This window comes from Bufo gargarizans, chromosome 3 (genome assembly GCF_014858855.1).
Source record: "Bufo gargarizans isolate SCDJY-AF-19 chromosome 3, ASM1485885v1, whole genome shotgun sequence".
NCBI classification, from domain to species: Eukaryota; Metazoa; Chordata; class Amphibia; order Anura; family Bufonidae; genus Bufo; species Bufo gargarizans.
This window is the reverse complement of record NC_058082.1, coordinates 223,708,749-223,780,837: the sequence shown is the minus strand read 5'-3', so window position 1 is coordinate 223,780,837 and position 72,089 is coordinate 223,708,749.

The window sequence follows — 72,089 nt, the reverse complement described above, 5'->3', positions numbered from 1 at the left end:
CGGGAAGGAGAAGATTGCAGAACCAGAAGGAAAGGGTAGAGCTAGAGAGAAGTATGAAGACTGCAGGGAAGTAAATTGGAGACAGGCTGGAGCTGGATTGAAGAAAGAAAAGGATGGAGAAAAAGAAACAGTAAGGGAAGGGGGGGGGGGAGACCTGGTGGAATTAAATAGAAGAGCATAATACAATAATAGTGTCTGTCACTTAGCGGCCACACAAACATACACACGCATAATAATTACCCATCATGTAGGTGAAATCTACATTATCTGTACTATTGCTGTGTCCCTCAACTTATCATCTTGCTGCTTCCATAAGATACCAGTTTCCACTGGAATTTATTAATTGATTAGTGGAAGTCCAGTTCTTCTGCCAATTATCATACTGAAGGGGCCATGGCGCTTCTGTGAGTTCTGCATCCACTTTATCCATAAACATATTGCTGTATCTGTGCTTTTTCACTTAAACGGGACAAGATGCATAAAACATGGAGTGCATGACTGTCAGGAATGTGGGGCTCCTTTCACTGTGATGATTGGTGGGGGACATGGAGTTCACACCTCCATGAACAGTATTGACAGCCTGTCATTATATTAGAGAGCTTAAAAGAAAATGGGGAAAGAAAGACCAAAAGTTTTTAATAAAAAATATAGACGAGTGAATGACAAGACAGACTTGAGAGTGGCATATACAAATCTTCAGACACAAAATGAATTTAAAAAAAGTGCTCATTTCTATTGGTTGTCTTAGATGAGTATATGGTGATAATACCTTCATACATCACATTGACAAGGTCTAAAATGTGAACCCTGTGTAACTTCAGATGAATAGGGAACAGTTGGTGCATCCTTACTGGAGTTGGTTGGTCATCTGTCATGAATTCTAATGATTTCCGTGATTCTAATGACTGCATCCACTAACCAGTGAAAAATTACAGCATAAGAATATGGCATATATCTGCCTTTGGTTGTCATCTGTGAAGGTCTTCAGGGATTATCTTTGCGTATGGTCAACTTGACTAAATTGATCCAACTATATTTAATGATGAGGAGAATTGCTCCAATGGGCAAATTTTATTTTACTGTCTGTTTGTCCTCTTATTTTTTTATTTATTTTTTTATCAAAATTGACTTGCATTCCGATTTGTCAGTGTTTGGAAAGCGAAGAGAGTGTTTAGAAAGTGAAGAGCATGTACACAGGAAAGATAGATTCCAGCACTCGTTGTATGTGTTTCTATTTTATGCCGCGTGTAAATGGAATTTCACATCCCCTGCTGAGGATAGGCTTTCCACTTCCAGATTTCATGTGCGCATACTGGCATGGTACTATAGTCTGCAACTGCTAAAAAAAGAAAGAAAATCTATCTTCCAAGTTACAGAAAGCATCATATTTCAATAGTCTTATCTAAACGTTAAAGTAATTGCACACTCTAATGTTGAGCATATGTATTGAAATGTAATCTCTGGGCATTTCTGCTAATGAAAATCAGTGACTTTATGGTTTAAGCTCTTGACGTAACATACAGTAGCAACGCTGTTCATTCATAATGATTCAGCGCATTACATGCACATTCAAATAATGAAGATTTATTAAGGGAAGATTTCTGGAGAAGATTAGGCTAAGCCTATGTACACCTGGCAGTTAAATCACTGTAAAGAAATGTAGAATATGTGGAAGAAATGTGAAAACTGTCCAAAATAGATCTTGCATCATATTTTACCCGTCAAAACACTTGTTTTTTTTAATGCTCTGAGGAGTAGTATGTAAGTCACATATGAAAGCAGTTATTAAGGATGTGCATGTAAGGGAAGATATTGAACTAGGAAGATTAAAAACATTAAGATAAATATTTCTTCTAAGCTGAATTTTGAGAGATACATGGACGTCTGGATATGAAAACAAAGGTTTGCAATATACGTTTATGGAATAAATTTATGGGTATATTTTACAAAAAGGAGTCCACAATAAAACTGGCCATGAACATAGGGCTCCTGCTAGACCCCTCTGAATGCAGAATATCACCTATGAGAATGAAGGATTGTCCATTCAGCATGGCTGATCCCTCTTTCACTCATCCTGCTTTGCATTACACTGTAACAGCTCTGGTTGGACAATAGACGTGAGAACTGGACTTCACCTATAGCAGTGGCCATTCCCAGGCGCCAACAGTGTCTCCCGGTAGTCAGATACCCCTAGGACTTACCGTAATACCAAACTGTGTAACAGCCAAACCGACAAATGAACAAGCAAATATCAACACTAGCTGGTTGCAACAAGAATGAAAGGAAACCAGGACAGGAACCATATGGTCATGGTAATTGATGATGATCCAAATAAATTATGGTAATAACAGGTAATTGAGTAGATAGATAATGATAACCAGAGATGAAGAAACAAACAACTGACCCAACTGACTCTCCCCGAATCTTTTCCTAGATCTATGCCTGAACACTGGCCTAGCACCAACACCACTGACCCTCATTATCACTAAAGATATCCCTATTGAAAATGCTAATGCAATACTTGCACTATCATGCCAGCAGGAGGACACTAGCACTGAGCTGAACAAGGCCATGACTGGGCTATCATCATCAAAGGAACAAAACTACACTGACAAGTGGAAAACTAGACATAGAACAAGATACTAGAATATACAAGGATTACTGGATTTTAATTCATAGAGCTTCTGCTATAGCCAGCAACTCATTGCAGAAGCCAGAGTCAATGGTGCTGACACTGCCTACCCTTCCCTCGACGCACCTACCCTGTGCTCGACACACCATCCAGGGTATGCCTATTCTTTTCCAATCACCAAGTTTTTTGGCCCTCATATTTGCCTCTATTGCAGCATTGTTTGGGGCTTATTGTCCAGAGGTGTCTTGGTCTTTTTTCACCTTGTATTCTTTTCCCTGCTTTTTGGTGTGCTGACCTCTCGGCCCCCTCTCGGATCCTGTTTTCTCATCCTTGTATTCCACCTTTGTTATGCCTTTTATTATTATGTATGTATATATTATACATTATCAATAAAGTTTTTGGATTTTCACTCTGTGAAGATTGTGGTTCAATTTTTTGGTGATATTAGTGGCTCCATTTGTGAGTCTATTTTTTCGTGATTTATTTCTGTCCTGTAATAATTGGGTGGCCTACCCTTCCCTAGTAGCAGTAGTATCTGAAATAGGAGCAATTCTAATTTTTTATCAGATATATACAATATACTTCATCCAAAAAGAAAAATGTCAATATTTCATCCTTCCTAACAGGCATTGTTTGGAGTCTTAGACCTTTCTCGAGTTGTGTCCAGTGGGGATATGGCAGCTGAACCTCGAGTAACCACCAGACACTACTGACCTAAATGTTGTGTGTTAGTCAATGGATTAAATATGGTTGTCTTCTGTCTTTGGACAGAGTATATGTTATATCTCTCCTCTCTGCTGTATGGCTCTTATTTTGCTTTGCATATTTGAGTGTGTAAAATGTGAAAGAATCACATGGTATTCACAAGGAAATGTATAAGCAGCAAAAATCTAGTGTTCAGACTACATTATGAAATGTATTAATCATTTTTGGGATATTGGGTAAAGGTTATGAGCAGAGAAATAATACTTCAACAATACTTCTCTGTCTGCAGGTTCTGATAGTATTATCATTATATGTAACAATCCATACCTGACATAATCTGAGGTGAGCCTTGGAGGACATCTATTTGAAGCCAAATTCCACCCCTAATCTAAATAAACAGCCACATTTACTGATGTATCCCCTAGTGCTCCTTTATTACAGGAACAATATATCATTAAACACAACATGCATATTATATTTGTCTTGTTGCGGTTCATTAATTTTAATTTGAGACTGTCAACGCTAAACCGAAAGAGATGCAATTAAACCCGTGACTGGGTAAAAGGAATATTTTCAAGCTCTGATACCCACTAATAGCTCAGTTGTTAGATCATGATCCAGGACTTGGTAATAGCATTCTTGACACACGATATTATCAGAGAGCAGATGTGAAGTATCATTTTAATTTCATATCTGAGGTACTAATTAAACAGAGAGCATGTCACAGAACAATTGAAAAGATTTAGCTGATGCAGAAGAGAGATGTCAGGCAAGAAAAAAGACTACAGCTGATTGTAACATGGTGAAAATGGAAAATGAAAAAACAATGATAGATAAGAATATAAGTCCCTTCTATATGTGTTGTATGGCATCTGACTAGGTGAAATAAACATGCTTAGAAATAAAGTCATAAACAGCAAAACCTGTTTGAGATGATTGACCGCCCAAAAAGTGCATTTAAAATTGGTCTTCAGGAGGGTTGATCCTCTCAAAGAAGATTAATTCATAGTGTATAATGGAACTACAAATCTGTGAGATCTGGTTTCTCTAAGGTGGTGGTCTACTCAAAAAGGTGGAGAAAAAAATTATCTTAATGACTCCTCAAAGGGTAGGATATGGCAGTAATCAGGTAAACAGTTAGTTCTTGAAGTTGATATACAGTATATTGAGCTCAGTGACTTTAACATGGGCCAAATTGGAATCACTAGGCTAAGTACATCTCAAAAACAGACAGTTCTGTACATTGTTAGTATTTACTAAAATTGTTCCAAAGTAGGATACCCTGTGAACCAACAACAGAATCATAGGCACCCAAGGCACATCGATACAAGTTTGATCTATAAAGACTTCACCCCACAATTTGAAGGACTTAAATGGTTATTGTAACATAAATCAGTAGTACAGGTGAATATAAAAAACTCTTTCTCCAGTGATTATCCCTCCCTCCCCCAAAATGGCATCTAAAGGTATACTCCAGTTTTACCTTCTTTTGACATGTCATAGATATGTCAAAAGATAGCATCAGTGAAGAAACATTACCTTACTACATATTCTCTGTTCAAGTGGAAGAAGCTTCCCTCATTAATCATAGTTGATCACTGGGGGGTTCCAGTAGATGGATTCCTAGCAATCAGCTCATTACAGAGGTAGCTGCATTAAAGAAGGGGCATATCTTGATGAAACAACATTTTTAAGACCTCATACATACGGCAAAGCCTTGTGCACGTAGACTGTATGGACCCTTAGTACAAAGCCATACAGCTTTAGTGCAGGCTCAGTTGGATTAGATGTGTACAGAGATATTCTTGCCTAGAAGCAAATAATAGCCATGATATGGCTATGTATATGAGCCCCTTTAGCTGTGCTTCTTCTGGCATTGATACACCTGAGTACTGCATATGTTCAACTATTCCTAATCTTGGTAAATGTATTTACTATATCAAACAGCTTTAATTTGGTTTGATTATTAAATCACCTTGCACATGCGTTTGAAGTATACATGTGTTTATGGCCTTTTTGACTTCTTATGCAACCTGTTATTCCAATACCTTTATTGTGACTCATTATATCTTAATAAATGTGAAATCTTTATGATGTCTGGATCATTTATGCATAATTTACTAGTTCAGTAGCAGCTGTGAACAATTAACATTTCCCTCTTAGTCTAATGTTTGCTTTCTTTATGGAGGCTCTAGCAAGGAATGAGAAGAAAGGGAAAATGAAGAAAAGCTGCAGTTGCTCAGGATTTTTTAAATATGTTTACATGGCTTGTAAAAGGTGTGACCTATCACCAGTACACCCAATTTCATGTTGCATTTCAACAATGGTCAAGACACACATGGCCATCATTTATGCTCTTTGGACTTCATGATTGTAACCTCATTGTCTCAGTAGACTGTGCCATGACTCATGGTAAATAGCACAGAATTAATGTATCTCTCTCACCAATATTTGAGGTGTAATCAGTATTTGTGTAAGGTGTTTCTGGTAAATGATTCTGGTAAATTAGACTCCATGCTGGAAACCTGTCGGACCCATTATAGGTCAATGTCATCAGGCACCATTGGTGTTCATCATGTAAAGGATCCAGTACTCAATCAGCTTTGTTGCTTTGCTCCTATGGCAGAGAAGAATAATGAAATTGGCAAACACAGATATGAACAGAGCCTTACGTTTTTACCTTCTTAGGGTTTCTTTTTGTTATATTTAATTCACAACTTTGCATCAATATTTTGCCTTGAAAAAAGTCCTATTTTGGCATGTCGCCTGCCAATCATATGATCTTCCCTTTCTGTTGCCCCTCCTCCTTAGACAGAGCATCCTGGCATGTAGGCAGCTTGAAGAAATAATTGGCACATTACATCTAAGGTGGCAGGGCAACAGAAAGGGGATATTACATGATCAGCATGAGAGATCTTGCCACAGTCTTTAAAGCCTGAATCCTAAATGTCACATGAAAGCCACTCAGAAATAAGAGTCGCAACCCAAATAGAAAGGGGAGAGTATTTAGTGAGTCACTTGTTTTATGAGGGCGCTTTTACAGTCCTATAATTATTTTTTTGGACTATGCAACCCATTTAAGGGCGGATGTCTGTTGACCGTCAACTATCTCTTCTGATCCCCCCATACACATACCAACTTGGCTTGTTGTTAATGGGGAGAAAGTTGTTGTTAGCGTCCAATGGCAGCATCTTATCTATCCTAAAATTCAAAGAATAGGGCAGTTCAAATACATGTACCAGATGCTTATCTCTCCCAACATCTGCCATTAGAGGAGAGTCATGAGGCCCTCATAAACATAAGGTGGTGCCAACATTTATTTAATGTGCATGGCTTGCATTATCCTTGACAAGATCACTGACAATCTCATTTATGTTCTCTTGTTCTCTTCCATCTCGGATAAAAATTGGGTTGGATTTTAAGCAGTTTAAAGGTCCCTTTCAATGGGAGAATACAGCGTGCGATTGCCGGGAAGGAAGTGTTCCTTCCCGGCAATCGCCTGCTTGTCAGGGGAGGAACCTCTGCATTTACATGCAGCTATCTCCCCCAGTACGTGGAGGAGTGATCGCTAATGCCGTCGCTCATCCCCATACAGACTCGTTTGCCAGCAGCAGAGTTCTCTATTCACAACCCGATCTGCTGCCAGCAAACAACAATTTTTGTGTCCACACAAATGATCTATTACCTGATGAACGAGTGTTTGGCTCATTTATCCAGTAATTGGCGGCATCTTTACACTGTCAGATAATTGCTAATGAGCGTTCCTATGGCGGATTCTCAGCCCATGTAAAGGGCACTTTATGCTTAGTTTCACCCGAAGATAATCATCATCAGTGAAACAACAGGCCAAGGTGAGTGGGTATGTTTATAGGGGAGTCAGGGAGGGTAGCGTGATAGCAAGCTAACATTCAGCAAACAGAAAAACAGGAATTCTGAGACCATTTAGCTGCATTATATAGTCAGTGATTATAAAAAGAAATGGAATAAATATTTTGTGTTTTATCGTAAACCAGGAAGTTATATTATGAGGTGATTGAAGGGTAGAACAGGAAGCTACATAACCTGATAAGCAGTACAAACAAGATATGCTTCTTATGTGAAACAGTGGAGTAATTAGGAGGGCTACTTTGTGTACATGAATTTATGACTGTATGTTTTATCCACTCTATTCCTATTACTATTACTAGTAGTTTTAGGCTACATTCACATCTGCACTTTGTATTCCAGTTTTGAGATCCGGCAGAGGATCTCAAAACCGAAACAAAATGCTTCTGTTCGATTTCATACAAATTCAGAATGCATCCGTTCCGTTCAGGTGTGGTTGTAAATTGAAATTGAACAAACTGGATCCGACACTAAAAACAATGTAAGTCAATAGGTGATGAAACAGTTTTTTTTTCCGGATCTGCACCATTGACTTACATTGTTTTTACTGACGGTTCCAATTTGTTCCGTTTCGAAGACCGGACACAAAGCCACAGCTTACAGCGGTTTTATGTCCGGTCACAAACGGAACAAACCAGAACAACAATGCATTAGAACAAAACGGAAGAGTTTTGTTTCCGGTTTTGAGAATCTCTGCTGGTAGCCTAAATTCGGTCATAATATTATCCTTTATTTAAATAACTGACAAGTTATACAGAGAATATATTAATTAATGTCACACTCAATGGAATGTACCATTTGGAATAATTTTGTGTAAATATATGAAAAACTATTAGGATATGTCACCCCTCATTTTTTGCAAGCATTTAGCTTATAAACTAGGAAAGCTCCCAGAATATATGCTGAATGAATCTAAAAGGTCCCATGAATAGTGATGGACGAACATCTGCCGAGATGGTTTGCGAATCAAATGTTCACGAACCACAAGTTCGTGGCAATCATTGTATTGGCAGGCAAACCTGAAAAACCTTCAGCTCATATTTGCAGCCAAGAAATAATTACTATAAGTGCACAAATAGTCCCACAACATGGACAGTGACATACCAGATGTATTATTCGAATTTGCGATTTCCATTCATTATTTTTTTTAATGCGAAATATTGGCAATATAATTCTCGCGTACGCGCATGCGCACACCAGTCATAATAATTTTTTTCAATACCGTTTGTCACTGTGTGTAGCAGAGGGAACAAATCAAAACAGCAAACAAATGCTGCAGTACCCAAATGCACTATATAGAAAGTATATTATTGGTATACACCCCGCTTCTATCAGTTTTTTTGGGGGGGCGACTGGTATATCACACCAGTTATCATTTTTTTTTTCCAATACTGTTTGTCACTGTGTGTAGCAGAGGGAACGCAGCAAAACCACAAACAAATTCTGCTGTACCCAAATGCACTATATAGAAAGTATATTATTGGTATATAACACCCCGCTTCTATCAGTTTTTTAGGGGGGGAACTGCTATATCACACCAGTTATAAAAAAAAATTATAATTGCGTTTGTCACTGTGTGTAGCTGCATTATCGCTGCAGAACCGCTCACCACTGCTGCACAATACAAATGCACTATAATATACAGTAAAGACCAAAAGTTTGGACACACCTTCTTATTCAAAGAGTTTTCTTTATTTTCATGACTATGAAAATTGTAGATTCACACTGAAGGCATCAAAACTATGAATTAACACATGTGGAATTATATACATAACAAAAAAGTGTGAAACAACTGAAAATATGTCATATTCTAGGTTCTTCAAAGTAGCCACCTTTTGCTTTGATTACTGCTTTGCACACTCTTGGCATTCTCTTGATGAGCTTCAAGAGGTAGTCACCTGAAATGGTTTTCACTTCACAGGTGTGCCCTGTCAGGTTTAATAAGTGGGATTTCTTGCCTTATAAATGGGGTTGGGACCATCAGTTGCGTTGTGGAGAAGTCAGGTGGATACACGGCTAATAGTCCTACTGAATAGACTGTTAGAATTTGTATTATGGCAAGAAAAAAGCAGCTAAGTAAAGAAAAACGAGTGGCCATCATTACTTTAAAAAAATGAAGGTCAGTCAGTCCAAAAAATTGGGAAAACTTTGAAAGTGTGCCCAAGTACAGTCACAAAAACCATCAAGCGCTACAAAGAAACTGGCTCACATGCGGACCGCCCCAGGAAAGGAAGACCAAGAGTCACCTCTGCTGCGGAGGATAAGTTCATCCGAGTCACCAGCCTCAGAAATCGCAGGTTAACAGCAGCTCAGATTAGAGACCAGGTCAATGCCACACAGAGTTCTAGCAGCAGACACATCTCTAGAACAACTTTTAAGAGGAGACTGTGTGAATCAGGCCTTCATGGTAGAATATCTGCTAGGAAACCACTGCTAAGGACAGGCAACAAGCAGAAGAGACTTGTTTGGGCTAAAGAACACAAGGAATGGACATTAGACCAATGGAAATCTGTGCTTTGGTCTGATGAGTCCAAATTTGAGATCTTTGGTTCCAACCACTGTGTCTTTGTGCGATGCAGAAAAGGTGAACGGATGGACTCTACATGCCTGGTTCCCACCGTGAAGCATGGAGGAGGAGGTGTGATGGTGTGGGGGTGCTTTACTGGTGACACTGTTGGGGATTTATTCAAAATTGAAGGCATACTGGACCAGCATGGCTACCACAGCATCTTGTAGCGCATGCTATTCCATCCGGTTTGCGTTTAGTTGGACCATCATTTATTTTTCAACAGGACAATGACCCCAAACACACCTCCGGGCTGTGTAAGGGCTATTTGAACATGAAGGAGAGTGATGGGGTGCTGCGCCAGATGACCTGGCCTCCACAGTCACTGGACCTGAACCCAATCGAGATGGTTTGGGGTGAGCTGGACCGCAGAGTGAAGGCAAAAGGGCCAACAAGTGCTAAGCATCACTGGGAACTCCTTCAAGACTGTTGGAAGACCATTTCAGGTGACTACCTCTTGAAGCTCATCAAGAGAATGCCAAGAGTGTGCAAAGCAGTAATCAAAGCAAAAGGTGGCTACTTTGAAGAACCTAGAATATGACATATTTTCAGTTGTTTCACACTTTTTTGTTATGTATATAATTCCACATGTGTTAATTCATAGTTTTGATGCCTTCAGTGTGAATCTACAATTTTCATAGTCATGAAAATAAAGAAAACTCTTTGAATGAGAAGGTGTGTCCAAACTTTCAGTAGTAAACTTATACCAGTCCTTAAAAGGACTTTTGAGGACCTATTTGATAGCGTTTTAGTCCCTAACAGTCTGTCCCTGCTCCACACAGCAAGACTGAATGTAAAATGGCAGCCAGATCGGGTCTATTTATAAGGTAGGGGGTATGTTCATGTGCTGAAACTTTTTAATTGGCTGTCCTGTACCACCTGATGGATGTGTCATGGGTCAAAGTTCTTTACAATGTAAAAGAATGTATGCTGGGCGCGAATATCGGCATATGTTCGCATGTTCAGCGAATCGCGAACGAGCAAAGTTCGGCGGGAACCGACTGCCTGGCGAACGGCAAGGCCATCACTACCCATGAATTAATGATTGATGCATTCCTCTATATATTAAATACACTTTAGAATAGCTGGCAACATATTCCTAATACTTATTGTGCGGCCCTGCCCAATTTACTGTGAAATCTGTAAAAAAAAAACAGGTACCAAGTCCACCACACCCAGCGAATTGGATGATAACAGCATCATCAGGGTTGCCAATCATCTGAACATTCCATAAAAAGAGGTTGGTGGTACTTGACTAGATTAGATGGGCTTCCTCTGTCTTCCTCCCACACTCCAAGGACAATTTGAAACTAATGTCTGTAAAACGCTGCGGAATGTAGTAGTGCTATACAAGTGCATAAAATAAATAGTAGTTACCCATGGCATCCAATCAAGTTTATTTATTTATTATTTATTTTATGCACTTTTATAGCACTGCTATATTTTGCGGTGCTTTACAGACATTAGCATCAAGCTGTCTATAGGACTCACAATCTAAGTTCCCTATCAGTATGTCTTTGGAGAGTGAGGAGACCCACGCAAACACTGAGAAAACATACCGACTCCATGCAGATGTTGTCCTTAGTCGGATTCCAAAATTGTTATTTCTTTAAGAGGCCTCTGAAAAATGAGAATCTAATTGGTTTGCATGAGTAACTGGAGATGAGTGAATCGATTTGAAACAAATTAAATTCAACTTGAGCTTAAAAATCTGAGTTACATCAGATCTCAATTTTTGCTTTTAATTTAATTCAAGATAATTTTTCGCTTTTAATTTAATTCAAGAGAATTTTGAGTTTTGGTGTGAGAGAGCAAAAAGTTTAGAAGAAGAGTTAAAAATATGAGTCCCAGAAGACTTCACAAATTTTCCACCCAATTGGAGCACTTTAAATTTGGGTACAATTGATTCAGACCCAAAGAGAAATGGTTAATCAATGTGGGAAATCAAACCCTGATAGAATTTTGAGTGATTCACTCATCTATGTGAGTAATGCTTCCATTTCTCCTTTGGACCAGTTTTGTTACATTTCTCCCTGTGGATTTCCTGGAATCATAGTTTCTAAAGACTTGAAAAGACTGAGATGAGTGTTGTGAAATGCCGTTTAACAAATTAAACGCTACTTTCACAAGCACTAACAGGTTGACAACATAATAGTTTAGATTTATGGTGCGGTCTAGTGCTGAATACATATATACAATATACAAATTAGTCTTTAACGCCATGCAAGGTAGAAGAAATATTCCCACTTGACACTAGGACATTAATCACTCGGTATCCACATGTAGTATTCTTCATATTCTTCACGGGTTGTGGTTATTATGGGAAGTGCTTGCCTTACAAATATTCTTGGAGGTCACAACAACATGCAGTGTTGGATACATGTTGAATGTAGTATTTAACCTGCTACGAGGAAGGAAACACTGTTGTACTAATTGCTCGCTGAGTACTGGAAAATGTACGGCTGTGGACTACACCCAACCTGGGTAGCTTTATCAACGCAGCTCCTGTTTTTCAGTGGCATAAAATGTCTCTAGATTAAGTCTAATGATTATTTTCATTGCAAGAACTGGTAGTAATTTCCCTTTAGTGTAAAATGGTGAACTTTGATTAATTACTACAGAGAGGTAATGAAAATGAAGAGTATATGCTTTCAGCTCAGACATACTCAACACAGCATAAACAAAAGGGAACAAAAAATAAACTGCACAGGACTGCATTGAAACTAATTATACCAAATTCCTGAAATGTGAAAGCTAAGCAGGAATTTACACATGACTATATACACACATGCGCTCGCACACACAAACATTTCCTTTTAACTAACAATAAACTATAGTGTTACATTTCTCGTTACTAAAGCATTTAGCATGCCTGAGTATGGTACTGAATAAATGCTCATGATCAAAAATCAGGATGAGGTTACCTGAAATACAACAGCAAAGAAGACTTAGGTACCCGTAGATCTACTGATATTGATGGCACTACAATTGCTGGTAACAATTACATTTAGCTGGCACATTAGCGCAGCGTGTTTAAATAGAATAACGTGACATACTATGAACCATTCTTCTGTAAAGGGCACCTGACAGCTTTATCAACCCTATTAAACAAGGCATACTGCCTGGTCGTGTTGATCATGCTGACTAAAACAATATTGTTTTTATCTAATGTGGAGATATAATTACTTTTACATTTATGCAAATTAATTGGCGCACCGAGGGGCTGGCTCGACCGCTAGGAGCATCATGACAGCTATGTGCCAGTGTTCAGTACTCCCCTTTCTATTTGATTGAGAGGAAGTGGAGGCATCAGCAGCTTCTGAGAAAGAGGAGGAATGATTCCAGGTGGAATGACGTTGGCAGTGCCTGCACACTGTGAATCTATGCTGCTCAGCAAGCAACAGCAGATCTAGAACACAGGTGCCTCAAATGGGACGGAGGAGTGTACTGAGCACTGGGGCATTGCTGTAGTGATACTAGTGCTACAGCCAGTGCTCCAACTAACTAAGGGTGGGCTCACACTAGCGTTAGGGATTCCGTTATGGCTTTCCGTTATAACATGGTTATAATGGAAAATAAGGGAATCCATAAGGCTACTTTCACACTTGCGTTCGGGGTTCCGCTTGTGAGTTCCGTTTAAAGGCTCTCACAAGCGGCCCCGAACGGATCCGTACAGCCCCAATGCATTCTGAGTGGATGCGGATCCGCTCAGAATGCATCAGTATGGCACCGTTTGGCCTCCGTTCCGCTCAGCAGGCGGACACCCGAATTCAGCTTGCAGCGTTTTGGTGTCCGCCTGGCCGTGTGGAGCCAAACGGATCCATCCAGACTTACAATGTAAGTCAATGGGGACGGATCTGTTTGAAGTTGACACAATATGGCTCAATTTCAAACAGATCCGTCCCCCATTGACTTTCAATGTAAAGTCAGGACAGATCCGTCTGACTAACTTTCAGACTTAGAATTTTTTCTGAAATATAATGCAGACGGATCCGTTCTGAAGGGATCCCATCGTCTGCATTATAGGAGCGGATCCGTCTGTGCAGACGCCAGACGGATCCGCTCCGAACGCAAGTGTGAAAGTAGCCTAATCTGTATGAATATAAAAGTAATGATATGTCTGCAGTGATATAAGCTAAAAAAAGAAATATATCATTTTAATCAGAATGATCAACCCTACCAGGAAGTATGTCTGGTTCAATGGGGTTTATCATGCTGACAGGTGCTTTTTAATATCATAATGTTATACCGGTTAACACTTGTCACAACTGCCACTGATCGGTGTTAGTAGGAGAACAGGATTTCAATAGAAGAGTAAGTATTTAATGGGTTTATCCAGGAAGATTTTTTAGAAGAAAGATATACTTACCTGCTCCATTCTGGCCCCATGGCTCCCAGGCTGTATTCACTGGACTTCCGGTCCCTGCCTGTCAACTTAGACACAACGCGGTAACGTGCACCACTGGTCTCAGCAGTGACATTTCCCCAAGCGGCACATCACTGTTGAGTCACTTGCTGCTTGGGGACGTTTCAACACTGAGGCCAGTCATTGGCTGCAGAATTTGACAGACTGGGACATGAAGTCCATTGAAGATAGCCTTCATGCCCCAGAGCCAGAATGGAGTGGCTGGCACCAGGTAAGAATAGCTTCGTTCAAGGTTATACTGAGTGAGGGGGTTAAAAAAAAATCCTGGAGAACCCCCTTAAGTGTCTAGTCAACTGGTACAGTGACTTGGTGCTACGGGTAGCAAATACCACCAAATGAAAGCAATTAGGAGACACAGTTGTTTATTGATAATTATTATTCAGGCAGTACTCCATTGGAAAAAAATATGCAAATTAACTAATTTCAGCCAAACGAGAGATACTTTCTGCTGACGGCACTCTATCAGGTTACTGATTGCCCCCTCTGAACTGCATCCAAAGGCTCTTTCACATGAGCATGCTCCTTGCAGGAATCACGCTCCGTGCAAGAGAGGGATAGTAGACTTAGGAAACACACAGCATTATCATGATTGATAATGCCATGCGCTTCCTAGGTCCAGAATGCATGATCCCTCTCTCAAACGGAACGTGATTCCCGCAGGGGACATGATCGTGTGAATGAGCCCTAAGGCTTCTCATCCAGTCAACTAGTACCTACTCTGTACTGATGGTTAGGAAGAACCCCAAAACAGTGCTGTCTAGAGATGGGTGTTCTCTGGTTTATCCTGTAAGAGATAATTTGCATACATTTTTCTACATAATTCCTGGAGCATTGTTATTTGACTGTCTTGTATTGATGCAGGGAATCCTTGAAGATTCTGTTCTCATGAAGTAAAATTCAGTTTAGCTATAAATGTATGCGTCATGTTCAGCAGGAATCACGTTCCTCATGTTTACATGGAAAAAAATTCTCTGATGTTATGCAATTGTTTGCATACTTTGAAGGGAATAATCCTATGACTATATAGATGACCCTGTGCGTAGTACTGGCATCCTCTCTTAAGATTCTGTATTGTTATCAAACGTGGCCAATGTCCAGTTTTTGTACTCTGTGAAAAAACAAACAATAGAGATAAATTTAGCTACTGCTGGGAAAATGAATCCACTTTACTGTCCGAACAGTCCTTTAAAGACACGCCAGAGAAAGAGCTTCCTGCATCTTCCTCAGGGATATTTCGTTGCATAGGTAATCTTGAATTCCACTTAAAGGGGTTCTCCGGGAATTAAGAAAAGAAAAATACTTAAATATTACTTCATTATAAATATATTCCCAAATACCTTACATTAGCTATAATGGCTTGTCTAGGGAGCAATGATTAAAATAAACAAAATGACCACCATCCTATTAGCACACACAAAACCTGTCCTAATCACTCAGCAGGACAAGTTACTTCACAACACTAAGATAAAGAGCTGCCTCATCCTCCTATCTGCTCTATCTGTTGGGGAATATGATCCTGAATACAGCTGGTAAGATCTACCGCTGAATTTCTGTAGGAAGGGAGTTCACAAGCAGATGTGGCTAATGAGCAGCAGCACTTGTATGCAGTCTCCCTTACCAGAGCCCTGCATTACCTCAGTCTGTCCTTTCCCTCCTCTCTGGACTTCATGTCTCCTCATAAACTCCATTACCACAAAGATTCAACTAAATATCATATTAAACTGTATTCGGGATCATAATTCCTGACAAGCAGAGCAGAGAGGAGGATGAGGCAGCTCTTTACCTCAGTGTTGTGAAGTAACTTGTCCTTATGTATGATCAGGACAGGTTTTGTGTGTGATAACAGGACAGCGGCCATTTTGTTTCTCTTGATCATTGCTCCCTAGACAAAAGGAGCTATTATAACTAATGAAAGGTAATTGGGAATATATTTATAATAAAGTAATATTTATGTATTTTCATTTTCTTAATTCCCAGAGAACCCTGTTAAGTACAGTGTGATCAGTCTCTTGCAGAGCATTTTAAAGGGGTGTTCCAGTTTTTATTTATTTATTTATTTGTTTATATAATAGGAAATCATAAAATGTTATAATATACATGTATTTTAAATTCTGCATATATACCTTCCTTACATCAGGGAGTCGACCCCTATATACAGAAGAATGGTATAACCCATGTATCAGTCCATGGCCTAACTGAAACATGGCATCAGTCATGTGACGCTCTTTACACCTTGGCATTCAGTAAGCAGCAATGTTACATGACATGCATGTGATAAGTAAATAGGACTAGTGGTGCAATTGGTGATTTTCATTTTGGTTATTACAGTACCTATGAGCCTGTCTATAGTGATTTGTAAAATGACTGCCTGTCTCTAAGTGATGTTGTCAATAAAGTTTAGTGTAAAAAACAAACAAACATAGGTGTGCATTTATAAAATTCTCAAACAACACAATTACTTGGCAGAATGTAGTTTTAGTATTTTATTCATATAAATTAAAAGGGGACTATTACTACGCTATACAATTACTTTCTGATCAGTGGAGGCTGAACTGCTAATCATATGTTTGAAAGAGCCATAGTACTGCAGCCCCTTCAATTCAAGGACCCTGAGGTTCCCAGCAATTGAGTTCCTATTGTCACATCTCTTTATGGTAGGCTATCACTTTAGCAGTCTAAACACTTCTCCAGTGGGGAAGCGCTGAAGAAGCAGGAAATTTAAAACTCAAGTATGTGATTTTTCTTATGGCATAAGCAGCCTGTAAAACTTTTCACAGCACATCTTTGTAATGCATTCTGTCACCTTGATTTCATAAGGTTGCTAAGGTTTCTACATCAGTACCTCTGACCCACACATTATAAGTTTATAATGTAATAATACATGTATAAATAGATATCCATTGAAGTGGCTTTGTTTTGATCTTGCTTTGCTTTTCCGTGAGCCAACTACTAAGATATATGGGTAAGTTTGAATTTCATGGTCTTGTGACTCTATGATCACTAAGAGTAAAATCCTTTATGAATACATTTCATCTATGTTTCTAACTTCCTTTTTTCCAAAGCTCTACATTTCACAACCTCCTACACTCGTCAGCTATTGTGGTAAAAACTGCTGGCATAGACTTCATACCAGTTGTTCATTTTAGGTCTTTGAATTATGAAAAGGGCAATGGCTATAGTTTACTGACTGCTAATCTCTTTAAACAATGGACTTCACATGCTTTTGACTAATTCCCAGGTCCATTTTTCCAACTATATTGTACATTAAGTCAAAATCAATTTTTCAGCTATTGCCTTAAGAAATTGGTTGTGTATGCGAATGATCGGGCATGCGGCCAAGAAACGAGATCTCACTCTTGGTAAAGGAAGAACATTGTTCACTAAAATAGATTGTCTTTGTATGCCAAAGGAAATCAAATTGTAATCAAGGGCTGAGAATCCACTGAAGTCATAAAGACTGTCTTGCTTCTGTGTTTGGCAGGTTTACATGTTCCCAGGCATATTAAATATAATTTATGTTTGCATGAGAAATGAACCTTATTATCTTCAAATCTAATTTGACCTTGTGCTGTAATTCACACAGCTTTAAAGGGTGATACAGTCTTGTTTACAGACAACAAAATACAATTATGGACCAGGCACACTTCTGGCCTAGTAACACTTTTTTGTACGTTTTCATCTTTGACCTTTGTTACTCAACTCCATAATCCAAATACGTCCAGATCATGTTGTGAACATTTTTCACTGAGGAAACACCTACAGCCTGTCCTGTTATAAATTATAACATAAATTAGGTAATATTGAGGACATTTTGAAAACATATATGGGTTTCTCGAGGATCGGATGATGGTCGCATAAGAGAGTTGTAAAATTCAAAGGGATGTTTGATACTTTACAGGTCTATCATCTTTCCAGAAATCACACATGATGTTCTGGAGTACTAGAGCCACCACCAAAGGATGTTATCTTTCTGATTTCTAGTGTCTATCTTTCACCAAAGTGCTTGGATGCTCGGGTGCTCGGGCCGAACACCTCGGGATGCTCGAGCACAATGGAAGTCAATAGGAGAACCCGAGCATTAAACCAGGCAACCCTTGCTCTGAAGAGGGGAGGGTGTCTGGTTAATAGAAAAAGGTTAGAAATTGATGGAATTACCACCAAAATGCGAGGACCTGCAGGTGAGCTGACCCTGTAAAAGTTTGTAGGTGAGGGCCTGCAGTTGAGATGACCCTGTAAAAGATTTTAGGTAAGGGCCTGCTGGTGAGCTGACCCTCTAAAAAATTAAATGCGAGGGCCTGCAGGTGATCTGACCCTGTAAAAAATTCTAGTTGAGGGCCTGCAGGTGAGCTGACCCTGTAAAACATTATATGCGAGGGCCTACAAGTGAGCTGACCCTGTAAAAGATTTTAGGTGCGGGCCTGCTGGTGAGCTAACCCCATAAAACATTATATGCAAGGGCCTGCAGGTGAGCTGACCCTGTAAAACATTATATGCGAGGGCCTGCAGGTGAGATGACCCTCTAAAAAACTATATACGAGGGCCTGCAGGTGAGCTGACCCTATAAAAGATTGTAGGTGAGGGCCTGATGGTGAGCTGACTCTGTAAAAGATTGTAGGTGAGGGTCTGCAGATGAACTGACCCTCCAAAAACGTATATGCGAGGGCCTGCAGGTGAGCTGACCTTGTAAAAGATTTTAGGTGAGTGCCTGCTGGTGAGCTGACGCTCTAAAAAATTATATGCCAGGGCTTGCAGCTGAGCTGACCCTGTAAAACATTATAGGCAAGGGCATATATGCGAGGGTATTATAGGCGACAAATAAGCATGTTGATATGATGGAAGAGGAGGAGTAGGATGACAAAAAGGAAGATTCAACCATATAGCTTGTTTGTGGTGGAAGGGGTGCATGGGAATACGGTTTATTCTGTACATTATAAAAAAAACACATTTAAAGTGCCTTTATGTTCATCAGCTTTCCTCTGGTGGAGTTGAAAAGTCATGGTCAATGCATTTTTATAAAAATCAACCTGTTGCATTTTCAGTTAACAGGCGGAGACTAGTGTTGATTGAGCACCATAATGCTCGGGGGCTCGGTCCGAACACATTGGGATGCTCGGGTGCTCTACCAAGCACCCGAGTATAATGGAAGTCAATGGGAGAACCCGAGCATTAAACCATGCACCCCCTCTTCTGAAGAGGGGAAGATGCCTGGTTCATAGGAAAAGGGCAGAAATTGATGGAAACACCACTGAAATGGCTTGGAAACCTCATTGGGAGGATGTCTGGATGCATCTTGGACTCCCAGGTCGCTGCTGGGAACGATATTGTCCGAGTATTCAACTTTTACAGACTGACACTAATGCACAGAAAACTGAAGTTAAAATCAATTTTAGATAAAAAATTGTTAGGAAACTTTCCTTCCTATATATTTACTTGTATGTAAAGTGCAAGTGCTGCCAAAAATTACAAGGAAGAGGCACTACAATACACCCTTCGTTACACATAAAAGAGGGCATCATACACAGCATTGAAAAATTATGATTGATGGCCTGCTGGTGACCCTCAAAAACAATTGGATCAAGGGCCTGCTGATCTGGCCATCTAAAACATTATGGGTGAGGGCCTGCCGCTGCTTTGGTGACTCTAGATAACCTTCGATGTTATTGTCAGCACAAACCATGGTGACTATGGGTAACGGGGAATCAGGGTTCGATTCCGGAAAGGGAGCCTGAGAAACAACTACGGCTATCACATCCAAGCAAGGCAGCATGCATTCAAATTACCTATTAGGTATAATTAGGTAAGGGCCTGCAGGTGATCTGACCCTGTAAAAGATTTTAGGTGCAGGCCTGCAGGTGAGCTGACTCTATGAAAGATTTTAGGTGCGGGCCTGCTGGTGAGCTAACCCTGTAAAATAATTTAGATGAGAAGACCTTGTAAAACACATGTTGGTGTAAGGTGGGCACGGCACACCTTGAAAAATAGTGGTGGCTGGGGACTCTGTAATGCGGGACAGCCGCTGACATCAGGCTGCGGAGGGCCTCAGTGTCCACAAGCCTAAATGGCAACATTTCCTTCTCTAGAATTTTTGAAAGTCACACATTTAGTGCTATGGCCTGTGGGTGGGTGGCTGGGTATTTGCACTTGCGTTCAAATGCCTGTGGTAAGGACATTTGTATGCTGCGCTGGGACACGGAAGTGGATGTGGTCACTGATGGTGCTTGCAAAGGTCAAGGTGCAGGGTGGGAGGCATCCAGGCCTGCGTCTTGGACAGAGGATTGGCCAGCACGTAACATAAGGGAAGAGGAGGCAGTGGTGTGACCCGCAGACACAGATTGTGGACCCAGGCATTCGTTCCACTTATTACTATGCTTGGATCCTGCTAGTGGTGGTGAGGTTGCACAGGTTACAAATTACAATTCTTTTGTCGTCCGCACTTTCCTCAAAAAAGCTCCAGAAAGCGGAATACCTACCCCTTGGCAAGAGAGATTTCCGCAAGGGGGTGCTCCATGAAAAAGTTGCAGGCCTTTTTGGTGTGGCCCGCCTTCTCCCTTTTGCCACCCCACTGCCTCTTCCAGCCTGTTGTGATGCTTCAGATCCCTCCCCCTCTGTACTGCTGTCCTCGCTCGGATTGCTACCTTCCCAGGTTGGGTCAGTGACTTCATCATCCACCACCTCCTCTTCCACTTCCTAACTCTACTCATTATCGCTACTTGTTGACCTAACCACTACCTCAGTGATTGACAACTGTGTCTCATCCTCTTCATCAACTTCATGAGACAGTAATTGCCATTGACTTATTGGCAACGGTGTCTCATCATCATCTACCTCATTAAACAGTACTTGCTGTTCCCCACCGTCATCTTCTTGTGACTGTGGATGGAAGAGTTTGGGAATCAGGGCACAATATCTGTCCCTCTTCAAGCGTGCTTGGTGAAAGGCCAAATCAAGGAATGTCCTCGGAATATCCAAGTGTGGGATCATTTGTTTGCCCAGACTCTCCATGGTGGGAGGAAGGAGGATCAGGATTAGGATTGTGTTGAGCAGTCTCTTGGCTATTGAGACTGGACTTGGTGAAAGTCAAGGTGGTGCTTAACCGACTGGAAGCATTATCTGATGCAATCCAACCGACCACCCGGTCGCACTGGTCTGACTTCAAGAGTGGTGTCCTGTGTCGCCCTGAAAACTGGGAAATGAAGCTAGGTATCATGGATTATTGTTTTTCTTGTACTCTGGCAGCAGGCACAGTTTCATCGCTCCCAGGGCCACGGCCTCTGCGTGCACCATCAGCATCACAGTCACTTTCCCGTCCCTCACTGCTCGCCTTCTTCATATTAAATGTTATATATGCTTGAAAGTCTGTCACATGTACAGTAGCGTAGGATTTGGAAGTGTATGCGCAAACAAATTTAAAAAGGTATTTTGGATGTGTAAACGTCACACAGGAGATATCCCGCAGATAATGTCAATGCTGTCACCAGCGGCTAATAAAAAATTACAGGGAATGTCACAGGTATTTGGGATGAGGAAATGTTATACAGGAGAGGTACCACCGGTAATGTCACTGTCCGTAGTGTCTACGAAAAAAGTGCACTGTATGTCACAGTGGCACCCGATGATGCGTTGCTGCCAGCCAATCACTGTAATGCCAGTAACCAACATGGCTACGGTATTACAGTGTTGGCAGTACCGAACCTCATGTTTGTTGGGTGCGTAGCAGCCAAGAAACATGCGGGGAGGAGACTCGAGCATTGCGCTCGAGCACATGTGGTATTCGGCCGAATACCGCCATGTGCCGAGTATCGAGGTGCTCGAGCCAAACTGGTGTTCGGCCGAGCATGCTCGATCATCACTACTGGTTTCTATTATTTGATATTTCTTAAATGTATCTGGCAGACAGTCACCTTATTGAAAGAGGGCTAAGGCTAGTTTCACACTAGCGTTCGTCGGTCCGCTCGTGAGCTCCGTTTGAAGGAGCTCATGAGCGGACCCGAACGCCTCCGTCCAGCCCTGATGCAGTCTGAATGGAGCGGATCCGCTCAGACTGCATCAGTCTGGCGGCGTTCAGCCTCCGCTCCGCTCGCCTCCGCACGGACAGGCGGACAGCTGAACGCTGCTTGCATATGGCCCAATCTTCAAGCGGATCCGTCCCCCATTGACTTTACATTGAAAGTCTGAACAGATCCGCTCAGGCATCTTGTTTTCTAAGTTATTAATGCAGACGGATCCGTACTGAACGGAGCCTCCGTCTGCATTAATATGATCGGATCCGTTCAGAACGGATCCGATCAAGCGCTAGTGTGAAAGTAGCCTAAGACTAATGTGGACTGTCAGTATACTCCATCACTTCACCAATGCTGTATACTTACAATATATATACCTTCCTCAAATCTGTATTTACATTAATCAGAGCTCAAAATTATAAAATTTTCAAGCACCTAGCCCCAACCTGTAGCATGTGGGAGGGGAATAAAAGCCTGATTGAAACTTTTAGCCACATGAAACAGATAATTGTGCAATGCCTCCGGTTCATTGGCATGCCAGTTATTGTCACTTGTCGCAAGATAAGAGGGACAAAATCTTTGAGAGACCTTGGTTTATCACTCCAGAAGATCACTACATGCCTAGGCCGAAATGTCAGTACAGTGGAGTGACGGCAAGAGGTACACAGAGGTGAGCCGCTGCATGGACAGATCGGCTGATTAGAGGAATGGTGCATAGTGATACATTCTGTACTGCAAATGAAATTGGTCATCACATCCCAATCCTAGGGCATCACTAGAAAGCATTTGCAAGACATTGGAACATGAGGGTGTTCCATTGATCTCACGCCACTGCTCTCAAAAGCTATAATGGTGTACAGCAAGAAGACAATGGTGGTTAGATTGGAGGACTATTCTCTTCAGTGATGAGCCTTGCTTTTGTCTAGGATGCAATGATAGCTGGAGATTGGTCTGGAAACCACGTGGGTAATTCCATGAAGAGGCCTTACTAATGGAAAGTCACACTCGTCTTAGTCCCGGGATCCTTTTGTGGGGTAGCATAATCTAGCATAATGTAGCATAATTGATCACATCTAGGATACCACTGGTTGGTAGTTTCAAAGGGAGCGTCCAGCAGAAGGTCTGGATGAGTCTCGTGAACAAGTGCATTCAGCATGACAGAAAATTTCTTAGAAAACCATTAATAACCTCATTGATAGCATACCAAGTGCATTTATTTATACGTGTAGCACTCATACTCAATACTGATTAAATAAAGATGTTTTTACTATTTTGTTTACGTTTTTTATTATTTGCCTCATTAACATGTCTTAAGATCCTGCAATTTCCATAATTCCATAAGGTCATGTTTAACTTATGCTATATGATACATTATTTGTACTGTATATTACACTGATTGCTAATGTATATGTTGCACTTTATTCCCAGGCTATCAGCAGTATAAACATATCCAGTGGTGCTTAAAAGTTTGTGAACCCTTCAGAATTTTCTATATTTCTTCATAAATGTGACCTAAAGTCCTAAAAATAAAGATAATTAAATCAAACTAATGAGTCAAAAATATTACACTTGATCTTTTATTTATTGATGAAATATCTGTGAGTGGAAATAGTAGATGAACCTTTAGGATTATTAGGTAATTTGAAGGTCAAATTAGAGTTAGACTTTTTTAATCAGGGGATGACAATCTGGTGTGAGTGGGCGACCGGTTTTATTTAGAACAGGGATCTAAAAAAGTCTAATCTTGTTTGTAGAAGTGTATAATGGCATGAACAAAGAACATTTCTGAGGAACTCAGAAGAGAATATGATGATGCTCATCAGGGTTATAAAACCATTTCTAAAGATGCATGTGATTATAGTATATTCACTGTTGCTTTAAAGCATTGGTGTGCAGTACATTCTGAGTCTTGGCCACACATAAGAGCATACTAAGTTTGGCCTCAACAAACCCCATATAGAGAAACAAAGTTATATAAGGAGGATGCTCAAAGCACTTTTTGGCAGTATCGAGAAGGTACAGGTACAGGAAGACTCATGCTAAAAGCACTCCTTCCCATGGGTTAGGTAGGAACTAAGAAGCAGTGAAATTTACAAGTGAGAATTGAGCCATATGAAGTGAGGATTCTGTGATCCAAGAGGGTGAGGTATTCTGCGTCCTAAACCACACCTGAATCTGGACTGTGTGATATATGCTGTGCATGTTGTACTGCCTTAAAGCTGCAATGAAATATGTGGTTATGAACTAACTGATTGTGGGTGAGCCTAGCCGAAACCGATGTCCATGTGAATCATGTGGTGGCAAGAATAACTAGTCAGTCTGCCTACCTGTTGAAAGACTAAAAAGGTTAAACCTGAGTGCTAACATTGTGTATGGTGAAACTGAGACTGTGAGTAATATTGTGCATTGCTACTGTGGCCCAATCCTGTGTGACAAATCGCGTTGAGGTCTGTGATTAGATACAGTCCTATTAAGTGGATTGCTACCTGATATGCCCATAGAGGAGAGTTCTAATAGAATGTAACTGTCATACACAGTGCCTCTACCTAAAAGCGCTACCACCAGTATAGTGTCATGCGGAGTCATTGCCTTGTAGAGAACTTTTGGTTTCTATCCATTAAGCCAGTATCCTCTCTACGAGACAAAGACTGCAAATGCTATGTGTAGTTGCCTGACTCACTTATTCCTGTTAAACTTGTGGAGCCTGTGTCAGTCATTGCTCCATCCTCATGTGAATCTCTGAGTTCAGTACAGATATCAAGGACCAGTTCAACCCATAAGGACTGACTCTCTTACTTGGTCATGTCTTTATACAATTGGCATGGCATATAAACACATAAAAAAATGATCATATTAAAGGGGTTTTCTGGAACTTAGATATTGATGACCTGTTCATCTCCTCATTCATGACTGTGACTTGGACTGTTGCTTACTCGCACTTGAATTTGAAATGTTTTCTATGTGTATAATTTTGACTGTTCACAAGCATTTCTGTGTACTGGGGGTGAACAGTTAACTCACTTTATTTACCTGACATCTGTGGATGAGTTCATTGGGAAACCTGGCTTTTCAATATAATATTTTCATGTTACTTCCTTTTTTAACAAAAAAAGGAGACTACCCACATTAGACTAAGTTTGGGCGAACCTCACAAGTTCCACAGAACAGGACATATATAGACGTTTGCAAGCTAGCAGGTTGCCAACCTACATAGATGATCAACGATAATAAAAACCAAGCAGGAGACAAAACCAGTAGGGTACAGATATAGCCAAATCAGCAGGCAAGAGGGTAATCAGTAGAACAAGTCGAGCTCAGTATATCGATGGTAAATGAGCAGGTATAGAGTTCAGGCAATAGGCACAGAAACACAAACGATGAGCAATCACAGGCATTGACATAGTGTCAATGCCTGGAATAAATCCTTCTCCTACACCTCTGAATACATGCTGAGCTAAAGCCTTGAATGGCTCAGTGGCTCCATGTCTCTGTCATAGCAACTACTGATGAGCGGAGATTTTAAAAATTTGATTCTGCTGCTTCGTCGATTTTTATAAAAAAAATTTGCTTTGTGATGAATTACTTTGTCACGAAGCACATTTTTTTGAAGTAGTGGGTGCAATGACAGGGAGCTCAGATTGCGCCGCCCCCCTTCATTGTACCCCACATATGCCGGGTTCATAGTTGATCGAGGCATCAAATAGCAATAATACAATGTAAAATTTTGAAAAAATTTATAAAATCATACTTACCCTCATCCATTTGATCGCCACCGCCATCTTGATTGAAGATCTAGTGTGTGATGACGTCATCATGTCAGCCGGCGGGGTGACGTCATACATCTCCACGCATGGGATTTTGTGCGAGATCTTCAATCAAGATGGCGGCTACTGGCTCTTCGTGCTCAAACAGATGAGGTAAGTGTGATATTTTTTTTACCACCATTCAGGGAAAATTGTTTTACTAAAATTTGCAGAGTAAGACACCAAACAAATTTCAAGAAATTTGCTCATCTTTCGCCTCTAGTAATTAGTTATTTCCCCTGAGCTTCTTTGATGAAATAGTCTTTCTTTATTCCTCCCATAGTAAACGTAATTATGATTATGACACAGCTATAGACATAGCATAAAAATTGACACAGCATGACCTGAGCAGTGTGGCTTACTACTGATAACCATTGTTCCCTCTCTGTAGTCCATGACAGTATCCTAACGAGTAGTTAATCCATTTAATTTCACTCTAGGAATCCAAGAATATGTTTAACCCCTGCTATTCTTCTTTGTTACCGTTCACTCATGCCTGTAGTGTACAGCCATCTGTTGTAAAACGTATAAAACCCTAACATTACCAGTTGCCAGATATAAACCTATGTCTCTTGACCTAACCTGGTAAACCATATGGAATATGGTGACTATGGAACATATACAAACCAAAAAAGACAAGGTGGCATTAGCAGGAGGTGCTCAAACCCACATGCAGTCGTGCATATATATAGGGGAGCAAATCCTGCACTTGTGGCCCGTTGCTAATGGCGATTCCCAGCAAAATGCATACGGTGGAGGATGCCCGCGGCGAACCACAGGTACCACAATAGACATCTCACACAAGGTAACAAGTGCGGATGTAATAATCAATATAACAATATAACAACAACAAATACAGGTGCACTCTGCGGTCTCACTAAACCCTCAAACTGATTTTAAAATTGAGAGATTAGTCAACATGTCCTACGGTGTAGAACATGTCTAAGCCCGGGCACCACGTCAAGGTTTCTCAAGTAGCCCGGGACCTAACGCTCTCCTACCTGCGCCGTATGGGCGATACCAGGAGCCAGTGGGCAAATTACAGGAGCATGAGGCCGACTCACAAACAGCTCACCAGTTACCTCCAGCATGTAACCATGCTTGCAATGGGAGGAGGGAGAAGTCTGTGAGTCCCACTCAAGACTGACTGATATGGCCCAGGCCTCACAGGTGCACCTAAATGTGGCCTGTAGGTGGAAAACAGGCACATTTAAATTGGAGTTTATACACCTCCAGGAATCTATATATACAAACCAAAAAAGACAAGGTGGCATTAGCAGGAGGTGCTCAAACCCACATGCAGTCGTGCATATATATAGGGGAGCAAATCCATAGGGACAGGTGGATCTTTATAGCATTTATGTCCTTTCAGTTCCTTGTTGCTTTATAACAAATGGGAAGTTACCCTTCATTATATGAAAGTTGATCGCCAATTAATGCTCCATCTTCCATTATTATAGTAATGTACTGTATTGTAAATAATGTGCAATTTAAAGAGGTAATTAGTCTTTTTTTATTTGATCTTTTCTGGTTAACTACATAGTCTTGAAATACCCATTGCATATTACATTTGTTATACATAAGTGAAAAAGACAGCATATAATTGATGAAATAAGGCAAGAAGTTACTCTTCCTCATTTCTCACACTTTGCATACACTGCCTGAACACCCTAAACACCTAAGTCCACTCCTCCTACTACTCCACACCTAATGTATATGCAGCTTCTTCCCGTGTCATTCTCCCAGGGGTCTGGGTAAATAAGATATGGGGTCCCGAAGGATATGAAAATGTTTATTTTGGCCATGAGCCAATAGAGGCCATATTTTGTTAGGAAAATAAAATCCCCTTTAACCCCAGTCTGACCACCAGCTCCTTTTTGACACTAGTAGGCGTAAAGATGGATATTTAGTGTAACTTAAGTCACACCTACACTTTCAGGTTTTGCATTCAGTAAAGCAATATTTACAACAAGGGTCTTGGTTACTTGATATAGATAAATGTGCCCATAGCATGGCCCTGAAAAGGATTCATACTTATCTGGTCTCTGCCACTCTTCTGGTCCAGATGCTGCTTACGTCTGGCTGGCTATAGACATGGTCATATGCACCACTCCAGCCAATGATTGGTTTCAGAGGCCATGTGGCCAAAAGCAGCTTGTCACCGCTGAAGCCAGTTATTGGCTGTAGCGATGCATGTGATCATGCCCATAGCCAGCCGTATGTAGACAGTGCAGGGGTTGGAAGATGGAGAAAGTGGGGGCAGTGGTAAGGACCAGAGCGTGGGAAGCAGGTAACTGTGAATCTTCTGTTTTAGGGACAGAAAACCTCTTTAATACCCCAAGGCAGACAGTCATAAGCTGTGGCAGATCAGGGTGCACATACACTGGCCCTTTAAGAGCCAGAGGGAAGGCACACCCTATGGATAAAGGTGGAGGGGGGCGGCTGACAAGCAGGCCACATCCTATGTTGCGGGACAGAGCTAGGTCCACCAGGAAGGTGAGTGCAATAGTCAGGTATGCTCTGCTGGGCTATAATTTGAGCACTGGCAGCCCATGCAGTACGCAGAGTATATATAACAAAAATGAGAACATACCAAGCTTGTTTTAATTTACTAAAATAAATGTAGATTCAATAGTTTTGGTCAAACTGGTTACAGAGAATTTATATTGTGTAACATCTGTAGGAATGAACAAGGGGTCGTCATTGATGGTCGGTACGTGTCACCAAATTTCCTGGACTCGGTGAGGTAAGAGCAGTTTTTCTCAAAGTGTCAGTTTGCAGATTGCAGTCTGACACTTTAGCTGTTTTATTATTGACTGCAAAGCTAAGCCGGGACGGCTCTTATTGGGAGTAGTCAAAGTGATGGGTGGGTGGCTACTCCCCATGTTCCAGGCTGGGTCTTGGTTTGGGATATAAAACACAGGCAGCACTGTCAGGTGGTGTGGATGACTCCTGTCTGACAGTGGAGCGCTGCCAGTCTCTGTGTTGGGGAGTTTAGGCCGGGATTAAGGCCTGCTACCTTGTTTGTGTGAAAGCACATGGAATCTGCTTTATACAAGGACTTCTTTGTTACTGCCTGGTGTGAACAAACACCAGAATCCAAGTGACTGTTTTTTCTGGAAACTAATTTTTTTGTCACTTACTAAGGCCTCATGCACACGGCCGTTGTTTTGGTCCATATTCTAGCCGCCGTTTTGGCGGCTCGAATGCGGACGGATTTACACTTCTCTCCGTTTCCTGTCCGCATCCGTTGCTCTGTTCCGTGGCCCCGCAAAAAAAAATATAACATGACCTATTCTTTTCTGTGCTTTGCTGACAAGAATAGGCAATTATATTAAGGGCTGTCCGGGCCGTTCTGCAAATTGTGGAACGCGCACGGACGCCATCCGTGTTTTGCGGATCCGCGATTTGCGGACCGCAAAACACACCACGGTCGTGTGCATGAGACCTTAATGTGTGAATAAACACTGAACTGTTTAAGTTAAAGACTTTGTTATTGCCTCTATACTGCGTCCGCTAACCTGCCTACCAGAGGGAATTCCCACACATCCTAATAACCTTTTAGTTTTAAGCATGCAAAGTTAAGTGAAACATAAAAAAGTCTTTATTTTACAACTTAGGTTCCTATTATTAACTAAGACACATCTCATACAATTTTATACATATAAAAGCCATAAAGCAATTACTCTCTACATTTAAGAACAGTTTTTCATTTTACAATATAGAAATAAAGCTCTTTAGCCTCCAGTTCACATACAGCTGGTATATGGTTTCTATCCATTAGAATGACATTTTATCATGTATTATATTAACTTTCCTCCATAAGCCTATAATTCTCTAATTTATCGCACAGATTTTTCAGGTTTATATTGCACTTATGTTCATATTATTTAATTATAACCATATGCATTTTGCCTGCATTTTATGGAAAACACATATTCTACAATGTATATTTCTAAAACAGAGATTGCTTGGCAGAGTTTTTACAATAATTTGATTGAATTTATGTTAATACATCTTTTACCCTACAAATAAACTAGATGTATAAAATATGTTTTCTCCTTTAGACATGGCATATATTATAAATGTGTATATTTCAGGTTGCCTTATGTGTCTATGTAGAACATTACACATTTAATAAAAAATGTTCTTAAAGGAAGTAGAGGCAATAATTCTTTCATTATAGTGTGAAATTTATAGCTTTCTCTACACAGATCTCTATGCAAAAAAGAATAGCAATGAGCCAGCCATACCACCAACAGAGACCTTTTTCATTCAAAACTCCCCTTGCTGTAATCTCCAATTCTTTTGCAAATCATTCCTTGGTTCACAACTTTATGACCTATTGACAAGCTACTGTGGGTGGCTTGAAACATCTGGAGAGCTTGTCCAATGGAGTGTGTTTGCGGGTGTGTAATAAACGGAAAGCACAGCCTGTAGATGTGGAGCAGCGGCTGAATGAAGAATCAGTCAGGGATAATAACCCTGCCTTAAACTGATATTCATCATTAGACACACGTAATTAAGGCATACATGATGTGGTAATAGCTAGGTGCTTCATGGGGTCTTCAACAAAGAAAGAACTGACAATAGTAACATTATTTTCACGTGTGTCTAATTCAATAACTCCCCACATCAGGCATAAGGTGACTGCATCCTTCATGGTATCAAAATTGTGGAGCAAGCTGAGGATCCTACAATTTGACTGCATCCTTCATGGTATCAATAATGTGGAGAAAGCTGAGAATCCTACAATTGCTTGACAAGGGGGAGCATTTGAAACATTCAGGGTTGTGAGTGAAGATGAAATGATCTGTGTTGGGCTCTTGTACAATTCCACTTTGTACAATTGTTCCTAGTTAGAGATATTCATTTTCAAGCAATAGTGGTTTGTAGAGAGAGACAAATTCATGGCATAACTTAATGTAAGTGGTGTCAATTTTAAAGCTCTGAGAAATGGCTCCAGGAGACGGACACATTTGTCATGGACTAGCATCTTTTTTGGGTCTATAGACATCAGAAGAATGATTAGGGGGCTATAATGTCAAAGTGAATGAACCAATATCTGCCAGAGTTTTGTAGACGGGCAAACATCCTATTACAGAGCTATATTTCAAGGTTGCAAGACAATGAAAAATTGTGAAATATGGCTCTAAAGTTTAGTGTCCATTGTTTAATCTGGGGAATTACAAGACCATAATTGAAAAATTGCATGTAGATAAAACATCAGCGTTGTCCACCTCTGATTTGCTCAGATTAAAGGTCTTTTTACATGATGCGATGCACAGGCAATGTCCCGTTCCCATACACAGGGATCAGCAACCTCCAGCACTCCAGCTGTGGTGAAACTATGACTGCCAGTGTACACGTTTGCTTGGCTGTTTTCAGAACTCCAATATAAATTAATGTAGCATGCTGGAAGTCGTAGTTTCACAACAGCTGGAGTGCAAGAGGTTGCTGACCCCTGCGATATACTGTAGATTCATTGTTTTCCAGCAGCACATTCTGGTTTACACTGTGGGATCTTCTAGTGGCAAATAATGATTTTATGTGCCTTGTGAATGATCCGATCACCCAATGAATGAGTATTTGCTTTGTTTGTCCGATGGTCGGTGGTACCCTTACACAGGGCAGTATGATGAAGGAGAGTTTTTATAAGTGTTCATCCTCAATAATTGTCACAATCCTCGGTCTATGTTAAAGGGCACATACACCTTCAGTGAATGTTGGCTGAACCCAACGTGACCAGCTGACTATGAAATGTGTTCCCAATTTCAGTCAGTGAGTTTCTTTTTCATGAAATTTCTCTAAGAAATTAGGAAATCAAATTGTGAGCCCCACCGGGACAAGAATGTGTGTAGTATGCCGGCACTACAGGAAGCTAATATATAAAATAATAGATCTTCTGATCTCCACACACACTCTTCAATCACATCACTCCAATTAGACAAGATGAGTTTTTAACATATCATAGTGATGGATGAACGGTAACAGAGCAACATTTTGGCCATAAAGATGAGAATATCCTCTTGAGAATATCCTTTAATAATAGTATCATCACTATGTGTCCATCAACACAATGAAAACATTTATTTAAAAACTGGAGTTGTTCATTTGGAGTGCTGTTCAAGCTGGAATCCGAATCACCCTTGAGAATTATCATGTACCTAATTTTGTAATGTTGTAAATCTGACTGGAAGCTCATAAGATGAAAACAGTGAAAGTATTACTAGAAATAGCATCCTTGTACTCATGTGGGCCACCCCCTGGATGGCATTGACCTCTGACGGTTCTTTTCAAACACTGCCTCGGTTTAATTTCATTTTTTTTGCATTGTTAAAGCATCAACCACCCAAAAATACAAGCATGCTGGTGTGAAATACTGTGTAAAGTATAATGTTTGTTTAAAGTATGAAAATGTAAATGTACATTTTTATGAATGAAATTAACAGCTTTCTAATTTCTGAAATGCCAATTCTGTAAAATGACCATAAAATTTAAGGTTTGATTATCGACTAGATTACCTATGTCACTCCTCAGAAGAAGGTGGGTAAGAGGCTTAAATTGAAGTTCCTAGGCCAACAATACAACAATTTTAACCAGCATACTGTATACAATTTTTTATATAATGCTGGGGTCTTTTTAGGAGTGGTAGAGACGCCGTTGAGCCCCCTCAGGTACCAGGCTCTGAGTATGATTGCTGTTACTACACCAATGATAGCTACACCCCTTATGTAAATGCATAAGTTATTTGAATATTAAAACAGCATACAGACATAGAGGTACATCATTAAATGACAAAACAAATAAGAGGATTTTATAGTCATGTATATGCTCATAGTTAAAAGAGATTTCTGAGATTTATTTACTGATGGCCTATCCTCTGGATGGGTTATTGATATCTGATTGGTGAGGGTCTGACACCCGGGACCTCCAATGATCAGCTTTTTGAGAAGGCATTGGTGCTCCAGTGAGCAAGGCTGCCTTCTTTCAGCTCACCAAGCACAGGGCTATACATTGTATAGTGACTGTGCTTGGTGTCACGCTCAACCCCATTCACTTGAATGGGGTTGAGATGCTCACAGGCCATGTGAACTATGAATGTGTCATCACTGGCATGGGATAAGCTGAGAGAAGGCAGTGGCACTCACAGGAGCGCCATTTCCTTTGCAAACAGCTGATCGGTGGGGGTCCCAGGTGTCGGATCCCCACGTTCATATACTAATGACCTATCCTGAGGGTAGAGCAACAACACTTTAGAGCAGCACCAGTACCTCACAGACTCCCTCAGGAATGCACCAGCTCGTCTACAACCATAGACCCTTAATGGTCAACAGATCAACGAAAAACCAACAGCTGATGGCAGTATATCCAAAACGAGGGTCCTTTATTCACCAAACGTCCATGTACAATGTACAAAAAAGTATATAAAATGCAACATTTCGGCTATATACTAGCCTTTGTCAAGCTTGTGTTTTTGTATTTGCCTTCCTCTTACTGACATTTTTAGTCTTTTGTTTTCTGATATGTACTTTAATGGACAAGGCTGTGACACCAAAGATTTAAGCCAGAAAACTAGAGAAATGAATTGGATGATAAGGCTATGCTGACATGGTTAAAAATGTTCCCCATGCATTTAAGATGGGTGTTTTAGACTGTGTAATTCACATTCAAAATTCCTCAAAACAGCCTCTTTAAAAAGCATTTCAGACGTGTTGCGTTACTTCGTTGAAGCATTCTTGATGCTATGTTTCCCATTGTATTGAATGGGAAAAGGATAAAATACAAATACATAAATGTGTATTGGTGGCCATAAAAAACAACCTGTTCTCATAGGCAGATTCACTTCTGATCTTCCACAAATTTTTTTGCACACATTTATTGTTGTGTGAACATAACCTAAAGATGTGAAGTCTGCTGTTAAGTCTTGTAGAACTTGCTGAGAAAGAAATATGATTTTGTGTGAAAATAAGACATTTTATAACAAGCTTCAAATTCAATTTCCTTAAGTTTGGCAAGCTACCCTATGTCTGAAACTTTGCTGAATCATTTCTTTCTTTTGGAATAACTGGATTTAATAACAAGTATTGCTCTACTAATGCAGTGGGTCTATAGGCTAACGTTGTCTGAGGATGCTGCAAACTTTGAGATATAAAAGTCAATTTATTTTGGCAAATGTTTTTTTACAAATGAGAGGGGGCAAGAGCATCCATGTTGTTTTTTTTTCCCGCTAGACTAATAAAATGTGGGGCTCTCACTTTCTGTCTGATGGATGAAATGGTTATATATAGCTACAAATCCCCTTATCATCTTATAAGCAGCTTTCAAGAATAGCTAAATCCACAGTAAAAATACTGAAAGCATGATGGAAACCTCATAGACCAAACTATAAATCAATAGGATACATCAGAATTAATTCTATCTATAAGAAAACAGATCTGGCATAGCGGTTTTAAGTGGAAGCCATTATTCTATTGTGGACAGAGTCTTAGAGTTTAATTGTACATAATTGCATTGGGATTTGTTTATCGGAGTTCTTGGCGACTCTTTCTCACCTGGAAGTAGCTGGAGATACTCCTTTGACATATTTGTCCATGGTATAGTTAAATTGTATCGTCATTCAAAAGAATTTCAATTCATAATGCTGAAAACAATGTCTACCCAGTAAAATCTATCTCTTTAGGCCTCATGCAGATTGGGTACAGAAGCTCACATACACGTTATAGCTCCATGCTAAAGAACCACGGGCATTCTGTTTGCTGCCATATGATGCCTTCACACAGCTGCATATTACAGAGCATACTTACCAACATAGCAGTTAGTAAATGTAGGGAATGTAAGCCCCACCCCTGGGAATGGTCCAAACCCACTTGGGACCATCCATTTATGGAAGGGGATTCCATAAGCCAAACCATTTTTCATCTTGGGACAGCCTGATAGGACTGTCTCTGAAAATTAGGAGCAGTCTCTGCAAGTTTGGGACTGTTGGCAACTTCCCTCGAAGCAATGTATCTTAGGGAGAATACCACTGTAAAACCGAATCTGCTGGAGTATGATTAGTGATAAGCAAATTTTTGGAAATTATATTCTTGCCCTATTTGACCGACCAAAATAATTTCGACCTGAATTGAGTTCTTTAATCTCCCGTAAAAGCTGCGAATGACATTCTGGTGCTGTCGGTTCCCTTCTCTCTTGTCTCTTTTGTTCCTCTCTCTCTGTTCTGTTCTTGCTCTTTTTCAGTTCTCTCTCTTTCTCTTTTCTCTCCCTCTTTCTGTCTCATTACATCGATCAAATCAATAGTCAAACTGTGTATTTACCTCCACAGGAAAAATAATACAGGAAGTGAAAAAGGAAAAATAGATAAAAGGAAGCACTGGAAGGCAGGAAGAAATCATAAATGCTTGTACAAATATAGCACCACAGGAAGCCCAAAGATAATGGTGCAGGGGATATAAATACAGCCATGTCTATTTTTATGGTGAAAAAGTTAAAGTAGCTAAACAAGGCTAAATATAAGCACAGATGATGTAAGACTGTGTTCACACATGCTAATTATGTCACGTTTTTTGCTATGTTTATGCCTTTTGCTAAAATCAATAATCAAACAAACCCAACTGATGAAAAATCATAAAACGACATATCACAAACACAGCCCATTTGAACATAGCCTAAGGGCTCATTCACATGGTCATATTAAGGCTCATGTTTGTACAGAACTATAATTGGCACTTAAGTTGTACGGCTCATTACTACGGGACATGCTTATTGTGGGAAACATCTTTTTGTCTATAGTTCTTTTCAGAGAAGATTTAGATTGAATAAACAATAGAGATACTTAACATAACATGCATAGCACGCATACAGTAACAGTTTAAAATTAAAGAGTCACTGAACTTTGAAATTTTTTTGATATGTCACAGTGACATATCAAAAGTTCTGATCAGTGGGCGTCTGAGTGCTGAGGCCCTTATGATTGCCCAAATGAGGAGAGAGAAGCATTCACATATTGTACTCGTGTTCCTTTTTGTAGCAGAAAGAATTGGGATGGGTCCATAGACTTTCTATTGATCTCTCTCCTTGTTCTAGCAGTTGGTGGGGGTCTCAGCACTCAGACCCCTACCAATCAAAAGCTTTAATAGGTCATTATGACCTATTAAAGGTTTTTAAATAGTTCAGTTACACTTTAAAGATATTCTCTGCGATCTAGTTTATTTTTGCCCCTTTTTCTAGGTTTGTAAAAAAAATGTGCATTTATATTAGGAATTGTCATTGAAGTACCAGTCGATGATTTTTTAAGTGACATTCACAATTTCAACTACATGTGTCCATTTGTTAATACCTCAACCAGATTTTTCTATTTATTATCAATTTCAATTGGCCTGTACAGTGGTCCCAAATGGTTGCCGAATACTTGACTTTAATGTGCTGAAAGGCTTCTTTTGAGTGTGGGGTAGCTGCTCTACAAACAGACAACCCCACAGGCCAAAAGGAAGTTGCCGAGTCATTAGAGCAGAACGTGGCAGTTTCCTATTTGTAGACCCTACAGGTCATCTGTTATTATTCTTTCATTTTAACAGCGCTGAGAATAAAAATATTTTTAGAAGTCTCAGGTTTCACAATGTACAGTTCAATAGCAGGGAATCATCTGACTTTCATTGACTTTAAGTTGCACTGAATCATGATTTAGATTTTTATAATAGGAGTCATATTCAGTAAATTATGTAATTCTGATGACTTTGAAGTAAAGTCACCCACTTATATCTCATATTGCAGAATGTTTTTCCTGGCATCTTTAGAGTAAATAAAAAACATCAGTTTTCTCATTTTGAGATTACTATAACTATTTTGGGTAGCTAATGTTTTCTATTACATGACCCCATATGGCAATCGACTCTTTTTTTTTTTAACATTAAATTTGTATTTTTGCAAAATGTGCAAAGGATATTGTACTTTCCACATAAAGTTTACACATAGATATGCACATAGTATTAATTATAGATTATACCTAATCAAGCACATAAAATTAAGTTAGATATTTAGGTTACATTTACAGTAGACATACTGGATTTGTTGCATAAAATCAGCACTAAGTATAATATATAAAATGTGAATGTTTTTTTTAATGGTTTTGTAACGGACAATGGGTGTGAAACCATTGTGCCAACTAATTGGTTTGACTTTGGGCTATATCTGGGGGCATTGTCATATGGTCCCCTGGTTTTCACCCTTTAACCCCTACATAGAGAACTGGTCTTTTTTTTATAGGGGAGCCTTGGGTCCCCTAGCTCTTGGGATAGTCATGGTCTAGTTGGCAGCAGACTCACAGGAGTTAAACATATCTGCAGATCACCAAGGGATCAAGTTATACTATACGTGGAAATTCTAATACAGTGCAGAGATCAGGGCAGGCAGCTCAGTGTCAGCACAGTGAACAGACACGGGTCAGGGCAGGTGGCAGAGAATCAGAGTCTAGGAGAAAGGGAGATGCCGTTACAAAGGTAAACAAATGGATATAGCTGTATATTATGGTCAAACAGACCAGAGTACCTGGCAGGATCTGTAGAGACCTATTTCTCAGGCAACCACTGATGAAAACAGCCATATATCTATAAGAATAGAAAGGGGAGGTAGCGTATAATACGACTTAACGTTTAATGAGTATTCAAATAAAATATATGGACAAACACATAAATCAAAAAGAGTGTGCACACCAAAAACGTGTCACAAACAACAAACACATATAGTCACAATAGGAAACCACAATGATATGGTTAAACCCATGTGAAGAGGGTAACACTGTACCCCACCGCAGGTATAGATTCCACAGAGATATAAAAGTACATAAATGGGAACAGTCTTACAAGTGGGTGACGGTCATCTGGGTGTGGTGGCACAATCCCAAGAGCCAGTGTTACCTCGTGGAACAGCGTCCAAGTGAGACTCACTGTCCCTAAACACCCCTGCCAGGCCTATAGAGCCTATGACCCGGCTAAGGGCCGCACGTCCGGGAGCTGACCCTACAGTGTTCGACTCCCTAGATGACCCTAACTAAGGGTACACAGTAAATGAATTTACGGTCGTGCGCAAGATCCATACACGTTTCGTCACTTAATTAAAGCCCCAGACTCATATATATCTATAAGAGCAGCAGATTAGCAATTGGACACAGCTATGCAGCAGCTCACAGAGCAGGAGAAGATTAGCCCTTGCAGTGTTGCAGAATGAGGTTCAAAGAATACAAGTTCTAATATACATGGGACACTTGCACCCGGGTCTGCTGCCAGAATGCTGGAACTACAGCAGACACAGTGTGAGTGGAGTGGCACTTGTGACCACCTGGGAGAGTGGGGCAGCAGCGGGCACAGGCCTCCAGTGTAACAGGTTTATGCTTCTGTTTTTCCAAAGAATAATTCAGTGCAAGTAAGATCCATGGAAATTCCAGTTCCGAATCCACAAAAAAAAACTGTCTGCATTGTCACAATTCTAAACTAGAAGGGGTTATCCGACCTTAATGAGGTTGTCCAGGATATCTGAATGTTGTGGGTCCAACACCCCTCAACCCTGCTGATCAGCTGTAATCCTGTAGCTCTAGTGCCAGCTCTACACAGCTCCCTCCATCATGTAGTTGATGGAGCTGGTAACAGCAGCACTACTGCCATTGGCATTAGTGGGAACTGATCCTGAACTACAAAGCTCTGTCCAATACTCAACAGGTACCTAGCACTGGAGCTATAAGACAAAAGCTGGCATGCAGAGTGTTAGACTCCTAATGATCTGATATTAATGGTCTATCCTGAGGATTGGCTATCTACATCACAGACAACCCTTAAGTTGGCCATGCATTTTAAATAGCTGTCAGACAACACTGCCATCTCTCCCTATCCCCCCGTCACATGCATGGTCTTTTTGTGTTGTCCTTCATAATAAGGTTATTAATCTGAAGCAATAAATTGCCAAGAGGCAAATTATATTATCTGCTTTTAAACACTGGCCATTACTTTCAATAAAACACATATATATTTAATTATATGATAGTCCATATTTGTATTAGTATCTTAATTAAAATTATTAAGAAGTAGGTGCCAGAAATAGTTGGGACTTCTGTTAGCAAATTTATTTGAAAGGGCCTCCAGCATCGTGGTTTTCCGGCAGCAGATTGGGCTGTCTAAACACACTCTGCTGCCATCATACAATGATTCTGTATGGGGACAAACGATGGCATTAGCGATCACTCCTGCTCATACAGCGGAGGAGATCACTACATGTAAATGCAGCGGTCTCATCCACTGATGAGAACGTACGTGCCGGGAAGCAACTCTTCATTCCCAACAATAGTCTGCTGAATCGGTCAGTGTAAAGGGACCTGGTAAGAGAACTTAACATATAAAGGGAAAATAGGGTTTTGTAGAACAAATGGATTAATGCAAAAGTGATCATACATAGATACTAAAGGGAAAGGTTACTAAAGGGACAAGAACTGATCTGAGAACATGGCAATCAAAAAGGAACAAGGGTGAGGTGATAAGGTGAACTACCAAGACTGACAGTTTTTAGCAAAAGCCATAGCAATGTAAGTTTAGAAGTTAAGATTTTAATTTAGATCTAAGTACAGTTGGTTCCCCAGTATGATGCAGGTCCAGAGATATGGAGATCTGTAGGCAAGAAGAATCTTTAGACCTTGATTTCTGGTACAAAAGGAGATAGACATTCTTGAGAACATCTTAATGGAACTGTCAGTAGGTATACATATCAGATAGATAGGGGAACTTTTTTACTGGAGGTCTTCCACACTTTTGTGTTCAGGATCAGTAGTACAATTATATCCTAAAGCATATACTGTAATCTTGCAGTAGATGTTAAAAGTTCTGACACTGATCTTATGCTTTTTGCATTATCTTAGCAATGATTAGAGGTTTTGTGATAATTGTGTATTTAAACACCCTTATAGAGATGAACAATTTCTTGAAAATTTGTTTTGGATCTGATTCAAATGAACAGGTAAAAAAAATTGATCTGAGTCCAAATCGATTCTATCTGAATCAAGAATACTCCATTGCACATGTGGATATTTTATGCAGGGCCGGCTCCAGGTTCATGTGGGCCCTTGGGCAATAAAGTCTCAGTGGGCCCCCTTACATAGTGATAACTCTCTGAGTACAGATAATGTAGTAGATATCACATGCAGTCCTATGTAACAACACAGATAACACAGTGATGGCTATCCGAGTACAGAAAATGTAGTAGTGTACCTGCAGTCCTATGTAAAACCACAGATAACACTGGTGCTAATAATGTGGTAGTGTTACCTGCAGTCCTATGTAAAGCCACAGATAACACTAGTGCTGATAATGTGGTAGTGTTACCTGCAGTCCTATGTAAAAAACACAGATAACACTAGTGCTGATAATGTGGTAGTGTTACCTGCAGTCCTATGTAAAACCACAGTTAACACTAGAGCTGATAATGTGGTAGTGTTACCTGCAGTCCTATGTAAAACCACAGATAACACTAGTGTAGATCATGTGGTAGTGTTACCTACATCCTTAGTGTGCCTCCCTGTGCCTCTCCCACGTGACTCCATACTGGTGGCGCTGCCTCCTCTTCCATTTTCTTCTTGCCCTCACAGAACGTCCTGATGCAGCTGTATCAAGGCATAGGAACCCTGTGGGCATGGTGATGGTGACACACAGGGAGAGATACACACACACACACACACACACACACACACACAGGGATAGGCATACACACAGGGACAGACACACACACAGGTACAGGGACATGCACAGGGACAGACACATACATATGGACAGACACTTATACGATGGTGAGATCATCACAGCACCTGCTGTGTATGGGGCAGGCTCACCGCCGCAGTACGCTCCATCTATTGTCTCAGCATAGTGAGTGGGGCATAACACTGCCTGAATGGCTTGGCTTATCATGAACTGGGCCATGCAGGCAGCCGCCTGGGACAGCGGTGAAAACCCAGTGACAATTCAGGCTTCGTTCACATCACCATTCAGCCTTTCCGTTCTCCTGCTCCATTTAGGACCAGGAGAATGAAAGGACGGATTCGGCACATAACTGAGCCAAACTGGGCCTAAGGACCACATAGACTATAATGGGGTGTGTTGGGTGTCGCTCAGAAGAAGATGTTTGAAGCGGAGACAAAAGTCCTGCATGCACAACTTTTGTCTCCGCTCCAAAATCATCTTCTGAGCGGACCCCATTATAGTCTACGAGGTCCTTAGGTTCCGTTTGGCTCAGTTATGTGCAAAATCAGTCCTTTCCGTTCTCCTGCTCCTTACTAGTTTGAAGACGGCCAGCAGCAAGCAGGACAGGAACCAACTCTGTAGTGATAGAAGAAAGGCAGAAGTAGCCACACTGAGTGGTCACCCTCTGATGATTAAAGAAGCACTTGGGGCATGTCAGGAGCACGGAGGACTGAAAAAGGAGGAGGCAATGATAAGGTTATTTTCCTGGGAACTGGCCCCTCCTTCTGCAAGTCTCTCTCTCTCAAGGCTCCCTGGCTGTGTGAGGAGGCGGGGCCAAGGACGCAGCATGGCAGACTGGCACAGTGAGTGAGAGGCAGGACACTGCCTGTATGGCTGGGCTTATCACATGGTGGCAACCGCCCGGGACAGTTGGGACCTATGCATCTGAAGAGTGAGCGGGCACAGTGGGCCCCCCCCCGGAGCAGTGGGACCCGGCACTTGCCCGGGTGCGCCAGGTGCTAATGTCAGCCCTAATTTTATGCTTTTTAAAATAAAATAAAACTTTCAAAAATGATTGTGGGCAGATGTCTGCCCATTTTTATACACACACAGTAGTATCAGAAGAAGCAGTGGCTTGTTTTGAACAAGTGGTCCAAAATTATGCTTTAATTGCTGCAACCACACTATACATTGGCACTTATACACTAAAATGTGCTTATAAATATTATAAAAATGTGCTTATAAATATTATAAAAATTTGAAGTTTTTTTGTAACAAATGGGTCTTTAAACATGGCACTGATCAGGAGCTGGGCAGGTACTATAGCCATAGGCCCAACTAAAAGTCCCCTGTGACCTTGGCATCTGAGAGTTTTTTCCCCTGAAGCACTGTGCTCCTGGGGCCTTAAGGACTCCCCACGCTAAGATTATATGAGACATTCATTTATTGTGGTAGCTTCAAGCCTTCTAAGTGATAGTTTGCAAGGGCAAATCGATCGCATGTTCAAGTCTAAAAAAAAAGTTTTAAAAAAGTTTTAAAAAATATATTTAAAACATTATAAAAATTCAAATCACTCCCCTTTCAAATAATAAAAATGAAAAAAATAAAATAAAATGCCCATACTGTTAAAATATTAAAGTAGTTATTCTGTACGTTGAGTGCTGTAATGGCTGATTCACCATTTTTTTTGTTGCTTCAACGTTCATCTCTCAAATGTCTTACACAAAAAATAAAAACTACACATCGCCAGGGAAATATGAGTCCTCCCTCCACAGCCAGGTAGGCATAAATATTAAAAGTTTTGAGGGTCACAATATGGCAATGCAAAAAATAAATAAATAAAAATGTAAGTTTTTTCTTTAAATATTAAAGCACAAGAAAAACTATAAAAATGTGTACTGCCCCAGAGAATGAAGGTAACAGGTCTATTGTGAAAAAAATATATAAAAATCTATAAAGCTGTGAAGCAATTAAGTTTTTTCCTAATTCTGAACCATTTTGAATTTTTTTCCAGCTTACCACTGCATCATATTCAATATTAAAATTATGACGTTAGAAAATACAACTTTTCGCACAAAAAAACAAACCCTTATGTGGCTATGTGAACAGAAAAATAAAAGAGGGAAGCTAGGGAGCAAAAAAAGATGCAAAAGCAGTACAATTGCAGTCTTGAAAGGGTTTAAAGTAGAATGGTAGGCTCAGTTTTGATCAATTCGTCCAAAGTGATTATCCAAAATTTTGACTCATTTGCAAGAATTTGTGATGAATCAGATTGGATTATAATCGATTCACTCATCCCCACACCCATACTTATGCATATACATATGCATGAGGTGAAAAAGAATGGTATCTGCTGTTTTTGAAGTGGCATGTAAATCTATTAGAGGGAATGGGTCAAACTCTGGCATCTTCCTCCCAAAAAAATCTAACTTCTGTATGGTTCGGGTGAACACCACCTTCAGAACAAATCTAAAGCTAATACAAACCGGATTCCCAAAAAGTTGGGACAGTATACAAATCGTGAATAAAAACTGAATGCAATGATGTGGAGGTGCCAACTTCTAATATTTTATTCAGAATAGAACATAAATCACGGAACAAAAGTTTAAACTGAGAAAATGTACCATTTTAAGGGAAAAATATGTTGAATCAGAATTTCATGGTGTCAACAAATCCCCAGAAAGTTGGGACAAGGCCATTTTCACCACTGTGTGGCATCTCCTCTTCTTCTTACAACACTCAACAGACATCTGGCGACCAAGGAGACCAGTTTCTCAAGTTTAGAAATAGGAATGCTCTCCCATTCTTGTCTAATACAGGCCTCTAACTGTTCAATCGTCTTGGGCCTTCTTTGTTGCACCTTCCTCTTTATGATGCGCCAAATGTTCTCTATAGGTGAAAGATCTGGACTGCAGACTGGCCATTTCAGTACCCGGATCCTTCTCCTACCCAGCCATGATGTTGTGATTGATGCAGAATGTGGTCTGGCATTATCTTGTTGAAAAATGCAGGGTTTTCCCTGAAAGAGATGACGTCTGGATGGGAGCATGTGTTGTTCTAGAACCTGAATATATTTTTCTGCATTGATGGTGCCTTTCCAGACATGCAAGCTGCCCATGCCACACGCACTCATGCAACCCCATACCATCAGAGATGCAGGCTTCTGAACTGAGCGTTGATAACAACTTGGGTTGTCCTTGTCCTCTTTGGTCCGGATGACATGGTGTCCCAGATTTCCAAAAATAACTTTGAATCGTGACTCGTCTGACCACAGAACAGTCTTCCATTTTGCCACACTCCTTTTTAAATGATCCCTGGCCCAGTGAACGCCTGCGCTTGTGGATCTTGCTTAGAAATGGCTTCTTCTTTGCACTGTAGAGTTTCAGCTGGCAACGGCGGATGGCACGGTGTATTGTGTTCACTGACAATGGTTTCTGGAAGTATTCCTGAGCCCATTCTGTGATTTCCTTTACAGTAGCATTCCTGTTTGTGGTGCAGTGTCGTTTAAGGGCCCTGAGATCACGGGCATCTAGTATGGTTTTACGGCCTTGACCCTTACGCACAGAGATTGTTCCAGATTCTCTGAATCTTCGGATGATGTTATGCACAGTTGATGATGATAGATGCAAAGTCTTTGCAATTTTTCGCTGGGTAACACCTTTCTATTATTGCTCCGCTATCTTTCTGCGCAACATTGTGGGAATTGGTGATCCTCTACCCATCTTGGCTTCTGAGAGACACTGCCACTCTGAGAAGCTCTTTTTATACCTAATCATGTTGCAAATTGACCTAATTAGTGTTAATTGGTCTTCCAGCTCTTCGTTATGCTCAAATTTACTTTTTCCAGCCTCTTATTGCTACTTGTCCCAACTTTTTTGGGATTTGTTGACACCGTGAAAATTTGAATCAACGTATTTTTCCTTTAAAATTATACATTTACTCGGATTAAACGTTTGATCTGTCATCTACGTTCTATTACAAAAAAAAATTGACATTTGCCATCTCCACATCATTGCATTCAATTTTTATTCACAATTTGTTTAGTGTCCCAACTTTTTTGGAATCCGGTTTGTATATATATATTTTAAATTGTGGGAATAATTTCTGGCCAGTTGTGGTAGTCAATTGTTGTTAAATTCCACCCAACAATCTATAGTCTTGGTTGAAATCGTACATTTCAACCCCTTTCCTACCATCCGGCGTAAATTTATGTCAGTGGTCAGGCATATAAAAATGGCATCCACTCGCGTGTGGAGAAGGTGCCATAGCCTCTGGGTGCCTGCTGTTTTAAACTTTTAACCCTTCAGATGCCATGGTCCAACGTGACCAAGGCATCTGGATGCGCTAAAACTCAAAAGCACGCGATTCTGAGTGTGCACTGGCTCCCCCTGTGGATGCATTGTGCAGCAGCTTCTGTCCATAGAAACGCCAATTTTGGCTTATATCTATCTCAGATTCAGTCGCAAAGAGGATTTGCGCCCTAATCTGCAACTTTTCCCTGTTGGTTTAAAAAAAAGGGGGGGGGGGGGGTGGCCAGGCCGGATGGCCTGTCTCATTTATCATTTTCTATGCCTGTTTTAGGCATAGAGAATGATCTAAATCTATGTCAGCAAGGGAGTTGGCGTAGATTTAGACCGGTGGTGGATGCATCTAAGTTATGTAGAGGACGGCGCCTCTGCATATCTTACGTGCATCATGCGCCAGCACAAGGGGTATTAAGTCCAGAGTCTAAAATGCTGTTCTTAATTAATTACCCAGTAGTCTATTTCTCCAATTGCTAATGCATTGGAGTGCATGAGAGAAACAATCTAGTGATTGCTTGTTATAGTTTCCTTTGGGAACTATAAAAAAGTGTAAAAAAAAGTAAAAAAAAGTAAAAAAAATATATATATATAAATATACAAAAGTTCATATTACTCCCCTTTCCCCAAAATATAAATAAAAATATCTAAACAATAAAAAGAATAAACATCATCGGAAACGCCACGTGCAATACTATTAAAATATAAAAAAATTCCCATACAGTAAATGATGAAACAGAAGTCATTTTGAGTGCCATAAACATAACTTAAACATAACATAACTTATATAAAAAGTAAATAAAAAAATTAAAAGCTTTTATTTATTTTCAGTACTAAATTGCAAGAAAAACGACACATATTTGGTATCACTGCATAAGAAACTATGTAAAGGAAAAAAAACATCAAACTGTAGTGAATTTTTAAAAAATATATAATTCCACCTCCTTTGGAATTTTTTTCCTGCTTCCCAGCACATCGTATGCAACCATAAATGGTACCATTAGAAAGTGCTTCTTGTCCTGCAAAAACAAGCCCTCATATGGCTATGTGCATGAAAAAAAAGTTATGGCTTTGGGAGGCCTGGGAGCCAAAAACGAAAACAAAAAAACCCCATAAAATCACCTGTTCTTGAAAGGGTTAATTAACTTTAGACTAATGTGCATGGGCAACTTAAAGAGAATCGGTGAATCTTGTGTAGCGGAGGAAAAGCAAACAAATTAGGCACTATAAAGTCTGTGCAGAAATACGTCTCTGGATGCCGCTAAGACAAACCATGACCACTGAGTATTGTTTAGTGGGGAAATTGTTCGGTGTGCATTGACTACTGGGGAAGGAGTGTGTTAAGCTTTTGTAGTTATTTTCCATGTTGTTATACAGGAAATGACCTATAGTTCTAGGTCCGAGATGAGAGAGACAATGATAACCCCTCAGGCAGAGCACATGGCCCACAGGTGCTATTGCTATTCTGTCGACAGAGAAAAACTTTGCAATATCAGGTACTTTTCAGCAAATAAAGCTTCAGCTCAAGCTTGCAAAGAGTACTTTTTAGACAGGAAAAAAACCCGGAGAGTCTTATGTCAAGATTTTAAATGATTTATCTACAGGTATGAAATTTGTCACACATTTTCAGTTTATTTAATTGGAACATTGAAATTTCGGTACCAGATGCTTTCTCGCTGTTTGTTAAATGGGGAATTTTCCATATGTATAATTATTCCTTTAGTTCTCGCTTACGTTCTGTGGTGAGTCTGAGCGGAGAGACAGCTGCATCTAATGGACTTCCTTGAATTTGTTTTAGCATATGGAAAATCATATTCATGTTAATGTTAAGACGATTGGGCATATGGTTTACGGGATCTCTATGACAGATGTAAGTGCTTACATGATGTATGGGGTGTAGACACAGAGTGAAGAGACAGCATGACTGGGTGAACTTTGACTGTATCTTATCAGTATTTCCACTGAGTTACACTTCACCTTTCCCACCACCCCTGTATGATCTATAGGAAGGGGATAATTAAAAGTGCTTATCTCACTTTGATTCCAAGGGAGGAAGGTATTCATATTTTGTGACAGCTTAGATCATGTTATTTGCACAAAAAAACAATATCTTTGCCGAAGCAGAGTGCAGACTTGACAAATGTTTGCTCATGACTTCCTGACCAAGCTGCCTTCCCAGTTTCTGACTTACAAGCATGAACTATTGTAAAGCTCTCAAAAACACTAGCCCTCCCTGCAACATGGACGTTATCGCCATGACTGAGTAGTATATTAATATATAGTGGGAAATGTAATGGTGCTAATCTGCTAAAAACACATAGCTACTCAGCAGATTCATTTACTTAACAGCACTGGTCTCTTTGATATGATAAATGTCATAGTCTGAAAAATGTATGTTAAGTATATTGCTTAAAATAAAGCTAAGAAAATTACTTCTGCATGCAGTAAGCCCCTGGTGGAGCCAGTGTAGAGGATGGGAGTGGTAGTGGCCCTGATGTAATGTGGTTGTGACATGGTGTCCTACCTTAGGCCATCTCTCCCTGGGATTCGTTGCAGTCAAAGTAGAATACTGAAGAATGAGGCCAGAATTGAAAATAACAAAGTCCTTTTTACTAAGTGCAACATAGAACTTGAAATATATACATCAGCAGCAGGCTTTAGTGCAATTCTTCTGGGGCACTAGTTATGGAGGGATGGTGGCAGGTTGGATGGCTGCTGTTCTGCACTTAGATGGTACTGGTTTAGTGGATGTATGGTAGATGATGATGTCTGAGCTTTTATCTCTCACCTCACTGATTATTTTGCAGTATGGACTCTCTAAATGATGTTTTGGCAGGAGAGGATTAATAAGAATCCTGGCTTTTGATCACGGGAGTGGGTTGCTCTATGAGCTGCTTCCTCACTCCTCCACAATCAGGACAGGACCCCTCATGTCCCCTCTCCACCTAGTACAAGGACCAAGACTGACTAACTTACCCTATATTTCCTCCTCATGGCAGGCAGTTGGACCAACCCGCTCTACAAATAAAGGTGGAACAATGTGGTAACAGCCAGCCATTAATAACCAATACCTCCCCTGCTGAATAAAAATTACATGGTACATTTTAAATACATAACAGCACATAGTATTGCACATAAAATATAGAAAATTCAGCAATAAAGGATACAATAGTACCCCCAGATCTGGGGTACTAGATGTGCATGGCTACAAGTTGCAATTTTGACCATGGCAAAGATTATTATTGCCCTTGCCTAGTCTTCTAAAGGCCATCTGCATATTTTAGTACCATTTTACAGTAAAGGTATCTAGGAATTTCAATTCCTTTGTAAAAACATTGCATTACTTGTATGCCAATAGTCTGTAGTTGCAACAGCTGCCTTCATAATTCATTTTTTTTTTTTTTACAGAAATAAAGCTAAAAAAGCAAAGCTATAATGCAGTAAGATACCACCTTTCTTACATTAGGACTCATCCATACAAGCATATTATGGCACTGTACAACTTTCGTCCCATAAAAAGGGACCCAAAGACTTGAACTGTGTGATGGTGGCTGCCGCTTCACTCCTAACAGTTGGTACGGCTGTTGCCTTGCTCACCCACTCCATGGTTACAGGAATCTGGAAGTCCTGTCCCATAGCCATCCCACTCTCCCTGCCCGGCAGGCCCAGCCGCCAGTGTACCGATGTTCTTCCTCCTCACAGTCTGAGGCCTGCTTCCTGTTGCCAATGCCTCTCACTGCCCACAGGGTGTGCTCTCTATTGCTTTTAAAGGATTAATGTGTGCACACCTTGTTCTTTCCCAGCCTATGTCTGCTCACCTTTGGATTTCAAGTCACCTTTCTCCATGAGAAGGTGCTTGAGCAATAGGTTCTGGTTTGCTAGTTTACTGTAAAGGTGTTAAGCTTGTTAATGGAAACACCACAGAAATGGTTCTGGAACAGCATGGGGAGGATGTCTGGATGCATCTTGGACTCCCAGGTCGCTGCTGGGAACGTTGTTGTCCGAGTAGCATGCCACTTTTACAGACTGAAAATGAAACGCACAAAACCAAAGATAAAATCAATTTTAGAAGAAAAATTGTTAGGAAATATTCTTTCCTGTATATTTACTTCTAAGTAAAGTGCAACTGCTGCCAAAAATTATAAGCAAGAGGTACTCCAATACAACCTGTATATCACATAAAGGAGGGCCTCATTCACATTGTGGTACAATTGTTCATGTAGTGGGACTCCTACACTCATAAAGCCTATGCACTAAGTGAAAGGACTGCCAAAAATTACAAGGAACCGGCACTCCAATACACCCTTTGTTACACATAAAGGAAGGAATCATACACAGCCTTAAAAAAATATGATTGATGGCCTGCTGGTGACCCTAACAAACATTTGAAGCAAGGGCCTGCTAATATGACCATCTAAAACATTATGAGCGAGGGCCTGCTGCCGCTTTGGTGACTCTAGATAACCTGGGGCTGATTGTACGTCCCCGTGACGGCAATGATCCATTCGGATGTCTGCCCTATCAACTTATGATGTTATTTTCTGCACCTACCAGGGTGACTACGGGTAAAGGGGAATGAGGGTTTGATTCCGGAGAGGGAGCCTGAGTAACGGCTACGGCTGCCACATCCAAGTAAGGCAGCATGCGTGCAAATTACCTATTAGGTATAATTAGGTGAGGGTCTGCAGGTGAGCTGACCGTCTAAAAGATTATAGGTGAGGGCCTGCTGGTGAGCTGACCCTCTAAAATATTGTAGGTGAGCACCTGCAAGTGAGCTGACCCTCTAAAACATTATATGTGACGGCCTACAGGTGAGCTGACCCTGCAAAAGATTATAGATGAGGGCCTACTGGCGAGCTGACCCTCTAAAAAATTAGATGTGTGGGCCTGTAGGTGAGCTGACCCTGTAAAAGATTTAAGGTGAGGGCCTGCTGGTGAGCAGACCCTCTAAAAATGCGAGGGCCTACAGGTGAGCTGTGGCTGCAAAACTTTATATGCGAGGGCCTGCAGGTGAGCTAACCCTGAAAAACATTATATGCGAGGGCCTATAGGTGAGCTGACCCTGTAAAAGATTACATGCATAGGCCTGCAAGTGAGCTGACCCTGTAAAAGATTGTAGGTGAGGGCCTGCTGGTGAGATGACCCTCTAAAAAAATGATATGCGAGGGCCTGCAGGTGAGCTGATCCTGTAAAACATCATATGCGAGGGCCTTCAGGTGAGCTGACCTTGTAAAACATTATATGCGAGGGCCTGTAGGTGAGCTGACCCTGTAAAACATTATATGTGTGGGCCTGTAGGTGAGCTGACCCTGTAAAAGATTTTAGGTGAGGGCCTGCTGGTGAGCAGACCCTATAAAAATGTGCGGGCCTGCAGGTGAGCTGTGGCTGCAAAACTTTATATGCGAGGGCCTGCAGGTGAGCTGACCCTGAAAAACATTATATGCGAGGGCCTATAGGTGAGCTCACCCTGTAAAAGATTATGTGCGTAGCCCTGCAGGTGAGCTAACCCTGTAAAAGATTGTAGGTGAGGGCCTGCTGGTGAGATGACCCTCTAATCTAAAAATTTATATGCGAGGGCCTGCAGGTGAGCTGATCCTGTAAAACATTATATGCGAGGGCCTGCAGGTGAGCTGACCCTGTATAATATTGTAGATGAGGGCCTGCAGGTGAGCTGTCCCTGTAAAAGATTGTAGGTGAGGGCCTGCTTGTGAGCTGACCCTTTAAAAGATTGTAAGTGAGGGCCTGCTGGTGAGCTGACCCTCTAAAAAATTATATGTCAGGGCCTACAGGTGAGCTGACCCTATAAAAGATTGTAGGTTAGGGCCTGCAGGTGAGCTGACTCTGTAAAAGATTGTAGGTGAGGGAATGCAGGTAAGCTTACCCTGTAAAAGATTGTAGGTGAGGGCCTGCTGGTGAGCTGACCCTGTAAAAGATTGTAGGTGAGGGCCTGCTGGTGAACTGACCCTCTAAAAAATTATATGCAAGGGGCCTGCTGGTGAGCTGATCCTAAAAAACATTATATGTGAGGGCATACTGATGAGCTGACCCTGTAAAACATTATATGCGTGGGGCTTCAGGTGAGCTGACCCTGTAAAAGATTGTAGGTGAGGGCCTGCCGGTGAGCTGACCCTCTAAAAAATTATATGGAAGGGCCTGCAGGTTAGCTTATCCTGAAAAACATTATATGCGAGGGCCTACAGGTGAGCTAATCCTGTAAAACATTATATGTGAGGGCCTGCAGGTGATATGACCCTGTAAAATATTGTAGGTGAGGGCCTGCTGATGAGCTGACCCTTTAAAAGACTGTAGGTGAGGGCCTGCAGGTGAGCGGACCCTCTAAAAAATTGTATACCAGGGTCTGCAGATGAGCTGACCTTGTAAAAGATTGTAGGTGAGGGCCTGCTGGTGAGCTGTCACTGTAAAAGATTGTAGGTGAGGGCCTGTAGGTGAGCTGACCCTGTAAAAGATTGTAGGTGAGGGCCTACAGGTGAGCTGACCCTGTAAAAGATTGTAGGTGAGGGGAGCTGACCCTCTAAAAAATGATATGCAAGGGCCTGCTGGTGAGATGACCCTCAAAAATATTATATGCGAGGCCATGCTGGTGAGCTGACCCTCAAAAAAATAATATGCGAGGGCCTGCCGGAGAGCTGACCCTGTAAAACATTATATGCTAGGGCGTATATACGAGGGCATTATATGCGACGAATAAGCATGTTGATATCATAGGGCAGGCCAGCACCTCCAAGGTGTAGAGCGCCAGTTCGTGCCATGTGTCCAGCTTGTACACCCAGTAGTTGTAAGGCACTGAGGGATCATTGAGAACGCTGACACGGTCTGCTGTGTACTCCTTCACGATCTTCCAAAATTTTTCCCTTCTTGTGACAGTAGGCCCTGCATCAGGGTGAGGGTGCTGGCGAGGTATCATGAAACTGTCTCAGGATTTGGAGAGTGTTCCCCTGCCCCTAATGGAACTGCTGTGTGTTCTCCTTGTCTCCCCTCCTCAGTTGCCCAAGGAAATACAAACTTTGCCGCCAGCGTTGTCAAATGGAAAATTTTGGAGCAATTTTTTAACAAGGACCTTCTGGTATTGCACCAGAGGAATGAGAGATGAGAAGTTCTCTTTGTAGCGGGGGTCGAGAAGGGTGAACAACCAGTAATCCGTGTTGTCTAAAATGCGTATAACATGCAGGTCGCTGGAAGGGCAGCCTAACATGAAGTTAGCCATGTGTGCCAGAGTACTAATAGGTAAGACTACGCTGTCGTCATCAGGAGGATCAATCTCAATCTCCTCATACTCTTCCTCCTCTTCTGCCTACCCACAGAGAAGAGATGGAATTAAACTTCCATGGGTACTACCCTCTGTAGCTGAGGCAACCGTCTCTTGCTCCTCCTCCTCATCTTCATCGTCTAATTTGAGCTGAGAAGACGAACTGAGGGTGGACTGGTTATCACCCTGTGTAATATCCTCACACATTACCATCTCTTCCACATGATAAGCGTTGTCCTTAATTGTGAGCAGCGAGTGTTTGAGTAAACACAGAAGTGGGATGGTTACGCTGATTATAGCATTATCACCGCTCACCATCTGTATTGATTTCTCAAATTTTCTTAAAACATCACAAAGGTCAGACATCCATGCCCACTCCTCTCTTGTGAAAAGCGGAAGCTGACTGGAAAGGCGACGACCATGTTGCAGCTGGTATTTCACTACTGCCCTCTACTGCTCACAAAGCCTGGCCAAAATGTGGAACGTGGAGTTTCAGCGCGTGCTCATGTCGCACAACAGCCTGTGAGCTGGCAATTTCCAGCGCTGCTGCAGACTGGCTGAAACTGTCGATGACTTGCAGAACTGTGAACACACGCGGCGCACCTTCACCAGTAGCTCATGCAAATTGGGGTAGGTTTTGAAAAACCTCTGAACCACTAAGTTTAAGATGTGGGCTAAGCATGAGATGTGTGTGAGCTTTCCATGCTCCAAAGAAGCCACCAAGTTACAGCCATTATCAGACACAACCATGCCTGGTTCTAGGTTGAGTGGCGAAAGCCACACAACAGTCTGGTCTCTTATCCCCTGCCACAGCTCTGCAGCGGTGTGCTGTTTATCCCCTAAGCATATCATCTTCAGCGCGGCCTGTTGCCGCTTCCCCACTGCAGTGCTACACTGCTTCCAGCTACTGACTGATGACTGACTGGTGCTGCACACGGATAATTCGGAGGAGAAGGCGGAGGAAGAGAAGTGGGGGTTGGAGCCACTAACGTAGGTGGTGACAGAAACTCTGGTGGAATTAGGGCCTGCAATCCTTGGCGTTGGTAGCACCTGTGCCATCCCAGAGTATGACTCGCTCCCGGCCTCCATAACATTCACCTAGTGTGCCATCATGGAAATGTAGCATCCCTGGCCGAATGCACTTGTCCATGTGTCCGTGGTTAAGTGGACCTTCCTAGTAACTGTGTTGGTCAGGGCACGTGTGATGTTAAGGGACACATGTTGGTGTAAAGCGGGCATGGCACACTTTGAAATATAGTGGCGGCTAGAGACTGGGTAACGCGGGACGGCCGCAGACATCAGGCTGCGGAAAGCCTCAGTGTCCACGAACCTAAATGGCAACATTTCCAAGGCCAGTAATGTTGAAAGCTGCGCATTAAGTGCTTTGGCCTGTGGGTGTGTGGCTGGGTATTTGCGCTTGCGTTCAAATGCCTGGGGTAAGGACATTTGTACGCTGCGCTGGGACACGGAAGTGGATGTATTCGCTGATGTTTCTTGCGAAGGCAGAAAAACAAGAAGACGGAGCTCATAGTACCAAAGAATAAAAGTATATTTTATTGAAACATGATAAAAAATACATGAATGAAGGGACTAATAAATGTGATGCCGTAAACAAAGTAAATAAGAGCATCACATTTATTAGTCCCTTCATTCATGTATTTTTTATGATGTTTCAATAAAATATACTTTTATTCTTTGGTACTATGAGCTCCGTTTTCTTGTTTTTCTGCCATTGTACTCGGGAGCTTGTACCGAGTTACCCTCCATGGGTGCCCTTTGTGGTTACATTGGGTAGACATTGTCCTTCCCTTCCCCTTGGGACACCCGGGGTCGTTTTTGTCTTTCTGTTTCAGGGCCGGAGGCATCCAGACCTGCGCCTTCAAAAGGCGATTGGCCAGCACGTAACACAGGGGAAGAGGAGGCAGTTGTGTGACACTGCATACACAGATTGTGGACCCAGGCGTTCGTCCCACTTATTGCGGTGGTTGGATGCCAAGTGTGCGGATCATGCTGGTGGTGGTGAGGTTGCTAGTGTTCACGCCCTGGCTCATTTTGGTACGGCACAGGTTGCAAACTACTATTCTTTTGTCATCCGCACTTTCCTCAAAAAAGCACGATACTGCAGAACACCTACCGCTTGGCAAGGGAGATTTCCGCAAGGGGGTGCTCCATGGAACAGTTTTGGGCCTGTTTGGTGTGGCCCACCTTCTTCCTTTTGCCACTCCACTGCCTCTTCCAGCCTGTTGCGGTGCAGCAGATCCCTCCCCCTCTGTACTGCTGTCCTCGCTCGGCTTTCCACCTTCCTAGCTTGGGTCAGTGACCTCATCGTTAACCACCTCCTCTTCCACTTCCTCACTCTGCTCATCATCCTGACTTGTTGACCTAACCACTACCTCAGTGATTGACAAATGTTCCTCATCCTCTTCAACAACCTCTCAAAACAGTAATTGCCGTTGAGTTATTGGCAACTGTGTCTCCTCATCATCCACCTCATTAAACAATAATTCCCCACCGTCATCTTCTTGTAATTGTGGATGCTCAAGAGTTTGGGAATAAGGGCACAAGATCTGTCCCTCTTCAAGCGTGCTTGGCGAGAGGGCCAAATCAAGGAATGGCGCTGAAAAGAGCTCCTCGGAATATCTGTGTGTGCGATCACTTGTTTGTCCAGACTCTCCATGGTGGGAGGAAGGAGGATCACGGTGAGGATTGGGTTGATCAGACTCTTGGCTACTGAGACTGGAGTTGGTGGAAGACAGGGTTGTGCTTAACCGACTGGAAGCATAATCTCCTGCAATCCAACCGACCACCTGGTCGCACTGGTCTGACTTCAAGAGTGGTGTCCTGCGCCGCCCTGAAAACTGGGACATGAAGCTAGGTATCGTGGATGATTGTTTTTCTTCAGCTCTGGCAGCAGGCACAGTTTCACCGCACCCAGGGCCACGGCCTCTGCGTGCACAATCAGCATCACGGCCTCTGCCCCGTCCCTTACTGCTCTCCTTTTTTATATTAAATGTTATATATGCTTGAAAGTCTGTCACACGTACAGTAGTTTAGGATTTGGAAGTGTACGCGCAAACAAATTTAAAAAGGTATTTGGGATGTGGAAACCTTACACAGGACATATCCCGCAGGTAATGTCAATGCTGTCACCAGCGGAAAAAGGACACTGTATGTCACTGTCACAGATAATTATTTCAGTGCACACGTTACACTGCAGATGTGGCACTGGTTATGTCAGTGTCAGAAGCGGACACCGTCTATTGAAAAAGTACACTGTATGTTACAGATATTTTTTGGATGCGGACACTTTACACAGGAGATGTGACGCAGCTAATATCACTGTCTGCAGCGGACACTGTCTACGGAAAAAGGACACTGCATGTCACAGATACATTTTTTTCAGTGCACACATTACACTGCAGATGTGGCGCGGCTAATGTCACTGTCCACAGCGGACACCGTCTACGTAGAAAGTACACTGGATGATGCACGGCTTGACTGCATGTATACATTTTCAATGAGAAGATTGGAGAAAGTTATTACAAGATACCTCTAGTGGTGGCTTAACTCCCTGGAGAACAAATGGACTGAACTCCAATGTGCATGGTCGTTAGTTCCCCAACGTAATCTGTTGTGGAAGAGTCAGCAACTCAATGAAGGATTTTCAGCTGGTCCCACTGAAATAATGGCATGTTCGGCCAACAATAGCTTAAGGTGTATGTGTCAATTTCCATTGATCTACCATTGTGCTTCATATCAAACCTCCAGCAGGGTAACTCATTTTGAAAGCAGAAAAACATTGGAATAATTAAATTTTACTTGGCTGTTGTGTATGTTATAAAGAAAGCCATTCTAGAAAACATGTTCTTGGTTGAACCAAGGCAATGAATTGCTTTATTGATGTTGTAGTGCAGAAAGCCTATTCTTTGTTGCATACAGTCACACACACATAATACTTCATTTCCATAGGATCACCAGTAATGTCAATGATGTAGCTGTAACCTAGTATATTTCGCCAAAAAGAAAACTCTAATCTCACACATCCCTGCAATCAGGTTTGTAACACAACCCAAACCAGGCTTTCATTTGGAAATGTCACTTGCCCTTATCCCTGTTTTGTTAGATGCCATTTCTATGTGCTTTCTGGACATTTTCATGTTTTTTCTTGGAATTATGGGTTTTGCGCTGGCCTTAACATTTATACAGTTGCACTTTAAATCAAGTCTGTGTGTCTTTGATGGTCAGGTTTACTGAGTGCAGGCTAACCAAAAAATGTGTCAGACATAAAAATTCATTTGTGCGACTTTATCCACAGGTGAAAGGAGTAAATATTTAAGAAATACAACACTAAGTAAATAATACCTTTGTTCCCATGAAAATAGCTCTGAAGAATTTCAGAAAAGCTAAAGAACAATCTTGAATATCTCCATATGGTTTGAGGAATTAGCTGTCACAGCACTGCTTTAACCAATAAATGGAATATGCAAACTGTAGACTGACAAATTGGAGGTTAACGGAAGCTCAGCTCCCCAGAACAAAATGGAGAAACGTGTTCCTGACTTCTTTTCATACAGGAGGACAAACAGGACATTGTTCTTCTGCATGTTGTTTTTCCCTAGACGCTTTAAGTTACTGTAGGTGTAAAAGCACTGAGATTCAGCTTGTCATATAGAAGTTCCCTACCCACTTAATTGTTTTGTGCTGCACAGATGTATATATATATATATATATATATATATACACACACACACACACACACACTGTATACAGTATACTGTACCTACTTATCTATCTTCTGATGTCCATGTGTTACTATGTTAATGCATTATACATACGGAGATGTATTAGGAAGGTTGCTTTGTTGTGTATACCCTACTTATGTTATGATATCAGGTATGCATAAAGAATGAGTACAATGGATGGCACTGCCCAGCAAATTACATGGAACCATACTAAGAACTGGGGTATTCAGTAGATAAGCCATAAGGAATGCACGATGAAGACCTTAATTTGGGGTCAAATGTATGGAAATAAGGACGAAATTTGGTTGACACAGGTAAATACTACTCACTGTTTGCCTGGCACATGCTCCAAAAAAGCAGAAGCCCATTAGACTGAATGATGTCTGAGCTGTGACATATAAGCTTCTCTACAGTTGTATCTAGTGATGAGCAAAGTTTACAGAAATTCAATTTGGCTGCTTCGCCGTGACAAATTACTTAGTCACGAAGCGCATTTCTTTGTAAGTAGAGGGTGCAATGACAGGAGACATCGATTGTGCCGCCCCCCCCCCGTCATTGAACCCCTCAGATGCCGCATTCATCACTGATCGCGGCATCTGAGATGAAAAATTAGGGCTTTCAGGGGTTAATCGTTAAAAAAAAAAAAAATATTCACCTTATCCATTTGAGCGTGAAGAGGCCACCGCGGCCATCTTGATTGAAGATCCCGCACAGTGCGTTATGATATTATCACGCTGGGCACACAAGGTTTCACACGGGATCTTCAATCAAGATGGCCACGGCAGCGTCTTCGGGCTCAAATGAATGAGGTGAGTATGATTTTTTACCACCATTTCAGGGACAATTGATTATTTACCTTAAAGCACGAGGAAATGAAGCTTTGCGGCAAATCAAATTTTCCCTCAAATTTGGATCGAAGTCCAGTTTGGATACTTTGATTCACTTAACCCTAGTTGTATTTATAAGTTGTATCTCTACTTCGCATGCTACAGGCGGGGTCGTGCTTGTCTTTCCTTTTTTTTCTGATTAACAATGAATAAACTATAAGTTCGGCAAAACTAAAACCTTTTCACCCATAAATGACACACTTCTGAAATCATGTCTGCCACTGCTTTCTGCTGTATAAATGGCTGACAGAGTAAATTTTAGATTAGGTTCAACCTATTGTTTCTAAATGGGTTTCCAGGCTGCTGATATTGATGACCTATCATAGGATCTGACACCCTGCACGCGCCAACGATTAGCCATTCCCTGCAGCCTCTGGAACTAGCTCGCCAATAGAACAGGAAGCACAGCTCCGTTCAAACTGCTCCATTTTGAATGGAGCTGTGCTTCCTGTTCCATTGAAAGTGCTAACTCCCACATCAGAGGCTGCAGGCGTTTCTGGCCTCCACTGATTGGATACTGATGACCTACCCTGTGGATAGGTCATTAATTTCATGAGTCTGGAAAATCCCTTTAAGTTTTTACCAATCTTGGATTCAGTCATACTTACTGAATATAAAAATGTACCACGGCTTTATAAACACTGGGGTTTTCCTTTTAGTTATTATATTCTGTTAAAAAAGTAACATTATCGTTGATTGGTCTTTATTAGCTTATGGGATTTAATATTGTATTAATCAACATAAACAGCATCAGTTTTTTTCTTTTTAATTAAAAAACTTGGACCACCCATTCTGAGATCTATTCTGCTCAAGTGAACAGCTGATTGACACAGGTCTGGCTTGTTAAGCCTCATGGTGATCAGCTGTTCTTTACAGGGGAATCTATTAGTTTTTGGTCATTTTTAGAGGTGGGACGATGAATCCATGGAATCCACGAATCCCTCGAATCTTGTTGGATTTGTGGACTCAAATCCCGACCTCATTTACTAAATTTGAATCCGACGAATCCATGACAGCGGGGACCGGTGCAGTCCCTGTATTCTAATGCACCGGCCCCGCTCACTGTAGTATAATCTTATGATCTAACCTGCATTTTTAAGATACAATAATCCATCTGTATTACTTACATTACAACATTAAGTTCCGTAGCAGAGAGGAGGGAGGAGGAAGGAGGCAAGTCGGGAGGACGGGCGGGCGCGTGGCGTAGTGAGTGACGCGCTGCCTGCCCGTACTCCCGGCCTGCCTCCTCCCTCCTCCTTTCCTGTCCCTGCTGTCATTCCTAATCCAGATGCCAGCCCCTGTATTGGGGGTCATTCACACTGCAGGGACACTGTTATGGGGGGATCCGTGGATGGCACATAGCATAAGATGCTATATATGTGTCATCCACAGATCCCCCCATCACAGTGCCACCCAGAGATCCCCATAACAGTGCCATCCATAGATCCCCATAACAGTGCCATCCACAGATCCCCCATAACAGTGCCATCCACAGATCCCCAATAACAGTGCCATCCACAGATCCCCCATAACAGTGCCATCCACAGATCCCCCATAACAGTGCCATCCACAGATCCCCCATAACAGTGCCATCCACAGATCCCCCATAACAGTGCCATCCACAGCTCCCCCATAACAGTGCCATCCAGAGATCCCCATAACAGTGCCATTCACAGATCCCCCTCAACAGTGCCATCCACAGATCCCCCATAACAGTGCCATCAACAGATCCCCCATAACAGTGCCATCCACAGATCCCCCATAACAGTGCCATCCACAGATCCCCCATAACAGTGCCATCCACAGATCCCCCATAACAGTGCCATCCACAGATCCCCCATAACAGTGCCACCCACAGATCCCCCATAACAGTGCCATCCACAGATCCCCCCATAACAGTGCCATCACCAGATCCCCCCATAACAGTGTCATCCACAGATCCCCCATAACAGTGCCATCCACAGATCCCCCATAACAGTGCCATCCACAGATCCCCCCATAACAGTGCCATCCACAGATCCCTCCCATAACAGTGCCATCCAGAGATCCCCATAACAGTGCCATTCACAGATCCCCCTCAACAGTGCCATCCACAGATCCCCCCATAACAGTGCCATCCAGAGATCCCCCATAACAGTGTCACCCAGAGATCCCCCTCAACAGTGCCATCCACAGATCCCCCCATAATAGTGCCATCCAGAGATCACCCATAACAGTGTCATCCAGAGATCCCCCATAACAGTGCTATCCAGATATCCCCCATAACAATGCCATCCACAGATCCCCCATAACAGTGCCATCCACAGATCCCCCATTACAGTGCCACCCACAGATCCCCCCATAACAGTGCCATCCACAGATCCCCCCATAACAGTGCCATCCACAGATCCCCCCCATAGCAGTGTCATCCACAGATCCCCCATAGGTGTTTGGACCACTTTGCTTCTTACACCGTTTACACAATTCTTATGTACAGGATTCATAGGATTCGAGATTCAAAAGATTCAATAGATTCGAGAACCTTTTCGGATTCGGTCACTAGATCCACTCCTCAGACACAGGAAGAGATTTACCCATCCCCATACACCAGTTTTCCCTGTGTTTGCAGCTTTTTAAATGCCACTGTGACTAAATTTAGTGTTATTTCTACGCCACCTCCCCACTTTCTGAGAAGGGAGCGTGGTGGGGATGGCAGGCAGGGTGTCCAGCACATTTAACTTCTTTTATACCAATTTTATAATGTATGAGAAGACTGAAATCTACTGCAGCTCGGAGCTGCTTTAGATTTAAAGGGGTTGTCTCTCTACAGCAAATTGCATTTATCATTTAGAGAAAGTTAATACAAGGCACTTACTAATGTAATGTGAGTGTCCATATTGCCTTCTTCTCTGGCTTGGTTCATTTTTCCATCACATTTTACACTGCTTGTTTCCATGGTCACGACCACCCTGCAATACATCAGTGGTGGTCGTACTTGCACACTGTAGGAAAAAGCACCAACCTCTCTAGTGGCCAGAACCGTAGGAGTGCACATAGGCTGGTGCTTTTTCTTATAGTGTGCAAGCATGACCACCGCTGATGGATTGCAGTGTGGTCGCAACCATGGAAACGAGCAGTATATAATGTGATGGAAAACTGAGTCCAGCCTGCAGAGTAGACAATATGGATAATAACGATATATTAGTAAGTGCCTTGTATTAACTTTCTGTCACTACCAGAGCTTTGAGTCGTTCTCACAGCTCTGTTTCTCCACCCCTGTGATGATGTCACTACTAGAGCTTGGAGGAGTTTCCTCTGCCCTGTTTCTCCGCCCCTGTGATGAGGTCTTTTCCTCCCAGCTGTCCCTCCTGTGTTTGATTTTGTTGCCTTTAAATCACCCCTCCTCCTTTGTAGAGGTGCGGATTATACTTTTCATTTGAGCTGTATCTCTCGCTTGAGTATCTTCACTTGTGTGATATCTTTTCACTGGATCTGTGTTCGGCTGAAGCAAGTACTTTGGATATTGTCTGCTGACTTTGGATCTGTTTTTACTGCAGCTGCAGTACCTCCAGTTAAGTGTACATTCATTTGTGATTTTCTGTTTGCTGGATCCCAGGTGACCCTGACTCCCTCTGTGTCTAGTGTAGGGAGCCGGTGGTCGTGTCCCCTCACTATTGTAGGGTGTTCAGGTGTTATATAGTCGAGGTACGAGGATATGCGATCATCCCCCATTGGGGTGTTCGCATAGGCTGAGCAGCTTAGGGAGAGCTTTTAGGGTCTGACAGGGGTCACCCTTTATCCTCTCTAGTTTGGGTCCGGTCAGTTGCTTTTCACTGTGTAGGCTCTTGTTGCTCACTTACAGCCGTGACATTATAATCCGCCAAACCGTCCTTTTTTTACATGGATCCGCTTTCTGACCTGGTTGACCGCATGCAGGGTCTTTCTTTGGAGGTAGCGGATCTCCGTCAATCTATGACTCAGCTTCAAGCATTGGGCTCTGCTCCGGCCCATGGAGTCTGTTGCGAGCCAAAGGTCTCACTTCCGGAAACGTTCTCCGGGGGCAGTGAGAATTTTGTTCGTTTCAGAGAGGCATGCAAACTCCATTTTTGCTTGTGTCCCCATTCTTCTGGTAATGAGGAACAGAGGGTGAGGATTGTCATCTCCCTGCTCAGGGGTAGTCCTCAGACTTGGGCTTTTTCGTTGCCATCGGGGGATCCCTCCCTTCGATCCGTGGAAAGATTTTTTGTGGCCCTGGGGCAGATATATGATGACCCGGATCGTGTTGCTCTGGCCGAATCTAACTTACGTTTTTTATGCCAGAACAAACTGTCTGCGGAGCTTTATTGTTCTGAATTTCGGAGATGGGCAGCTGATTCAGGTTGGAATGATGCTGCACTCCGGAGTCAGTTCTCTCATGGTCTCTCAGAGAGATTGAAAGATGCGTTTGCTTTCCATGAGAGACCAACGTCCTTAGAGTCTGACATGTCATTGGCGGTACACCTTGACAGGCGTCTAAGAGAAAGAAACGAGACCTCTCTGTCCCGTCATTTTCAGTCTTGGGGCAGTGGTGCGGACTCATTCAGTGTGTAGGGGCCTCATCCTCTCTCGGTTCCCTCTGTGGAGGAGCCCATGCAGCTAGGTCGACTTGCCCCTGATAAAGGAGGATTTAGTCCTCAGAGAATGGTGTGTTTTTGTTGTGGGGGCATAGGTCATTTGGCAAATGTTTGTCCGTCTAGGAAATTCTTGAACTGTACAAAGAGTTATAATAAGAGAAAAACCTCAAAAGGTAAATCATCAAACTCTGCTTCATCTGCTACTTTGGGCAAAGTTGATGTAGGAATTGATGCTTTTCCTCTGACCTGAAGTTCCCGTTTTCTCCTTTCTGCCAGGGTAGCGCTAGGGCACAAAGTCATTTCTTGTGAAATTTTTGTCGATAGTGGAGCGGCCGTCAATCATATTGATACTCAATTTGTAGCCATGCATGGTTTTCAGGTTTGCACATTGGAAAAGGATATACCTGTTTTTGCTATTGACTCTGCTCCACTCTCACAGAGATCCCTGAAGGGCATTGTTCACAATATCCGGTTAGCGGTAGGTGACACTCATGTGGAGGATATATCTTGTTTTGTCCTTAACGGATTGCCTTCTCCTCTAGTTTTGGGCTTACCCTGGCTCACTAGACATAACCCCACTATTGATTGGCAAGGAAGGCAAATAAATGAGTGGAGTGAGTTTTGTAAAGAGAATTGTCTCACAGCGATTTTTGCAGAGGTGTCTACTAAATTGGTGCCATCATTTCTCTCTGATTTCTCGGACGTGTTTTCCGAGAGCTACCTCCTCACCGGGAGTTTGACTGTCCCATTAACCTCATTCCCGGCGCCAAGCTGCCAAAAGCACGCCTCTACAATCTCTCACAACCGGAAAGAATCGCAATGCGAACTTATATCTCTGAGAGTCTCGATAAGGGGCATATTCGTCCCTCAAAATCACCTGTTGCCGCTGTTTTTTTTTTTGTTAAAAAGAAAGATGGCTCTCTGAGACCTTGCCTAGATTTTAGGGAGCTGAACCGTATCACGATTCGCGATCCCTATCCCCTTCCTCTGATCCCGGACCTCTTCAACCAAATTGTTGGGGCCAAGGTTTTTTCCAAATTGGATTTGAGAGGCGTGTACAACCTGGTCAGGGTCAGAGAGGGGGATGAATGGAAAACGGCCTTTAATACCCCTAACGGGCATTTTGAGAATCTCGTTATGCCTTTCGGCCTGATGAATGCTCCGGCCGTCTTTCAGCATTTTGTTAACAGTATTTTCTACCATTTAATGGGGAAATTTGTATTGGTGTATCTTGATGATATTTTGATTTTTTCCCCTGATGTTCAGACCCATCAGGATCATCTTTTTCAGGTTCTGCGGATTCTGCGGGAGAATAAATTGTACGCCAAGCTGGAGAAATGTGTTTTTATGGTATCGGAGATTCAATTTTTGTGTTTTCTCCTCTCTGCTTCTGGTTTTCGCATGGATCCGGAGAAGGTCCGTGCTGTGCTGGAGTGGGAGCTTCCTGAGAATCAGAAGGCATTGATGCGCTTTCTGGGTTTTGCGAACTATTACAGAAAGTTCATTTTGAATTATTCCTCTGTTGTCAAACCCCTCACTGACATGACAAAAAAGGGGGCGGATTTTTCCTCTTGGTCGGAGGAGGCGCTTGCAGCTTTTTCTAAGATTAAAGAGAGTTTTGCGTCTGCTCCCGTCTTGGTGCATCCCGATGTTTCCTTACCTTTTATTGTTGAGGTGGATGCTTCCGAGGTGGGTGTGGGTGCGGTTTTGTCCCAGGGCCCTTCTCCTGCCAAGTGGCGACCCTGTGCCTTTTTCTCTAAAAAACTCTCCCCGGCAGAGAGAAACTATGATGTGGGAGATAGGGAGTTGTTGGCCATCAAGTTGGCTTTCGAGGAATGGCGCCATTGGTTGGAGGGGGCCAGGCACCCTATCACCGTTTTTACCGACCATAAGAATCTGGCGTACTTGGAGTCGGCCAGGAGTATGAATCCGAGACAGACCAGATGGTCTCTGTTCTTCTCCAGATTCAATTTTGTCGTTACATTCCGCCCTGGGATCAAAAATGTGACGGCTGATGCTCTCTCTCGCTGTTTTCCGGGAGGAGGAAACTCCGAGGACCCGGGTCCCATTTTGGCGGAGGGGGTGGTTGTTTCTGCTCTGTATTCTGATTTGGAGGCCGAGGTCCAGGCTGCCCAGACTGAGGTACCTGCCCGTTGTCCTCCTGGGAAGTTGTTTGTGCCTCCTGAGTTACGTCACAAACTCTTCAAGGAGCATCATGATACTGTTCTTGCTGGTCACCCCGGGAGTAGAGCCACGGTAGATCTCATTGCTCTGAGATTTTGGTGGCCGGCTCTTCGTAAGTCGGTGGAGGGTTTTGTGGCTGCTTGTGAGACGTGTGCTCGCGCTAAGGTCCCTCGTTCATGGCCTTCAGGTCCCCTTCTCCTGTTACCCATACCTTCCCGTCCTTGGACACACCTCTCCATGGACTTTATCACGGATCTTCCTCGTTCCTCAGGGAAGTCGGTGATCCTGGTGGTGGTGGACCGTTTTAGCAAGATGGCTCATTTCGTACCCTTCCCTGGTTTACCCACTGCTAAAACGTTGGCACAAGCTTTTGTCGACCATATTGTTAAATTGCATGGCATTCCCTCGGATATTGTTTCCGATAGAGGCACGCAGTTTGTGTCCAGATTCTGGAAGGCTTTCTGTTCTCGCCTGGGGGTTCGACTGTCCTTCTCTTCTGCTTTTCACCCGCAGTCGAATGGTCAGACTGAACGCGTCAACCAGACTCTGGAGACATATTTGCGCTGTTTTGTGGCAGAGAACCAGGAGGATTGGTGTTCATTTCTCCCTCTTGCTGAGTTTGCTCTGAACAACCGTCGTCAGGAATCTTCTGATAAGTCACCATTCTTTGGTGCATATGGGTTCCATCCGCAGTTTGGGACATTCTCGGGAGGGGCTCCCTCTGGTTTGCCTGAGGAGGAGAGATTTTCCTCGTCTTTGTCTACCATTTGGCAAAAGATTCAGAGTAATCTTAGAAAGATGAGTGAGAAATATAAGCGTGTGGCTGATAAGAGACGTATGCCTGGTCCGGACCTGAATGTGGGTGATCTGGTGTGGTTGTCTACAAGAAATATTAAACTGAAGGTTCCCTCCTGGAAATTGGGTCCCAAGTTTATTGGGCCTTATAAAATCTTGTCAGTCGTCAATCCTGTTGCCTTCCGTCTTGATCTTCCACGGGTTTGGAAGATACATAATGTATTTCACAGGGCTCTTTTAAAACCATATGTCCAGCCCACGGTGCCCTCCTCTTTGCCTCCTCCTCTGATTTTGGTTGATGGCAATCTGGAGTTTGAGGTTTCCAGAATTGTGGACTCTCGCATTGTCCGCGGTTCTCTTCAGTACCTCGTTCATTGGAAGGGTTATGGTCCTGAGGAGAGGATGTGGGTTCCGGTGTCAGACATTAAAGCCACTCGCCTCATCAGGGCATTTCATAGGGCTCATCCTGAGAAGGTGGGTCCTGGGTGTCCGGAGTCCACCCGTAGAGGGGGGGGGTACTTTCACTACCAGAGCTTTGAGTCGTTCTCACAGCTCTGTTTCTCCACCCCTGTGATGATGTCACTACTAGAGCTTGGAGGAGTTTCCTCTGCCCTGTTTCTCCGCCCCTGTGATGAGGTCTTTTCCTCCCAGCTGTCCCTCCTGTGTTTGATTTCGTTGCCTTTAAATCACCCCTCCTCCTTTGTAGAGGTGCGGATTATACTTTTCATTTGAGCTGTATCTCTCACTTGAGTATCTTCACTTGTGTGATATCTTTTCACTGGATCTGTGTTCGGCTGAAGCAAGTACTTTGGATATTGTCTGCTGACTTTGGATCTGTTTTCACTGCAGCTGCAGCACCTCCAGTTAAGTGTACATTCATTTGTGATTTTCTGTTTGCTGGATCCCAGTGTAGGGAGCTGGTGGTCGTGTCCCCTCACTATTGTAGGGTGTTCAGGTGTTATATAGTCGAGGTACAAGGATATGCGATCATCCACCATTGGGGTGTTCGCATAGGCTGAGCAGCTTAGGGAGAGCTTTTAGGGTCTGACAGGGGTCACCCTTTATCCTCTCTAGTTTGGGTCCGGTCAGTTGCTTTTCACTGTGTAGGCTCTTGTTGCTCACTTACAGCCGTGACACTTTCTCTACATGATAAATGCCACTTACTAGAGTGAGACAACTCCTTTAGGTGCATGGACTGCTGGAGGATGCGCCTAATTTATGACGAGGCCTGCATCTTGTCATAAGTTCAGCGCACCCTCCCGCACCACAGGTTTTATCAAGACCAGCATGTGGGATATGTCCAATGTCCAGTTGGTTATACAAAGTTGGTATTTTAAAATTAATTAATTAATTTTATTTACAAAGTAGGACCCCTCTTTTCATGGCAGTTATCGTCCTCTCATCCCAGTTCTTTATGTATCTAGTTTAAAAATGATTTGGAAATGTCACTTTACAAGTGAAATATTTTTTGTCAGCTGTATACTTAATATTTTTTCATCTTCATGACCATCGAAATCTAAGTAATTACCATTATTATCGTAACATGAACTATTCCCCTTACTATATTAAACTCTGCATGTAGAAATAGCATATGTATCGGCATGATGATGTTGCTATGAGTCAGTAGCATGTACTCAATGATAATCGGAACTATGTTGCATTATTCATCCACCACACATATTCATCAGTTCCAGTTCCCATTTTGTATGGAGTCATATAGAGTTCAATAGATAAGAGAACTACTTTGTGAGTTCAGATTGGAATCAAATGTGTTAGCCAATTTAATATCCTGGGATCATCAACATTTTTGGACATGCAGTACATGATCATTGAGGGTCTTGAAACAGTGGCCTTTCACTTAATGGACTGTTCTATTTCATGTACTTGGTAAGGCTTATGAACCTGTTGTGCTCTCACAGTGCAGGCAGATGTATGACAACCTCTAAGGCTGGAACAGTAGAAGGTTTTGATGTTTGAGACACACACTGTGAATCCAAAGGAAGAGAGAAGTATTAGTCTTTCCTTTATATGTTTTCTTTTTGAATCTGCATCTGTTTTTGGCTCATTAGTTTTTTCAAAATAGAAGACTCATAGAGTGGTATGGATATGCGTTAGCTTATAGTTACTGTTCACCCACTGGGAGATTGAACCCAAATATTCCACCCTATTTCTATAAAATTTAGCTTTTATTCTTATATATTGGAAAGAACATAATAAAAAGATTAGAAACACAAGCGTGATATTGCGCAGTGTATGGATCAATGGTACTTTCATCAGACGTGTATGAGTTTTGTTTAATCTGTTTGACTCATATCATTAGTTATAGAAGTTGAAATGTAAAACTTATTATTATAGTTTTTTAACTGTGGACCTCGTTGCTAAGTATATATATATATCTTAACCCCGATTTAACCCCCTAAGCAGCTGAATGTGAGTGTCAGATGCCGCAATCAGCAGCGCAATAACCATTCTCCGTCATTGTGCCAGCTCCATACAATGAAAAGCAAATTGTGACAAAGTAATTTGTAACAAATTGAATTTCTTGACAAAGTTTGCCGAATCAATTTTTTTTAAACTTTGCTCATCTCTAATGATAATGATTGAAATAGCAATAATAATAATGTGTCATTCACAGGTCTTTGCAGACATTTCATCCTATTATTCTGTCGTTCTGCAGTGCTATCCACAGACATAAGTTGCTGAGTAAAAACACATTTATTTGTGGAAAAGAGAATGATAGGTAACTAATCAAATAAAAAAAACAATATTACAAGAAAACCAGTTTCTTATGATTGCTGTAAAACAAAAATGGCAAGTTCAGAACTTCACATCTCCCTGTGTGACTAATGTAACACTAAAAAACAACAGCGCTAATCCCATAGCATTAAGGCCCTCATAAAAGAACACTTTTTTTAAAGTATAAATATCTAAAAATGTGTTTCTGCTGGGAACTGTGAGTTACAGACTCAATAATGCAGTAAAAAAGTCTTGTGTATATATATATTATATATATTTTTGTGTTTATCATGTTTTTTTTTTTTTCATAACCAGTGCTTTAAGAACAGTTCTATCTACTGCATATTTATAGAACAGTTGGAGGATACTATTGTACCTATGTAAGAACTAGAGATGATCACATTTCTTAAAAATTATATTCGACTGGTTCGCCAATTATTTTTGATCCAAATTATTTTGCGGCGAATCGCGTTAAAAAACTGCTATTTCCAGGCTGCAGAGAGCCTTTATAGTGGTGTAGAACACTGTGCCTTTGGAGTCTGCTATGGTAGTGAAACAATACTGTGAGTCAGTATGACATGCAGATGACAGGCGTCGCTCTTAGAATCACTGCACACTTCACTTATTTGGGCAGTTACGGGGCCAACACTGACCAAATAACTCAAGTGTGAACTCAACCTTACAGGTCAATGTTAGCGTCAAGAAGAAGCGCACTCCTTTTACACCGTCGGCAGCTGATTCCACATAGATGTCTACAGAATCTGTTCTATTAAACTCTTATACAAGTAGAGCTTCCCCCCGACAGAGTGAAGAGGGTGTCAGCAGTAAGTTTTTGTTACAGCATTTGGTCAGTAATCCATCAGTATTGCTAAAGCAAAAAAAAAAAACAGGAGTGGATCCAAAACAGAGATGACACATGAATGGAATATTTGCATGTCTTCTGTGTTTTGTACCCACTCCCGCTTTTGGCTACCAAATCATAAGACCATATCATGCAGGCCTTACTGTTGTCACATAGACAGGATCCGTTGTACGTCTCATTTTTCCTTCCTTCCTTCTGACAGATCAAAAGAAAGGTCAAATAAATGATGATGTCATCCAGAAGGTGGCCACACTGTGGCACAATGACAGTGTGGAGGTGGCGGCAGCAGCACCAGGAGGCCACAGAGTGCACAATGACAGTGTGGAGGTGGTAGTAGCATCAGGAGGAGGCCACAGGGTTGCACAATGACAGTGTGGGGGTGGTGGCAGCAGCATTATCAGAAGGAGGCCACAGGGTGGCACAATGACAGTACGGAGGTGATGGCAGCAGCCTCAGGAGGAGGCCACAGAGTGGCACAATGACAGTGTAGAGGTGGAAGCAGCATCAGGAGGCCACAGAGTGGCGCAATGACATAGTGTGGAGGTGGCATCAGCATCAGGAGGCCACAGAGTGGCAAGATGACATAGTGTTGAGGTAGCAACAGCATCAGGAGACCACAGAGTGGCAAGGGGACATAGTGTGGAGGTGGCCGCAGCATCAGGAGACCACAGAGTTGCAAGGTGACATAGTGTGGAGGTGGCAGCAGCATCACAAGACCACAGAGTGACCCGGTGACAGAGTGGGGAGGTGGGTGGCAATACCACTACCAGTTGAAATGGTGTGTGAAAGAAGGAGCACTTGGCATCAGATGTGTGGCATCAGACGAGTGGCAGCATCAGAATAATAGATGAGGCAGGTAGCCAGAAGAAACCGGTCGGATGATCTAGTCTGATGCATCAGGCATTGGTGGGTGGAAATCCTGGCTGATCCACGCCTGATTATTCTTGACAAAGGTCAGTCTTTTCACACTTTGAGAGGACAGGCGAGTTCTTCTTGAGGTAACTATGACCCCCACCATGCTAAACACCCGCTCTGATGCCACACTACTGGCCGGACAGGACAGCTTTTCCAGGGCAAACATCCAGTTTGGCTGCCCAGTAGTCCAGTGGATCTTCAGTGTGGGGTGGCAGGGTGCTGTCCAAGTATGTCACCACCTGCCGATTCAGGTCCTGCTCCAGGTCTAACAAATAACGGGGCCTCCCTAAAGGGCCTGAGCAAACGGCAGGTGTCATGCATGAGCTGCCACTGGCTGACATCAAGGTTACACAGGGGAGTACTCCTGTTCGCTTGGATCATCAAGAAATCGTTTATAGCCTTTCTCTGTTCATATAGTCGGTCCAACATATGGAAGGTGGAATTCGAACGGGTGGAAATGTTGTATATCAGGCTATGTTGGGGGATGCCGTTCTGCCGCTGCAGCTCAAGGAGGGTGTGCTTTGCGGTGTACGAGTCGCTGAAGTGCACGCACATTTTTAGGATGTCTTGCAGATGGGTGGAAGACTTCAGGAACCGCTTGACAACCAGATTGAACACATGTGCCATGCAGGGCGCATGGCTCAGCCTTTCCTTGATGCAGCTCTGACACCATGTTCTTCCTGTTGTCGGTTACCATGGTTCTGATTTTGAGTTGTTGCGGAGAAAGCCAGGATTCCATTTCTTGATGAAGGACACGGAGCAGTTCCTTCCCTGTATGACTATGTTCGCCCAGGCAAATGAGGTGCAGAACAGCGTGATACCGCCGTGACCTGCACATATGGTATGCTGGAGTGGCACTGTAAGGATGCGGAGGCAGAGGCGGACATTGTCGCAGGACCAATGGCGTGAGAACGTGGAGGTGGAAGTGGCGTCACCTGGCCAAGTTGCTGATGTGGCTGTGCAGGAACCACATTCACTCAGTGGGACATAAAGGACATGTATTGTCCCTGACCGTAGTTACAACTCAATAACAGCGGTGCTGCTGTGCACTTTGGCAGACACCCACAGGCTCAAGGACTGGCCCACCTTCTGTTCTACATACGTGTACAGGGCTGGTACTGCCTTTTTGGCAAAGAAATTACTGCTTGGGACTCTCCACCTCGGCTCGGTGCAAGCCATCAATTCTCTGAAAGGTGCAGAGTCCACCACTTGGAGAGGGAGGTACTGCAGCACCAGCAACCTGGCCAGGAGCACATTCAGCTTCTGCGTCATTGGATGATTTCATGCCTACTGTTGTCTCTTGGCAATTGCTTCGGTGATCGATTGCTGACAGAATGACTGACGAGGAGTAGGAGAAGGAGCAGGAGCATCAGGACCAGCAGATAATGGGAAGGACAGACAGCTCCTTTCGGCTGAGGTGGTGGAGCCTTTACTGCCTGAAATCGAGTGCGTGCCACTGGGTTTTGCAGCAGTTGCTGCTACAGGCTGGACCACCATATCGAAGCCACAGTTCTCCCAGGCCACTTTATGGTGACGCTGCATATGTTGACGCAGGGCCGTGGTGCCAACATTGTCACCCTGGTCACACTTCACCTTCTGCCCACAGATTCTACAAATGGCCATGTTCACCTTCTCCGGTGGCTTAACAAAAAACTGCCACACCGCCAAGTAGGTGATTTTACGCCCAACACTCCGCACTGACTGATTGCTACCGCCGCTACTTCCATGAAACCCTTCACCTATACTTTCCGGACAGGTAGGCTCCTGCGAAGCAGGTGGTCTACCCCAGGCACGTTTGGCTCCACAGCTGCCTCACAGGCAAGCTGCTACCCTCTTCTCCCAATGATGATGAAGCCCCTAATTCACCCAGCACCCAAGTGCGATCGGCTACATCATCATCATCGAGTACTATCTGCACGTCACTGATGTCCTTGTCAATGGTCTCTGACCACTCGCAACACCAGCTCCCACGCCACTCTCTTTATCACTACTTGCCCGCCTACCGGAGGAAGCAGCGGATGTCTCCTCCACATCTTGGCTGGCCAGTAGCTGCTGACTGTCCTCTATTGGCTTGTCC